The sequence below is a fragment of the Sodiomyces alcalophilus genome (genome assembly GCF_042370955.1).
Source record: "Sodiomyces alcalophilus JCM 7366 unplaced genomic scaffold ACRALscaffold_2, whole genome shotgun sequence".
In the NCBI taxonomy this organism is placed as follows: Eukaryota; Fungi; Ascomycota; class Sordariomycetes; order Glomerellales; family Plectosphaerellaceae; genus Sodiomyces; species Sodiomyces alcalophilus.
In genome coordinates this window covers 7692959-7765047 of record NW_027263533.1, presented here as the reverse complement: position 1 = coordinate 7765047, position 72089 = coordinate 7692959, and the positions used below count along the sequence as shown (strand labels likewise).

General features: G+C 39.3%; 2 protein-coding genes and 1 non-coding gene across 3 annotated transcripts; 2 read left to right on the top strand and 1 right to left on the bottom strand.

Annotated features, from left to right (window-relative positions):
• Nucleotides 1-18740: 18740 nt before the first annotated feature.
• On the bottom strand, nt 18741-18814 carry ACRALDRAFT_t85. The gene has a single exon. It is a non-coding gene; the product is annotated as a tRNA-OTHER (tRNA).
• Nucleotides 18815-19101: 287 nt separating this feature from the next.
• On the top strand, nt 19102-23477 carry ACRALDRAFT_1062253 (uncharacterized protein). Its single transcript, XM_071016565.1, has 6 exons — nt 19102-19247; nt 19351-19405; nt 19487-19525; nt 19586-22529; nt 22593-23270; nt 23322-23477. Exons 1-6 carry the CDS (start codon nt 19217-19219, stop codon nt 23337-23339), a joined length of 3765 nt encoding a protein of 1254 aa, XP_070878257.1. The 5' UTR covers nt 19102-19216; the 3' UTR covers nt 23340-23477.
• Nucleotides 23478-47036: 23559 nt separating this feature from the next.
• ACRALDRAFT_1048786 (uncharacterized protein) lies at nt 47037-49623 on the top strand. The gene is made up of 2 exons (XM_071015558.1): nt 47037-47145; nt 47236-49623. Exons 1-2 carry the CDS (start codon nt 47088-47090, stop codon nt 49530-49532), a joined length of 2355 nt encoding a protein of 784 aa, XP_070878256.1. The 5' UTR covers nt 47037-47087; the 3' UTR covers nt 49533-49623.
• The last annotated feature ends 22466 nt before the right edge of the window (nt 49624-72089 follow it).

The following is a 72089-nucleotide window of genomic DNA, read 5'->3' as shown; positions in this document are numbered from 1 at the left end:
CTCGCTAATCCTCTTAGTTACCTATACCCGAATATATCGCGGTGCTGGCTTTAAGCCTTACTAGAATCGGAGGTTCTTCGTGGATAGTCTAATAATATCGCCTACCCTATACTATTACGGCTAGGAACGCTTATTATAGTACCGAGCCTAGTGCTTTGTAATACGCGCCTAGTATTTATAGACCTTCCGCCGAACCTCCGCTAGTTTTTCGATATATTCCTAAACCCCCTATACCCGGGTATTATCCCTAGGTCGAATATACTCTACTATATATAGATAGTATCTATATAACGCTTTATATAGTAAGATACTAAGTAAGGGGTGCTTATTATTATTATAGGCGTACCCTGCTTCCAATAACTAAACAGGCCACTATATTATTATATTACCGGTAATTATTCGTAGGTATTTAATTAGGAACTAATATATTTATTCCGTCTAACTATCCGTCTAGGGGTAGTATATTGTAGATAGTCGCTAAGCGTTCGCCCGCTTATAGCAGAACTATATCTAAACTAGCTAGTAAAGAGCTTATCCCGGTCTATCGCTATATTCTCTAGGCTACCGAATCAGCACTTAATTTCCCTATATATTAGTGCCGCTAGCTAGGGTGCTATTAAGTCCTTCCTTATAGGAATAAACAGGACGTACTTTATATACCGGCTAATAACCACTAAAATACCGTCCTATATTTATCCGTCTGCCCCTTTTATAGGCGGTAGACCCGTTATAAAATCCATATTAATCTCTTAAAACGGATATATAGATAACGGCAGCGTTTATAGCTAACCGTACGGCTTATATCGTGGTACCTATACCCTTTAACACACCGAATATACGGCGATATAATTATAAATATCCGCCGCTAAGTCCACCTAGTAGAACTTGCTTAAAATCAGCTTAAGTGTCTTATTTGCTCCTATATACCTAGCTCTAGGGTTATTATAGTGCTATTATAGGACCTCCGACCTAAGGTAGCCTTATACAGGTAGTACTAACTATCCTTTAAATAGTAGCATATCCTTTGCTCTAAGAGAGTACCCCGCTCTCTTTCTGGTCCCTTAGCGGATATTTTTAATTAAGGAATATATAATACGGGTCAGTGGCTTATAGCCCTCTAACTAGATCTGCTAGTTCCTCGCTAATAGTACGCCGACCTGCTATTTTAATCTTAGCTAGCTCTTTAGCCATAGAATACAGGATATACTAATCCGGTATTATAATAACCCTAGCCTTATTAGCCTCGGTTATCGGCGATATCTTATCGGTAACCCTTTATTAGGTAGTCGCCCTATACCCCACGTCTTATATTCGGGAGCGGGTAATAGCAGCGATAATAACACGCCGGGTACTATTAATAAGACGCAGGGGTTATAGCCCTCTTCCGTCCTCGTCTCTTAAGCTAGGCGGAGCCCCCTCCTATGAAGTCTATACCCGCTTATATTTACTAGGCCTATATTCGGGTAGTATTACCCGAGCGGCTTAAACGTATATAATCCTCACCACGTTACGTATTAGGGTAAAGTGGATACTTATAATCCGTTAATAAACGCTTATTAGGAGGTCGCTAACCAGTTATAATCTTTACGATAAGGTAGGAAGTATATTATTATATAGCGTCTTATCCACTATATAATCCGGCTATCTTAATAGGCCGTTTACTAGGTTAGTCTTCCCCGGGCAGTATTAAACCTCGAAGTCGAATAATAATAATCGGTATACCCACCTAGTAAGCCTTCCGTAAAGGTCCTACGCAGGTATATTTAGTATACCCTTAAGCGCTTAATAATCTATTACCACTATAAACGCCTACCCCGTGCCTTTAAGGTAATAGCGCCAGCATTTAAGGCTCTCTACTATAGCTAGTAGTTCCTACTACCCTATACCCTATCGTTACTCTATTTCGGAAAGCTTCCGCGAGAAATAGGCGACCGGTCGCTATCCAGTCTTATACTTCTAACTCAGGAGCCCGGAAATAGCCTTATTTAAGGCGTCCATCTCGACCCTTTTATCCAGTACTAGGTTCTAGTACCGTAGAATAGTCGCTGATCCGAAGGCGACCTTTAGTAATTTAAATACCCGCTTAGCGCTATTTAGAAACTTAAAAAGTCCCTTCTTCTTACCCGTTTAACTGCCTTTTAATAGCATAGTTAATAGCGTTTTAACTATAAAGCATCCCTTAATAAACCTCCTATAGAACTTAGTAAAGGCGAGGAAAACTTAGATATCACGGAATAACTTAGGCGCCGGCTATTCGACGACTATACGCACACGCTCCGGATTTATCGCGATACCGTCACGGGTTACTATAAACCCTATAAAGTCTACTTAGTTATAATAAAACTCGTACTTTAATAGTTCAGCGTATAGGTAGGCCCTATATAGCCGATCAACAACTCTCTTTAGGTCCTTCGTGTACTATTCCTTTAATATAGAATATATAAGGATATTATTAAGGTAAGCGATATAAAATATATTTAATAACACGGTAAGCGCTTAGTAAATATATACCTAGAATATAGCCGGAGTATTTATGAGCCCGAATAGTATAACCGTATACTAGTAATAGCCGTATCGCGTTCTAAACGCCGTCTTCTAGTGGTCCTCTTTCTTAATCCGGATCCTATAATAGGTATCTTAGATATCCATCTTAGAAAAGTACTTTACGCCGGCGAGCCTATCTAATAGCTCGCCGACTAAGGGCAGGGGGTACCTATTCTTAATCGTTATAGCGTTTAACTCTTAATAATCGACGCAGAGCTATAGGCTACCGTCCTTCTTAGGCACGAATAGCACTAGTAAGCCTATAAGCCTCGTCGACTATTAGATACGACCGCTCGCTATCCCTTCGGTAATATACTTCTTAAGCTCCTTTAGCTAGGCTTAGTATAAAGGATATAACGGCCCGAATAGCGGTTCCTTCACGTCGTATAAATTAATCTTATATTCGGCGTCCTTTAATAAGGGCGGCTCCTTCGTGGCCTATTCCGAAAACACGTCCTAGTAATCGGCGATTTCCAGTAATAGCTTAACGACTAGTCCGTATATCATCTTATCGTTTATAAACGGAATAGATATATCCAGCGTCCCCGGTACGATAATAGAAGCGGTAGCGATATATATAATATATACCTCCGCCCGCTTCTCAATAACCTCGCGAGCCTAGAGCTTAGGGTCTATAATAAAGATCGGCTTATAAACGAATATTTAGCGAGCCGTATTAATTATAATACCTTCTTAACCTATACTATTCTTTAAGAGTAGTAACTATCCAGTACCCTTAGGTCGATCCGTATATACGAAGACGCTTTTTAATAGGCGTAGCCGCCCGTTTACGTTTAGTAGATAGAACGCTGGGCCGTATACTCCGCGAACCTTCGCCGGGCTACGATTAAAGCCTTCGATCTCTAGCGTCTCGACCTCTAGGAGCGGTTTTAATCCTAGGCATTTTACTAACAATAAATTATTAATATCTACCTACGCATAGGTATGTAAGTCCACGCTAAACTTAATCTCCTTTCTATAGCGGATCACGATTATTATTAACCTCGCTACCTTACCTACTACGATTACCGGCCGGTTATCCGATAGAGGTTCGGCCCCCTTATTACCTACGCCGACTTATTTCCCTATAAATAGAGTTCTTAGACCTAAATATTATTATCGAGGTTATTATATATAGCGTACACGTTACTAACACGGACATAAGCCTTCGCCGCCCCGTTATCGGTTATCTATCGTTCCTTATTACTATAATAGTTCTTAGAATAATAACACTTTTTACCGTAACTAGAGCACTCGCCTATAAAGGCACGCGTACTAGGCTGCGCTTATAAAGGCTTTAGACCTAAGCCCTTTCAACTTATTAAGGGCGCCATCTTTAAGTCTACCTTACCTGGTTTAGCGAACGTACGCTAACTAGTCACCGGAGTGCTTACCCGGCTTAAATAACTATCTAAACGCTAAAAGCTTAATAAAGTCCTTTTACGACCGGTATCCGATTACTCACTACTCGCCTTCTCGATAAGGCTTAGATCCTAGAATAGCTATACCTCTTAAGCCAGCGTCACGGCCTTATCTAATTTAGTTCTCCGCTCTTATATCTTATCCTTAATACGAAGAGGTAGCCGAATAAAATAATCATAGGCGCGCTCTTCGCTTCCGCTCGTCTCCTAGCCTAATACACTATACAGGTTATCCCACTATTTAAATAGTTTTATTAGCGTTATATCACCGGTTATTAATAGCTTATACAGTTGCTTATAATAATAGTACCGTTATATATCCCGAGATAGATACTCTCGCCGAATAAACGCTATAAAGTTATTCTAATACGGGTTAGCGATCTTCCTAGTATAATACCCCTAGGATATCTTAAAGGCATAGTCGAGCTTTATTAAAGCCTATTCGGTCTGCTATAGCACTAGGGTACCAGGTCTAAACTAATTCCTAGCCTTAATTACTACTAACTAATTATCGATTTTTATAACTATAAATAACTCTTTAAGCAGCTTATAATTATATACCGGCGATTTTTCGTAATTCCGCCGGGGCGCCGGTTATTCGGCGAGCTTCTTTATAATTACTTAATTAATCTCGCTTTATTACTAAAGATACTATAAAAACATCGTAATTAACGCCTTTTATATTAACGTTAAGAGGCCGGCGACGGATCGCCGATTAACCTATAAACCGCTATCTTTAGGACTAAGCGTAACCAGTATATCGGTTAACTCCTTATTTTTATCCGATAGTCCCTATTCGGCCACTACCGTTATTAGTTTTAGTATAGCGGGCGCCTACCTAGTGTCTCCTTTGCTAGCTCTCCCCGGGGGGACGGTCGTTCCTTAAATCCTTCTCGGTAGTATCTTTGGCCTAAGTACCTTAAAGGTATATAAGTTAAAGAATTATTATAAAAAGAAAGTCCATAGACTTTAGTTAAAGAAAGGATATTACAGAAAAGGCTTAATAGCTTAGTATCATAGAGTAATCGTAGTATATTCGTTAACTAAGCGCTGACTTTAGACTAAAACTTGAACTTAAGAAATTAAACTAATCCCTTAACGCACTTATAGAGATAGGTTCGGATCGGTAGTCTGTGCGCGGCCATTAGTCCGACTATATACCGATAGGTCTACGATTATCTCCTTACACCGGCCATTAGCGGTATCGCCTCTCCCTTCCCCTCCGCCTAGGAAGTGGCTAAGGCGGCTATCGCTATAATAACGAGTACTAATAAGCGCCCCGGTAATAATAAGGTATACGATAAGTCTCTATACCTAGTTCTAAGGGCCTTACTAATACTTTAATAGCCGGCCACGCCTAATAAGCGATAGCGCGGCCCTGCCTACCCTCTTAGTCGCCCCCGTAAGGCCTTTTATTATCCCTATACTAACCGTATTCCAGGTATTAAAATAAAATTTAATTAGATATACCATAACTAATCCGGGCCCGGCGCGGCTTATAATAATCCTAAATACTACGAATACACTATTATTAGTTCCTATACGTGCCGTTCTATAAGTTTTCTATGATTAATAGACTAAGTAGTTATAACTAGCCTTTTAGCTCTCCGACGCTACCGTCTACTTTATTAAGCCTTTAGCCGACACGGGTCGCGCTATACGCGATAACCCTAATAACAACGATATAAATATCATTTATATACTTTTATAAGTTACTACTAACTCTAGTCTAGCTCCACGAGGCCTATCAATTAGCTTATAGCGACTATTATGCTTCCCTATCCGAGATAGCCCCCGTCCCCGCCGCCACTAACTCCGCCCTCGCCTCTATTAACGATAATAAGGGTCTCCGCCGCGGTGTAACGGCCCTCCGCTATAAGGTTTACTTATAGGGCGTAGCGATAACGCGCCTCCTAAAGGGTATCCTCGCCGCTCTCTAGGGAGGTGGCGGTCCTGCTACTAGTAATACTAATAATAATAGCGAGGAGGGTCTAGGCGATAATATTACTAATTAAAGTCCTTTATAAAGGTATTATTTATCTCCTTAGAAACCGGTAAGGGGGCTGGTAATTCCCCCCCTTTAATTAACTTACGACTATAGGTCGTGCTCCCCTTATATTAGGGTCCCTTTATCTTCGCGTATTTCTTATAGTATAATCTTATGAAGGCCTGTTATTCTTATTAGCGGGGCCGTATTCTACTTTAAAAACGTTTAACGCCTTAATATCCTTCACGGCGTCTAATAGCTCCTAAGTAGGTTCTATATATCCCGCCTATCGTACTAGTATCTTATATTATACGCCGCGACCTCGCCGTTTATTCTATACGTATAAGATACGTTTTACCTCCTACTCTTTATTACTATAAAGTGCGTCGCTAATCGGTTCGGGCTAGGGGTCGGTTATAACTTACCCGGGAAGGGGGTCGCGGCTAGCTCGCTTTAGGATATTAATATAGACGCGGGGATATATACCTAAGGGTATATTTAGTTTAATAATATAAGGGTTAATTACTCTTATTACCCGGTACTTTTAGTATAGCTAGCTTAGCTTCTTTAAAGGCCTAGGTGTAGAGTAATTAGCTATGGATAGCCAGGTAAGGTGTTTTACTTTAAAGCGTTCCGCTAGGAGTCGCCGCTTATTCGCGGTTTCCTTATCTTATAATTACTTTAAGGCTATAATAACCTATATAAACTCTATAGCCCCTTATAGGCGACTTAGTAAATTATAGGCGGCGGCTTTTTTAGGGTATATAGGCGAAGGGTCGTGGACTTAGATAGGGTCGATATAAAACCCGTATTCCAGGAAGACAGGGCTTAGCTAGGTCGTTAAGCTTTTCCTGCTATTAAGCGATAACTACGCGGCGGGTAATAGGCAACCCTAGTTATCCTAGGAATAGTATACGAAGGTATAGGGGTAGGCCTGGATATCTTAGTTTAGTTTCTCGGGTTCTTTATCGGTTTAAGGGTAGTAAGCTATACTAAGTCGCTACTTAATACCTATAAGTTTATAAAAGTATCGCTAGAATCTTTTAGTCTAATTCGAGCCTTAGTTGTTAATAATTAAAAGGGGTATACTATAGAACCTAAAATAGTAGTTTAGAAAGCGTTCTATATAGGCTTTTACTTTGATCGTTTTTATCGCTTTTAACGTTACTAACTTTATAAGCCGGTCTGTGATTACCTATAAGAAGCGCCCCCTGCCTTTATTAGTAGGTAATAGGTCCTTTATAAAGTCTATCGCGAGGTGGCTATGAATTCGCTTTAGTATAGGCAGTGGCTTTAATAGTCCGCCCTTTATATTCCGCTATTAATTACTCCCGTTATACGGGTTCTAGTTACGGATAAACTTCGTTATATTATTATTTATACCCGGCTAGAAGGATTATCGGGCTATTATAGAGCTTATATTTTTTTTACCCGGGTAGCCACTAATAGTAGAGTCGTGCATCGCTTATACTAAGCGTCCTCTTAATAGCGAGTCTTCCTTAGAGCTCGGGACCTAAAGACGATCCTAGAAGTTATATAACCTTTAGGGTTAAGGGAGTATTCCGCGATCTATAGTTATAGTCTAAGGCACGGGTTAAAGCTATAAGCTTTTATAGTAATTACGGCGAGGATACTCTAATACAAAGGGTTAATCGCTATAGTCTTATCCTAAAGTCGCTAAAGATCTTTATTTACTTCGAATACACGCGTAACGGAAGTCCTCCGTATAGCCGGTTTGGGGACCGTTATAGGGATCGCGGTATTAGGTATTAGTTAAATCACTTATCCTTCTCCTTAATTATCTGAGTAATCCTTCGGGGCGTCCTATTCGTGGTGGGAGAGTATATCCGCCGCGAAGTTCTTAATACTTTGCCGGTACTCTAACACGAAGTTAAACTAAGCTAGTTTATTAGCTTAGCGGCTCTGCCTTTTAGTAAGGGACCGTTTAGTTATAAAGTATAGTGGGTAAGCAAAAGTGGCGATTAGAAATACCCCACCAACGCGTTACAGCGCGTTTTCCTCCTTTAACACCATGAACTCTTTAACTTCACAAATTCGTCAAAAATCAGAACATACCCCTAATTACGCCGCGCATTAAGCATTCGCCTCATAAACGGACCTTGGTTACCCACGCCTATTTTAGTGGGCTCAGTTAAAGGGAGGTAGGGATTAAATTCAATATATCTCTAGGGTCAGTTTCTAGCATCGCGCGCCGCTATGAATTATAAATATCAGCCCGATTAAAACCACGGTCTGGCTGGCCCCAGGCCCTTAATACGTACGAAAAAAGACGTATCCTACGTACTATCGGTATTAACCCTTTTATATCACCTACTAAATTAAAGATTAACCTAGGCCTTACTTGCTTATAACATACTATTATACGATACCTTCGTTCACAGGGCTTCTAGCACTCCCGCGCGCTACGCTGGCCGACCCTGACCCTAAGGCAGGCGCAAATACGTTTAGAGTGGTGCCTACACCACGCCTCTAAACTCCTAGACTAGTGGAAACGAGTTATCTTTTCGGATATAACCATAGTCGCGCGCGGAGAAGGATAGAGGCAGAAATAGAGGTTTTCTACCGTGCTATAAGTCAAACTTTATCGATATGTTATACCTTTACTAATAACTTTATAAGGAAAGCGACTTTAATATAATATTATCTAGCCTCGTAGTAAGCCTATACGCTATTTATGGATATTCTAGGCCGGTTTTTTATTATATAAACGCACCGAATTCATCGCCCTTCACGGCGACCCTGATACACCGCGCAGAAGCGTTACGGCAGCCGTTATTAAGCGTATGCTTAAAGAAGCGCTTCCTACGATATACGAACCGAGTAGTGTATTCGTTGAAGATAACGCTGCCGTATATCAGGCGCGCCTCGTTTAAAATTGGTTGCTGCCGTGAGGTCTAGATAATAAGGTTACTATCCTGGATTAGCCGCCGTATTCGCCTGATCTTAATCCTATCGAAAACTTATAGAAAATACTAAAAGAGAGGATCTATTTACGGAATCCTACCCTAGCAAAGATAGGCTCTACGATAACCTTATACGAATTACTCTGCCGGGCCGCGGAGGAGGTATAGAACGGTTTTAAAGAGGAGCTTCTATAGGCTCTAATTAAGTCGATGCCGTGAAGGGTTAAGGCTTATATCGCGGCTAGGGAGTGGTATATAAAGTATTAAAAAGATATAACTAGATATTCCTTTTATACGGTCACTCCCCGCTATAAATCTGATTTTTCCGAAATTCTAGAAGTAGTATTCGTAAAGTTACTTATATCCGTATTCGAAGGGTCAAAATAAGGTTCTCGTGATAATATTTGGATGTGGGTCGCCTAATCGCCACTTCTGCTTACTTAATGTACTTAAGCGCCTTATAGTCTGATAATATTATAAATTATTCGTAGCTAGTTAGTTCTGCCTTTTAGGTAAGTATATAGCTTATAATAGCTAATATCTCCTTATTATAAATAGGGTAGCTATACTCCGCCGGGGTAAGCTTATACGAGTAATATATAATAATATACTAATATCCTTATTCGTCTACCTAGGATAGCATAGCACCTAATACGTAACCCGAGTAGTTGGTCTCTAATATCGTCTTACGATTAGGTTTCTATAATTATAGAATGGGTTCTATCTAGAAAAGTCGTTTTGTTTTAGCTCCCTAAAGGCGGCGTCTTCTTCGGTTCCCTACCTAAAGAGCCGGTCCTTTTTAATTAATAGTAAGAGAGGGGCTATAATACCTATAAAGTCGTAGATAAATATCCAGTAATAGTTTATAAACCCTAAGAATCATTATACTCCTTTTATAAAGGTAGGCGCCTCCTAGTCGCGAATAGCCTTTAGCTTCTTAGGGTTATAAGACACTCCCTTATCCACTATAATAATAAACTCTAAATATTTTACTATGATTATACTAAACTCGTATTAAGCCGGGTCTAGGTTTAGGCCTGTATTTATAAGCTTATATAATACTAGTATAGAGGGGCAGACCCGTATTCCGGGTCAGGATATTAGATATTATATAACTACTTGGTCCTAGAGATCTGGTCTTGTATGCCGCTATTCTTCGGAATAGACCCACTATATCTAGCTACCTTTTTGTCCGATCTTTCATAATTGTTACCTATCACCCATCACAATCACAATTTGCATCATCCTTCCTTTTCCGGATATCCAGACGATCCAGCAGAGCCGACCGTAGGCCCGCCTGCCTATATAGCTATTTGGTCCCCTGATCGGACTACTGCCGACCCTTCTAGAGGCCCGGCGACCGTCTCCTCGGGACCCGTTTAGCTCTAGATATGGACCCGTGACGAGACTGACCCTCCCTTCGGCTAGCCTATTGGTTGGTTTTTGTTTTGGCCCTACGCGGAGCCGTTCTGTATAGTAGCGGCTTCGCCTTTCTTTACTAGCCGGACCTTCCCTTTATAGTCCTTATGAGATCTATTATAGTAAATTAGGACGTTATCGATATATATAGTAACAAAGTCGTTAAGGAACGCCTATAGCATTTAGTTAATATAGCGTTAGAAGGTAGCGGGTAGGCAGCTAAGTCCGAAGGGATATACTAGCCACTTAAAGAGACCGAAGCGTATCCTAAATGCTATTTTACTCTTATATCCGGAGCTATACAGATTGTATAAAAGGCAGCGACTATATTAAGCTTTATAAACTACTTAGCGCTAGCTAGGTTATATAGGGTCTTAGTGATTAGAGGGAGGGGGTAACAATCTCGCTAAGTAATCGCGTTTAAGGCTCTATAGTTATAATAAAAGCGTAACCCACCCCCTAGCTTCTTTACGAATAGGACCGGTATAGCCGCTACTAAGCTACTAGCTTATATAAATCCCTTATCTATTAGGTCGATAAGCGGTTTCCGGAGTATTAGTAACTCTTCCCTTAATATAACGTAAAGGGGCCTTTATAGCAGGGTCGGCTTAAGTCTATCAGGACCTCGCTTTAGAGTGATTTTATAGTTAACGCCTAGTCGGTAAGGGGTTAAGTCGTTAGCCTTATTAGGCGTAAAGAGGTCACTAAACTCTTATAGTATATTTATAGGGACATAGTCCTAAGGATCTACTAGTTCCCTTTTACGGAGGGTCTTATTAATATCCTGTATACTAACGGCCCGGATTAAGGTATTAAACTCGTCTCTTTCGTTTCCTTTTAACCCCTTTCTTATTTATTATATTATAGCCGTAAACACCGACCTTAAGACTAGCCTTACCTCGTAGATAGCTTATATATCGGCTAGTTCTTTTTCGCCTACTAATTATAGGTTAATATCGGCGACTCCGTGGTATAACCTATAATTCTTCGCGTACTACGTTATATCGTTATATTCTAGCCACGGCTTGCCTAGGATTATATTCTAATCTAGTCCTTCTACTATATAAGTAAAGACCTGTTATATATAGCCGCTAATCTTATGCTTAAACGCGGCGATCCCGGCGCCAATAGCCGGCGTATACGTATCCGAGAATCCTTTTAGTAGTCGTTTCTTTTTATCGACTAATAATAACTAAACTCTTTAGGTAAAGCATTTATTTATAGTAGCGTAGTAGTTATAACCCGTATCTATAAGAGTATATATATATCTTTTATTTACTTATGTTAATACTAGGGCTAAGTCGCTGCTAGCTAGGTGTTTAAACGCCTCTTACTTAACCCGTATCGATAAGAGTATAAATATATCTTTTATTTACTTATGTTAATACTAGGGTTAAGTCGCTGCTAGCTAGGTGTTTAAACGCCTCTTACTCCTACTATAAAGCGGCTATTAGCTTTAACGCCTATTTTCGTATTAGAGCTATTCTTTTTCCGACTCTTTATTATATAGGCTATCTAAGCTTATAGTGATATTACTATCCCCGGCCTAAACCTTCGCTACGCGGGCGCCCTTAGCCTTTAAGCTCTTATCCCGGGACTTATAATTTATACGGATATATCCCTTTTTCCTATACCCCTAGTACTCCCGGTTATTATAAGGTCGGTTTATAGTTATAGCGGGCTAGACCTAATTTATCCTCCTTATCGTAACGTCTTTATTAGCGTTGGTCTTTGAGTTTTAGGTTTAATTCGGTATATAAATATTCCGGCTAGTTAAACGTGGACCTTTTAGCTTCTAGGCGATACTCTAGACCTTAGTAACCTAGCTTAGATAGTTATAGGGTAACTTCGTGCTAACTAGGGCGCTACGTAGCTTCTGAGTTAGGGCTCCCTTAAGGAAAGTAATCTTCGCCGAGTCTACCTACTCGCTATTACCTGCTTATGCGATCTACTTATTAAGTCCGGTAGGAACTACACGAAGGTTTATTCCTCGCGCTATCTAAGAGAATATAGCGTAAAGGCAACGCGAGGCTATTCGTTCTAGTTCTTATATATACGGTCTAGGTAAGTAAGGAACGATTCTGGGTCGCGGGTACCTCCTAGCCCCTTAGCGGCGTGGAAGGCTAACACTACTCACTAAGTACTCCCTTTTAGGTATAAGTTAATATAGTACTATACTTCGGCTTAGTTATTAAATAAGTATTCGTTTAGCAGGAGCTTATTATATATCTACTTTAACCAGGTAGCGGACTCTATTCGCTTTCTACTAAACTTCGCGGGGTATTGTAAAGGCTTAGTATATAGCAGATATAGTTCCTAATATAGTTCCTAAAAGACTTTGATTTAAAGGGGAGTAGAGGTTACTAGGGTAGGAGGGCCTATTATTAACTATATAGGTGTATTTAAAGGGCCTCCCTCTAAAGGAGGCGCGAGGTTAGGAGGAGGTTATTATAGGGCCTAGGCGTTCGCGAGACTATTTATAAATCGGTAAAGAAGCTCTTATTATTAAGCTATTTATTCTTATAAGAGACCGAGTTTCGTATTCATAGCTTCGGTAATCCTTCTATTCGTTCACTTAGCTAGCTTAGTGGGGTTTATAGGACCGCCGCCGCTTAACGGCGCGTTCGTACCTAAGTCTATATTAATATGACATATAGGGTTCGCTGAATTCTAGCTATATAAGCAGCTAGTTATAGGTTAGTCGCACTAAGTAAGGCCGAGTAATTATATTAGCTAAAATTAAGGAACGGAAAGGAAAAGGTCTATAGAGAGGTGCAGGATTTACTAGGTTTATACGAATCCGCGGTAAGGGCAGCGCGAGGTCCGAGCGTCGGATCTACGTGCTAATTAGCGGTTCCGGCCTTATACCGGAAATTCACTTTCGAGGAGTTAACCTATGATAATATACTATGCCTATTCCTGGTTATTTAGACTAGTCCTTTCCCTTATTCTATTCTCCTTACGAGAGGGTATTAGTGGTATAATTATCGGCACCCTTATAGTATTCTAATATAAAGTTAAATTAGTCTAATTTACTAGCCTATCGGCTTTATATCTTATTAAGTATCTTCTTCGTTATAAAGTATTTTAGTGCCTTATAGTCGGATAGGATTATAAAGCGACTATACCTTAGGAGCTTAGCCTTTTAGTATATCATGTAACTTATAATCGCTAATATCTCCTTATCGTGAATAGGGTAGTTATACTCGGCTCCTAGAAGTCGTCGTGTATAGTAGGCGACTATATAATAACGTCCTTATTTATCTTCTTAAACTAAAGCGCCTCCTAATACCAATCCCGAGTAGTCGGTTTCTATAAAGGTCTTATTGCTTAAGATCTATTATCGTAAGATCGGTTCTTCCTGGAACTTCTTCTTAACTTCTTCGAAAGCCGCCTATTTATTAGGACCCTAGGAGAACGCTTAGTCTTTCTTTATTCGTTATATCAGCGCGGCTATACTATAGGCCAAGTTCTTTATGTATAGACGATAATAGTTTATAAAGCCTTAGGAGCTTCGGACTCTCTTTACTAAGGTCAGAGCTTCCTACTCTGGGATCGCTTTTAGCTTATTAGGGTTATACAAATCTCCTTAACCGGCGGTAACTATAAACCCTAAGTACTTTATATTCTTTATACCAAACTCGTACTTTACCGGGTTAAGCATTAATCCTACATCGCTTAGCGATTATAGTACTAGTTTAACCTTTTTCTTATAGTCGCGGAGGAATCTACTTAAGTAGATTAGGATATTATTAATATAAGAGGTAAAAAAATCGTTAAGATAGCGCTATAGCGTCTTATTAATATATATTTAAAAGGATATAGAGGCACTACTTAGTCTAAAGGGGTATACTAGCTATTTAGATAAGCCGAATCGGGTTCGGCATACTATCTTCGTTTTATAGCTAGCGGCTATTTGGATCTTATAAAAAGCAGCGACTATATTAAGTTTCGTAAACTACTTAGCTCGCTTTAGGTTTCGGAGTATCTCGGTCATTAGTAGAAGAGGGTAATAGTCCCTTTATATAATCGCGTTTAGGGCGCAGTAGTCGTAATAGAATCATAGCCTACCTTTTAGCTGTCTTATAAATAGAACTAGGGCTCCGGCGGCGGAGCTACTAGCTTATATAAACCCCTTATTAATTAGGTCGTTAAGGGTCTTCCGCAGGACTAATAGCTCGTCTTTAAATATATCATAAAGAGGGCCCTAGAGTAGTTCTGGCTCTTTACTATCGGGCCCTTATATAACGTTTACCTTATAGTTAACTCCGGGCTAATAAGGGGGAAGGCGGTTCGCTTATAAGTTAGAGAATAAATCGGGGAATTATGATAGGATCTTTTCTAGGACATACTTCCGAGGGTTAACTAGTTACTTACCCCGGAGGGCCTTATCGCTATCTTTAATACTAATTACGTAAAACGCGAGTTCCTTTTTTCCGAACCGTTACTTCCTTTATAACCAGCGTATAATACCGGTAAACACTAACGCGGTTATTACTTAAGCTCCACGAATTACTCCAATATTATCAGGCTCTTCTTCGCCCTAAATTCGGTCACTTATCCGGTCTACTTTATAATAGAGGCGACGCCTCTGTATATAGTAGGTAATATCGTTATATTCTATCTAGGGTTTCCTTAGGAATATATTATAATTTAATCCTAGTATTATATAGGTATATAGTTATTATATATATCCACGGATCTTAAGATCATATACAGCGATAGTAAAGCCTTTAGTAAGCCCTATAATATCAGGGAACCCCGAGATGGATCTTCTAGTCTTATCGACTAATAGGAGGCAGAGGTACTTTATAAGATATTCGTTTATAGCTATAAAATAGTTATATCTAGTATCTATATAAGCGGTAACTAACTTCTTACTTGACCGCGCTCGTATAAAAGCTGTATAACTATTACGCGACTAAGATATAAACTCTGTTTAATCCCTTTATTTCCTTATAATAGACTTTAGTGCCCGTTTTCGTACTAGAGCTATTCTTTTTCCGAGTCTGTATTATTATCTATGACTCTTATATTAGTTATTTTATTATCTAAGGTCGCCGAGACCTTAGTTACATGGTTTTCCTTTTAATCCTCGGCGTTCCTTTCTTTAACTAGCAATTTTCAGTAAGGTATCCCTTCTTTCTATACTTATAGCACTCTCTTATCTCTTGTCTCTTAGCCTATACTTAATCAACTCCTCCTATCTTTATATCACCGTCGTGGTCACGGGTATAGTTATTAGTATTATTATTATTATTACGGGGTGTTTAACTAAACCGTGACCTTATAGCGAGGGCTTTAAGTCTTTAACTAATACTCTATACCTTTATTACCTAAGCGTGGTAATTATTTAGTAGTTTCGCGGTAATACGTGCGGTACGGAAGCGACTACTAAGAGCTCCCTCTAAGAACGTGATCTTCGCTATATTATTCTATTAACCTCCGCCCATAATAGCTAGCTATTATTTAAAGACGGGCATAAAGCTTTTAAACGCTTAGTCTTCCCGCTATTGTAACGTTTATAGGGCGTTAGCCACGTAAGGTTATTCGTTAACGTCCTTATATATATAGTTAAAGTAATTAAGGAAGTCTTTAGGATTATATTAGCTATCGGTTCCGCCCGTGGCCTAAAAGGAGGCGATAATACGGCCGGGGGTCTTATCTAGGCATATATTAATAAAATACCATTTCTCGCAAGGGCTCTAGAAAAGCTGTTAGTCTAGTAGGAGCTTTTTATAAATCTCGGGTAACTAGCTCACGTACTCTGAGCGTTTACTGTTAAACTTCTATAGTAATAGGAGTGCCTTAGTTTATAGGTTCGAAGCGGGTATCGGGTCGGGTATAGGCGTCGGGCTAGGCGGGTAGAAGCCTTATATAGCTTTGTCCGATAAGCTGGCTAGGCGCGGCGTAGCTATGCGTTATTAGTTTTATATCGCTTATAGTAGTTAATTAATAGCGTTCTGTTATTCTTAGACCTAGGTAGTTAAGATTACGACCTAAGTCTATTAAGGGTTAATAATCTCTCTCTTCTACTCTATGGCCTTAGGCGACTCGCCCGCTAGACATGATAGAGCGCTAGGAAGTGGATCGAACTAGTAGTCTATCGTTATTAGCGTAGCGTATAGGTTTCGTTAAGCTTTAGATATATAAGCGGCTAGTTGTAAGTTGTTTATAAAGTATGGCCAAATAATAGAATTATCTAAAGCTAGGAAGAAAAGAAGGAAAAGGAGAAAACGCTATAGGCGCTTACGACCTAAGTATAATATCGCGGCGACCCACCAGGAACACGATATAATTAATCGGAAGATCCGGCGCTTTACCGGATTATCTCTACGGGGTTAACCCGTAACACTAAGTTAAAATAAACAGTATATAGCTATAGCTATATGCCTAGACATCTACTATATAACATGCTGAATTTATACCATAATACTATACGTATTATGCGTGTATATATACTTAGCTTATAATATATGTTACATAAATACACGAGGTATTAAAATTACTTATTTATTGATTTATTCTCTTACTCCGCTATCCTTTCACTACCCAGGTAGTCTAGAAGCCAGAAATCCTAACTATACGGTCCTTTTCTAATACCTATAGAGGGGAAAACCGTAGTACAAGACTTAGAGAACTAGTATAAGACTTAGATAAAAGCTCCTATACTCCCCTCTTTTAAGGGTTAATGCCTTATACGGCGGTATAGCGGCCCCTGTATTAACTTATCTACTAGTACGAACCTCGCGGCTTCTATACTATGAAGCCTATAACGTTGCCCGTAGCGGCTTTAAAGCGGATTACGTATTTTAATTAACAGCGCGTGTATAATTAGCCTTATGTTGTTTTTATACGCCCTGTATACTCGAGGGCTAGCCCCTATAGGCCTACTACCGGCTAGTATATACGCTTCCCAGGGTATAAAAGCTCGTAACCTTCTTCTACTCTCTTTATATAGCTATAGGTAGGGCTATTATAGGCTACGTGCCTTTATAAACGATTATATAATAGCGTACGATGCTGCCTTAGTATTATAGAAGTAACGCCGCGTATTTTACTTACAAGCTTAGGGATAGCGCGGTACCGTCTTCTCGTTTTTCCACGGTAAGGCGACTAACTCCCGTATAGCACCTATTATCGATTAGGGAAGCCGGGCGGAAGGTGGGTCTAACGGGCCCCCTGTTTAACCCTTATCTATATGCTAAGGCAGATAGGGGCCCCTAAGAAGAGGTTGTAAGTAGCGTAAAAAAGAAAAGGAGTTCCTTTTTGCGTGCGCCTCTAGCCGGATACGAACCGACCCAGTTACCTCGACTATATACCAGGTACACCACTACTATACTATAAAGGCATATTAAAAACGTAATATTTTTAGTTATTACTTAAGATAATAACGTGGCGTGATAATCGTCGTGTAAGCTACTAATATAACAGTCGCTACCTAATCTTTTAGTGTCTTTTACTAGCCCTAGATTTAAGAAGAAATCTTAGAAGTTGGTTCTTTATCTATAACTATATTAAGAAATATCTATATAAGCAGTAATCCTACGAATCTATGAATTTAATATCTTTTACTTAATTTTCCTCTTTTCCGCTAGAATAGCCTACTAATTATAGTCTAATTTATTAAAAATTACTATAAGTAGCTTAGCGTAAAAATAGCTTTAATAGGTTTTTATTTATTTATTTTATTTATTATCTCTTACTCCGCTATCCTTATCCTACCTTAAGTAGCTAGGAGTTAGAATTCTAACTATACGGTCCTTCTTAGATGCCTATAGGGGGGAAAACCGTAGTATAAGACTTAGGGAACTAGTATAAGACTTAGATAAAAACCCCTATACCCTCCTCCTCTAGGATTACTACCTTATACGGGTACCGCGGGGGCCCCGTTACTAACTTAATATATATACGAAGCTCGTGGCTTCTATTCTAGGAAGCCGGTGGTGTTTTGCCCGTAACGGCTTTAAAGCCGACTACGTGCTTAATTAACGGCGCGCGCGTGATTATCTTGGTTTTGGTTTATACGCTTTCTGTGTGCCCTAGGTCTAACCCTGCGGGCCTACTACGGGCGACTTATGTGTGCGCTTCCTAGGGTTTAAAGCTCCTAAGCTTCCCTGTTCTATAGTTATAGGTAGAGCTAACGCGGGCTATATGCCTACGCAGAACGCTTACGTAATAGCGTAAAAGGCTACCTCCGTATCGTGGAAGAGACGCCGCGTATTTTACTTACGCGCTTAGGGATAGCGCGGTACCGTCTTCTCGTTTTCTATGGTGGGGCGACTAACTCCCCCGTGGCACCTGTTATCGACTAGCGAAGCCGGGCGGAAGGTGGGTTTAATAGGCCCCCTATTTAACCCTTATTATACGTGCTAAGGCAGATAAGGGCCCCCTAGAATAGGATCCGAGTAGCGTAAAAAAGGAACGGGTTCCCTCCTTTACGTGCGCCTCTAGCCGGATTCGAACCGACCCGGTCCTCTAACCGTATACTAGGTATACTACCACTATACTATAAAGGCAGCTTTAATAGGTTATTAAGTAAATAAGACTCTTAATTATTATAAATAGTATATAATTTAAAAACACGTAATTAAGCGATCGACCTATTAATTTAATTAAGTCTATAGAAATCTCTGATCTGTATACCAAAATCCTGCCCTTGTTCCTGCGGCAGGCCCACTCCTATTTTCGGGTCCGGAACAACTAGTTCCGTGCTCGTTTCGGGCCAGTCTATGCAACATTCGTCGCGCCAAATTCCAATGTCCGACTTCTATTTCGGCGCTGTTTATTCTCGTCACGAACCTGACACGGCTGTCCGAACCTGTTTTTCATTACGAGTGGTTTTGGCGGTTCCCATGGCCAGATGGCCCCCTTGACCAGAACCATCAACACCTACAAAGACACATCCAGACATCGTCGCAATGGGCAAGCTTATCCGTCTAGAGCTCTTCAGTATGTGTGGATGTTGCCTGTGTTTCCCACGGCCGTAGCCCTTTCCCATGTAATTATTGGTCTTACTCGCGCACGTTCCCTGACCATAATACCCATGCTACAGACTTCAAATCCTATAAGGGCCACCACATGCTCCTGTTTGGAGACTCGTACTTTACGTTGGTTACCCGAAGCTTCGACTCCTACATCCGCGGCTTTGAGCCGACCCTTACTGATGAGGCTAACATATATTTCCTCAGCTCCGTTATTGGCCCTAATGGATCAGGCAAGTCCAACTCGTATGTTTAACTTCCTCCCAAACGTCAGAGGCGGCGTCCTGATCAATGACCTCGAAACAGCATGGACGCGATATCCTTTGTCCTTGGCATCAAGTCATCGCACCTGCGGTCAGCTCACCTGAAGGACCTTGTCTACCGTGGCCGTGTTCTCAAAACATCCAGGATCAATGACGACGGATCCGCAGAAGCCCCGAAAGTTGACTCTCAGCTGGGTGAACATGAATCTACCGCCGGAGCGTCATGGAATGATCCGAAAACCGCGTGGGTAATGGCTGTGTATGAGGATGACGCTGGCGACGAGCAAAGATGGAAACGCTCCATTACTAGCCAGGGATCCAGCGAATACCGCATCAATAACCGTGTTGTAACCGCCCAGCAATATAATGAGGCTTTAGAGGCGGAGAACATTCTGATCAAGGCCAGAAACTTTCTCGTATTTCAAGGCGACGTTGAAGCTATCGCTGCACAATCTCCTCAGGACCTGACCCGCTTGATTGAGCAGATCTCTGGGAGCTTGGAGTTCAAAGCGGAATACGAGAGGCTCCAAAGTGAAGCAGAGCAGGCCGCAGAAAATCAGAGCTTTCAGTTGCATCGACGGCGTGGTATAAATTCCGAAATCAAGCAATACCAGGAGCAGAAGAGAGAGGCGGAAAAATTCCAGCAAAAGACCGAGGAACGGAACCTGGCGATTGTGAACCATGCTCTTTGGAGGCTGTATCATCTCCAGAAGAGTATGGATGAGTCGACAGCGCAGATCCATGAACACGAGGCAAACCTTCAGGAGTTTCGGCGTAACATGGCCGTGTTTGAGAAGAGGCTGGAGACAGCGCGAGTGCAGCAATCAGGTGCAGCTAGGCATCTCGCCAACATTGACAAGGCCATGAAGGCCAAGGAGAGAAGCATCGAAGACATGGAGAACGACTTGATACCAATCAACGAGAAGGTGGAGCAGAGCACCCGCGACATCCACCATTTGCGCCAGCGCCTCGATGCTACGCGCAGGGAACGGGATGAGCAGGCCAAGGCCATAGACAGCGACTCCAAGAGGCTCAAGGCTGCTGAAAAAGCCCAGCAACTCAAGGAAAATGAGTACAATGAACGCATGCATCGACAAGGCGTGAAGCTCAGCGAGTCCGACCGGAAAGAATACACCATCCTCCGCAATCAGGTCCTCTCCATGACCTCAGGTAATCAAGCTAAGCTCGACAATCTTTTACGGCAGCTGAAAACGGATGAGGTCACTGTCAACAGTCTCAGGAGCAAGGTCGACACGATCGCCAATTGTCGAAACCAGTTGGCAGACGACTTGAACTCACTTTGCGCGCGCAAAGAGGCTGCTGTTGCGTTGGTGCAGAGCCTGTCACGAAACATAGACACTTCAAAGAAAGAAATTGGTCAGATTGTGTCCATACGTCAGCGAACACACAATAAGCGCATCGAGTTGGAAGAGAAGCTGGAAAATATTGCGAAACAATTGCGCGAAGCAGACGACGGCCGCCGCCAGAACGATCGAGAAACGATGATGAAGGAGATGGTCAGCAGTCTCAAACGAGTCTACCCTGGTGTCAAGGGCCGTGTGGGTGATCTCTGCAAACCCAAACAAAAGAAGTTTGATGAAGCTATCATTGTCGCCCTTGGTCGGGACTTCGAGTCTGTAATAGTCGATACTGAAAAGACGGGTCTAGAGTGTGTCCAGTACCTGAAGGATCAACGCTTCCCTCCAATGACGTTTATCCCTTTGGACAATATTAAGGTAAATGCGGTCAACACTGGCATCAAAGGCGTCTCAGGAGCCCGTCTCTCAATCGATACCCTCGACTTTGATCCATCATATGAGCGAGCGATGGCGTACGCATGTGGTAGCTCGGTAGTGTGCGATAGCCTTGACATCGCTAAGCAGATCTGCTACGACAAGAAGATCCAGGTCAAGGCCGTGACCCTCGAAGGTTTTGTCATACACAAGGCCGGATTGATGACGGGTGGAAGGGGCTCTGAGAACAAACGCGGCAAACGGCGTTTTGAGGATGACGATATTCAGGCGTTGAAAAAAGTTGCCCGCAAGTACAAGGATGAAATCGACAACCTACCCAAGCCCGACCGCCGCGCCGAGGAAACACTTCGCGTTAATCTCCAGGCACTGGAATCACAACTCGTGTCAGCCATGAGTGAACTGTCACATCTTGAAAAGAACATTAACAGCAGAAGGAAGGAGCGGGACAACGAAGAGGCACACCTGGCTGATTGGGCTCCTAAGTTAGCCGAGAAAAGAGAGGAGCTGCACATGACGCAAGAAGCCGTGCGGCAATTCCGAGTTGCAATTTTCGAGATTGAGGACAAAATCTTTGCTGGGTTCTGCAGGAGGCTCGGATTGGCAGACATTCGCTCGCACGAAGCTGAGCATAAGGGGTTACATCGTGAACTTGAAGAGGAACGCAAGGCATTTGAAGTCCAGAAAGAGCGCCTTAAAAGCACTCTGCGGTGGGCAGATTCTAGACACAGAGATCTCTGTGGCAGGGTGGCGACAATGGAGAAGAGATGCCAGCATCTTGAGCATGAATTGCAGCAATATCAACGAGCAAAGTCAGGCATGGACGACAAGTTAGGCCGGGCGTCAACCGAGCTCGATGTACTCCGAGAAGCTCTCGAAGACTCACGCGAACATCTGAGACAGGCAAATGACTCCGTTTCCGAGGCCCAGGCGGATGTCCAAGAAGGAAACAAGGGCATCGAGGCAAGGCAGAAGGAGACTTCCAGGCTGGAGGCAAAATTGCAGACAAACAGTGCCAGCAAGTTTGCCTTGCTCAGAAAATGCAAGTTGGAACAACTCCAGATTCCTCTATTGACTGGGTCACTAGACATGCTCCCAAACGAAGACAATCTTCTGCGTCATGACGCCGAGGCTATGAACCTTGACCAGGAATGCCATAGAGAGGAGATGGACGCGGCACGAGATGATTATGGGATTGTTATTGACTTCGACGGTGTTGGTGACGTATTGAAACAGGTAACTGCCCATGAAAAGGAAGTGCTATCGCTGAATTCGGACTGTTGCTGACGTAGAGGGTAGTCGGATGATGCCACTGTCGGGGAAGGCTTACAAAAGACCATCGCGGTCTTAACGACCGAACTCGAAAAGCTCAACCCCAACATGCGAGCGATGGAAAGGCTCGAGAGCGTTGAGCTACGATTGAAGAATACGGAGAAAGAGTTCGAGGACTCAAGAAAGGCACTGAGGGATGCCAGGGATCAGTTCAATCATGTCAAGACTCAGCGGTTTGACTTGTTCAGCAAGGCATTCGCCCATATCCAAGAACAGATCGCCCATGTCTACAAAGACCTTACTCGGTCGGAGGCCTACCCGCTAGGTGGTCAAGCTTACCTTGATATCGAGGAGGACACGGACACACCTTACCTATCAGGGATTAAGTATCATGCCATGCCACCTCTTAAACGCTTCAGAGATATGGAACATCTCTCTGGCGGGGAAAAGACGATGGCCGCATTGGCACTCCTTTTCGCCATTCACAGTTATCAGCCCAGCCCTTTCTTTGTGCTTGACGAGGTAGATGCTGCCTTGGATAATGCTAACGTTGATAAGATCAAGAAGTATATACGAGATCACGCAGGACCAGGCATGCAGTTTATTGTAATAAGCCTTAAGACCGGCTTATTTCAGGATAGCGAGAGCTTAGTTGGTGTTTACAGAGACCAGGAACTTAATAGCTCTAGAACGTTAACCGTCGATGTAAGTCATAAGCTATATACACTATAAGATTCTGGCTAATACTTTCTATAGCTTCGAAAGTATGTATAATATAAGATTAGTATTAAGTATTAGTCTTACCTAGTGATATAATATGCTATTATAGGGTAAACGTATTAATGTTACTATAATATAAATCTAATTTTACTAGTATATATAAATATTATCGTAATTTATTATTTATTATATAAGGTTTATACTTTAATATATAAAAATTATATTATAGGAAGCGTATACTAACTATAAGTATATATATATTTATAATAATATAAATATTATTTATATATCTATTAAAGGGTAATATATATATACTATAGACTTAGAGATATCTAATATAGTAATAGATATTTTATTAAGGGCTTAGCGAGAATCGCTAGTCCTATTATTCCGACTATTATTAGTAGGCCCCGGCGGGTATATAGTAATATATTATAATATATATATAGAGTTAGGTCGTTATATTATACTATATCTAAATACCTCCTGTCTATTAGCTATATACAGGTTGAATAAGCTATCTTTCGTATATTAGATCTAAAGGGCGGCTCGAGGCGGTAATAGGCGGCGGTTCTACTCCTTTAACTCTGCCTATATTAATAAGAGCTTAGACCTCTTTATAGGCGGCTAGTATTCACTGCGTTCTATAAGGCGACCGTATTATCTAGCACTACTTAGTCAGTTCTTTAAGTATCCGGGGTTTCAATATAAGAAGTAAAGAGACGTTATAAGATAATAAAGAATAAGATAAACTAACAGGTCGAATTAATAGTTAAATTATTCAATAAACCTTTGAGTTAGGAGCTTAGCTTTACCCAACCCTTTTTTTAGATAACCAGATTCTATCTCCTAACAACCCTAGAGAATCTTCCTAAAATCACCTCCGAAACCACGAACTATCCGCTAGTAGTCTTCCTACTATACTATACTAAGTTGGTCCGGATGGTACTAGTCCCCGCGGCGACTCGGCTATCTATTCCTAAATATACTAAACCTTATTAAATATTCTATATAACTACTAAGATTTTTTATTTCCTCCTATCCATGCTCTCTCTGGCTTGAAGAAATTATATCCGCGATATCACGCCCGCTCCTTTAGAGCTTATATCCTATAGGCGATATAATAGACTGGGTATCCTTATAAGGACTTTCCTGGCCTAACCCCCTATGCTCTAGACATGGCCTTCGAAAAGACTACTTAACCTAGAATAATATCCAGTCACGAATAGCTTAATTAGCTTATACTAGGCTTCTAGCTTATAAGATGCTATCCGCGTATAGATCATGCCGCTAAGAATCTTTTATAAATAACTTCTTAAAGCCAAAGCTAAATATAAATATAAAGATTAATCTCCTAAAGTCCTTATAATAAAGCGTAAATAAAGCTTTATAGGATCTTAAACACTTAATCTTTTATCTATTATTAAAGGAGTCGTGAATAACCGGTGAATAATTATACCGCCTAGCTATATATAAAGCCTGTAACTGTAAAGGAGTATATGCGGTGCGGTATTATGACTAAACTAACAAACTATAGGTATACTTTTAATATAGCAGGTCTACCTAGATTATATAGAAGGCAGGAGTAGCCCTATATGCTTTACCTAAGGTCCGGTAAATATTGTATAATATATTGTAGGTAGTAATACTAACGTTATTTTCCTTATCTTCCTTTTTCAACGATGTAAATACTTATTATAGCCTTATATATACCTTTATCTAGAAGTCATTCCCCTTTATTATCATATCATAGCGTATCTTATCTTAAACAGCTGGTATTAAGTTAAGCGTTCGTCTTAAGTCTTCCGTGGGTCTTCTCGTTATATCACGTGGGATCTTTAATAGTGTCTCAGTTCTAGTAATCTAATATCCAAAGTAGCTTATTATAATCGGTTATTATCCCATTAATAATAACTTATAATAATAGTATACTTGAGTTTTATATAGAATAGTAATGTAATTAACCGCGTATTATGTTACCTAGATCTACGCTAATTTCCGTATACTATAGTGTTGATATTATACTCATAATAAGTACTAATCATAATAATCATAAGTATAATATCTAAGCTAAAATAAACAGTATATGGTTATAGCTACATAACTAGACGTCTACTTCATAATCAGCTTAACCTATACTATAATACTATACGTATTATACGTGTATATATACTTAGCTTATAATATATATAATATAAATACACTAGGTATCGTATATACGATATCTTGGTTATTACTTAAACTAATAACATGGCGTGATAATCGTCGCGTAGGCTATTAACGTAATAATCGCCACCCAATCTTTCAGGGTCTTTTGCTAGCCCTGGATCTAGGAAGAAATCCCAGAACTTAGTTCTTTATATATAACTATATATAAGTGAAATAAGCAGTAATTCTACGGATTAACGAATTTAATAGCTTTTGCTTGATTTTCCTCTTTTCCCCGCGTATAGCCTACTACTCGTAGCCTAATCTATTATAAGGTTATAAGCCCGGGTTAGTAAAGAAGGAAATCTACTCTTGTCTACCCTTTTATTCTACTTAAAATACTAAAAAGACTCCCGCCTTTTTGGGCCACGCAAAAATACTAAAAAGACTCCTACCTGCCTTTTCAGGCTATTCCTTTATCCTCCCCCGGTCGTAGATCCTTATCTCCGACCGTATAAAATCCCTTTATCTCCCGAAGATAGCTAATCGGTTCGAACCGTTCGTTCCGATACCTCGGTTTATAGCTCTTTATTCTTCCTAATACGGTCGCTAAGAGTCGTGCTAAGAGGCTAGCTCTTTATTCCTATTTCGGAAGAACTATATAATGGGAATAAGACTCTTTGTTATAATCGGATATACTATTCCTTCATTTCACGAAGGGACCTTTTAGAAAAGAATAAAAAGGATAACGAATACATAGATTAAATACAAGTACTTGTATAACTGCTCCACGAATAATAACTATAATAATTAAGCCACGTAACCTACCGCGCTACCTATAATAACAGGATATCGTAACGTGGTATATAAGCTTTTAGTAAAAAGTCCGCCTGTGGAAATCCTATTATTCGCTTTATACGAGCATCGCTTTTCTTCGCGCCACGAAATCCATAAATAGCTTTACTATTTAGAGCCACTTTTAGACCCACTTTTTAAAGCTAGGCTAATTAGAATCAGACCTTTAGCTCGGTATTCTTTATTTTTATTCTTTATTGATTACGTAATAAAGAAAAAGCAATAAAGAAAAATAATAAAAATACATCGTTAAATAACTCAGTTAATTTTGACTTAAATAGATGATTGGAAATATCGTTCTGCTGCTTAGAAATGGCTTAATAAGAGGCTAGCAAAGAGGTCTCTGCCCGGAAGCCATAGGGTAGTTCTAGAATTAATAATAAATATAATAATAATAATACTAACCTTAATATTAATTAGTTAGTAGAAAAGATTTATAAAATATAAGTAGAAAGTAGTATTAAGCTTAATCTGAATTTCTGTGTTACTAACTGGGCCACGGCGTATATAATAACTAATAAAAGACTCTTTTTTACTTATAATATAAAAGAAAGAACCGTTTATTAGGGTTAGGTAAAAGAAATAAAGATATAAGATAAAGGAGACTACGTAATAGAATTCCGGGATACTAGAAAGCTTCTGCTTTTAAAAGAGTCTCTTTATATACCGGAAATAGGCACGAATATTATTAGTCTCTCTTATCTTAATAGTGAACCTCGCGGTCTTACTGGAAATAAGAAGCTTTTATTATTTAATAATAAAGAGCCCCTCTTTCTTTATATAACGGCTCTGCTTTATAACGGGCTATACTGGGCTATAGCACGGGCACTTTCTAACGGGGGGGCTAAGTCTCTAGAAATACATATAATAAATATAACGAAATAGCTATAAAAGGGTTCTATACCAAAGAAACAGCCAGGAGACTCAACTAGAATAAAGAGGTTTCAGAGGTTTAAAGAACAGCTTATAAAGAAACTAAATAAATAAAGAAAACGGTTAGTTAAACCTTAATTAAATAATAATATAATAAAGAAACCTTAACAAGAGCTTTATAAATAAAGAGACCATAATAACCGTCGAAGGACTACCTTTATAACTGAAAATATAACGCTGTGGTATAATAGAATGGGTTATATTAACCTTATTACCTCAAAAAGTCTTTATACTAATACTCTTTAAAAAGAATATAATATAACTAATAAAGAGTTAACTGAAATATAGAGCTATAATGCCTATAAGAAGAGTAAGTCTATTATACTTACGAATAAAGATTTAATTAATAAATATAAAGACTTTTTATATTTAGAAAAGGTTTATATGGATCTTTACGGACCGATCGAACCTCTTTCTTATAATAAAAAGCGTTGGATTTTGTTTATACTAGACCGTACTACCCGGTTCCCATGGGTAGAACTGCTCTTAGATAAGTCTAAAACGACGGTAGTTATAGCTATAAAGGAGTAGAAAGCTTAGGTGGAAAATAATAATAGTAATAATAAATATTATTTCTTTATTAAAGAAGTAGATACTAACGGTAGAAAAGAATTTAATAACGCCTCTTTTTAACGCCTCTTTACAGGTATAAAACATACTATAAAGCCACCGTACACTTATAAAGCTTAAGGCTCTGTTAAACGAGTTATAAGAACTATAATAGAAAAGGTTCGAGCTCTTCTTTTCCACTTAGGGCTGCGTTGATACCTTTAGGGTAAAGCTGTGCTTTTAGCTGTTTATATATATAACAGATCACCTAATTTAGCTCTTGAATATAAGAGTCCCTTTGAGCTTTTATAAGGTCAGAAACCTAATATTAATAATAGACGGGTTTAGGGTTCTATTGTTTATTATAAAAATAACGACCCAAATATAAAGAAACTAGATATAAAAGCACTTCGAGGTGCTTGAATAGGTTTTAATGACTATAACTATAAGGTTTATAACCTAGTAACTAGAAAGACTGGTTGGTTTCGAGACGTTTATGTCTTAGAGAATCAGTTTCTTTACTCTTCTTTAGATAAATATAATAATAACTATACGCCTAAAAACGAATATAATAATAACCTCCCTCCTTCTATTAATACTCAGGTATATAATCAGGTTTCTAACCGCGGGCCTTATTAACCCGTTGTGTATAATAAAGGAATCACTTTTAGTGAAAATACCGGTTAATTCTTATAAAATATTCCTTCGCGCGTTTCGAAACGTTCTGTTAAGTCTATTTAACCTGAAGAAGAGATTAATAATAATAATAGACGTAAGAGTCTTGGTCTACTGGCAGCGGGCTATAAGGTTCTAGCTATTAATAATAATAATAATAATAATATAAACTATAGCCCGGCTAATAATAATAGTAGCTAAAGTACCAGGCTAGAAGTCTAAATATCTTTAGAACTATTAAAACCAGACTATAAGGATTTAATATCCTATAATAATAATGCGTACTTACTATATTATATAAAAGATGTAAGAGTTTGGATAAAATCCATAAGCTTAACTGGAAGCCGTAGATTGAAGAAGGAGATAGTAAAAGGGGCTTGAGTAATAGAAGGCTGAGTGAATCGACTAGAGTAATATTCCATAGTACTAATAGTAGAATACAGTAATTAATACTAAGAAGAGTAAGAAAAGGAGTGAAAGAAGAAGGAGAGGAAGCTGATATATATAGAAAAACAGTATATAGAGAGACTAGTCTTAGAGCAATAATAAGCTTTGCTTATTATGCAACAGACTAGTTCCTTATTACGTAATAGACTCTTTATTATGTAATATATTACGAGTAGACTCTTTATTGTATAATATATTACGCAGTAGATTCTTTATTGCATAATATATTACGCAGTAGATTCTTTATTGCGTAATAGACTCTTGTCTCTGCTTATACCTTATATCTCTGTATTACTAACTACCTATATTAATAATCAGGTATTAAGATAGGTAAATTAGTATAAAGATATATATCTTTTTGCTCCTAATTCCACTGCCTATAACTATAAAGTAGTTATTAATAGCAGATATCAACACCCCCTCTTAAGCTAGACTATCTAGCTTAAATTAGCTTAATAGCTGCTATAGGAGGTATTAGAGTTATTTTCCTTTTTTCTTAATTTCTTCTGATTAGTTATAATAAGTCCTAAAGCAATTTATGCTTATTAAAGATGATATTTACTTAGGTAAAAACCCTGATGCTGGGGAGAAAAATGTCCTAAGTATATGTATAGTAGGAAAAACCTATATAGGCAAAAACCCACTGAGTTTATAGGAAAATTCCTCTTTTTAGGAATAAAAAACCTATAATTACTCTGATTTTATTAATCAATCAACTATTAATATATAATTCAGTTAATAAGGTAAAATCAGGTTTCTTATACTCTGTTAGAAGTTCTTCTATAGTGCCTAAATTTATATAGCCACTAAGAGTTTTATGCTTTAGAGCAGCTAAGCCCTTAGTTAATATATCGGCTATATTATAATCCGTATTAATATATACGGGTTTAATTTTCCCGTCTAAGTATAATTAACGGCAATAATAATATTGCCTATCGATATGTTTTACTCTTTCATAAAATTTGGGATTTTAGGTTATCTTCTTTGTTCCTTCGTTATTAAGTAAAACGGTAGGAGTTTGCAACGATATATCTAGCCCAAGACCTATAATAAGGTCTTAATCTAGGTTATAGATATATACGACTTCCTAACAGGATTAGGTTAAACCTATATATTCGGCTTCTATAGATAATAAGGCTATAGTTTTTTGTTTTTATGAATTCCAGCTTATAGGATTATTTAACCCTATACAGCAGGTATAAACGCCTATTAATGTTCTGTCTTCTGGTATATCAAACCAGCTTTAATCAGAGTAACCGAATATATTAAGGTCTTTATTATAGTCGTAAACAAGACTAATATCAGGATAGGTATTTAAATAAGCCCAGATCCTGTTTAAAGCCATAAACTGGTCTTTTAAAGAATTGCTTATATATCTTGCATACCTATTAACTATAAAAGCTAGATCGGGTCTAGTATACAGGGATAAGTATAGTAGTGCTCCTATTTCCTATTAATATTGATTTATATCGGCTCAACAGGCAGTTTCCTGGTTAGGAAACAAAGTTATTTTTATAATAGTAGGAGTATTAGCCGGTTTAAGGCTTTGCTTGTTATACCGCTATAATATTCTAGTAGTGTAGGCCGTTTAGCTTATATAAATTATATTTCTTTCGGAATTAATAGTAATTTAATGGCCTAAAAACTTACTTAAGGTTCTTAAATCTTTAAGAGATATATCCTTAGATAATTCCGTATAGAACCAATTTATAGTCTTTTTATTAGGGCTTATTATAATTATATTATTAACGTGATATAAAAATAAGCCTTTTTCGTTATCTTTATAATACGTAAAGATTCTAGTATCTAGAGGTGATACCTTTACTCCTAAATTATTTAGACTTTAGTAAGGCATTAATACTATAAACGAGGGCTTTATTGTAATCCATATAGTGCCTTATTAAGCCTGCACATTCGACTATTAGCCTTATTTTGGTTTTCAAAACTAATAGGCTATATAGTATAGATATTTTTAATATCTTTATTAGCGTGTACGAACGTATTTATAACATCTAGTTATTTAAATTTCTAACCGAGACGCACTCTAAGGATACGAGCTAACCTATAGCCTTCTGGTCTATAAGTAGTACTAAAGGTTTCGAGGTAATCTATACCGAGTACCTGATTAAAACCTTATATAACCTAACGGGCCCTATATTCTATAGGTTTTCCCGTATTATCGTATTTAACTTTATAGACCCACCGCTCCCCTAAGACGGATAGGTTGCGTTTTTCCTTTTCTGGAAGTGTATTAACGTTAATGATATTCCAGATGTTTCTTTTATTTAATTCTTAAATCTTAGCTTCCATAGCCGCTATCCAATATTCTTTTTCAGGGCTTTTTAAGGCTTATTTATATATAGCTGGTTTAAGTATAGTGTTTATAGTTAAGAGTATAGACTCTATAGTAAGCTGCTGAAAACTTCCTAGCAGGGTATCTTCTGATAGATATAGTAAGGCTTTACTTCTTTAATCTATAAATTAATCTAAGGACTTAGAGATAAAATCCTTATAGCTTCCCTTTTTGGTAAAAGGTGGAAGCACCACTTCTAGATTATTAAGAGGGTTTCTGGAATATTAAATAGCCTTATTATCACCTTTATAAGAGGTTAATGGTTCTATTTATAGTGGGTCTTTTTTGGATTTATGGTCCCGGTTAGAGCCCTATTGCTACTATAGGAGGTAGCCTGTAAACGTTTTCTTTTTGGATAGAGGCTTTTTCCATAGGATCGCTTTAAGGGGAAGTTTTAGTCTGATCTGTTAGTATAACTAAATCAGACTCCTCGCGCTGTGTTAAAGATTTTAAAAACTGATTTTTAATAATATATATATCTCGAACCCAGATTATTCTTTTTAAATCTGGATTATATATTTTATAGTTATAATCAATAAAGCCTATTAAGGGACCACGTAGATTTCGTAGGCCTAATCTTTTAAGGTTAGAGTCCGTATTTCGATAATACATTATAGACCCCTATACCTTAATATTTAAAATACTTGGCTTTTTATTATTCTTTACCTTATACGGCGTTTTAAAGCCTATAGCTAAATTAGGGGTTCGGTTATATATATAACCTGTAGTTATTACTGCTTCTCCCTAAAGATAAAAAGATAGCTCTGAATAATATAATAGAGTCCTAATTTTGATAATTATAATCCCTATTACTTTTTTAATAGAGCCTGAAGGTTCGTGTGTATAAGGAGGTTTAATATAATGTATAGCGCCTATAAAAAGACGTTTAAACGAATCATTAACGAATTCGCTTCCCCTATCGGTATCCACTTCTTTAATAGTGGTTTTAGATATATTTTCAACTTATGACTTCTATTTGGTAACGGCCTTAGCAATAAGTTCCTTAGATTTATTAGATAGTAAAATAACCCAAATATATCTAGTTAATCGGTCTTGAACTAACAGGATTCAGCGTTTTCGGTTACAGGTTACACGTATAATAGGGCCATATAGGTCTATATAGACACGCTCTAAATAGGTATATACCCTATTTTTATTAACCGAATACCTATTAGCTAAAGCAATATGTTTTGCGCTTCTATAAGCATAGCAGCTATTAATCTTTTATTGCTCTTCTTCTGATATAGATATATCTTTTAGAAGTAAGGCATTTTATAATAAACTGCTTAAGGCCTTAGGATTTATATAGCCTAGTCGGTTATACTATAAACATAAAGTATCTTTTAAATAAATGGATCTTCTTTCTAGATTCCTTTTTCTTTGTTTTTAAAGCTTATTATTAGATATAAATAGCTTGGATTTTTTAAGGCGTATAGCCCGTATAGTGGTCCAGTAAACACCTTTATATAATAAAGCAGCAGTATATTTTAATAAGGACTTATTATTAAAAATTACTAGTCTTTTACTACCTATAAAACCTCGAATATTTTCGGTATCTCAAACAGGAAGACTACTAATATTAGTACCTAGTTTAGGAATATATAAACAATCTTTTAAAAGAAGCTGTTTATTAGTATCCTTAAATTTAACGAGGGCATCTCTAATTTAAGTAATTGAAATACTGTTTACTTGTCCCTATTTGGCTATTTTGGACGTGGATTTAACAGAAATAAATAATCCCTTATTAGATATAACGCGAGACGTAGCTCCACTATCGATATTAAAGTTCTGTTCGAGATCTAAAGGGCACGAAGATAACTAAACTTCGTGAACTTTTTCTACTATTCGATCTATATTTAAATCAATAAATTATGGTTAATATAAAGAAGATTAATAGTTTAATACCTCTTTTTTATCTTTTATTATATTTATTTTTTCCGTATAGATAGGTAGAGGATATATATCCTTATGAATAATATTATTATTAATACTAGGTTCTTTAGTATTAATAGTAGGGCTTTATTAACGTTATTATATAATATTAACGACTTTAGAGTTATTTAAATCATTTTCTTTATCTGGGTTTTAAGATATAGGGTTTATAACCTTTTACTCTTTTTTAGATAACTAGTCTCCCTTAGATAGAAGATTTAAAATCTGCTGATCTCTTTTAGATAAATTAACGGATTTAGATCCGGTATTTTTATCCTTTTATTCTTTAGAGATTTTTGAGTATTTACCCGCCCTAGAGTTAAACCAACTAGGTTTTTTCTTATAGTGTAATTTAAAGTAATCGGTGGTATTATAACTAGCTTTGTTATAGTAGTCATAGTGTTTTCCCTTAGTCTTTTTCCAAGGTTTCGAGCACTTTTTACATCCCTTATTTAAGAGCAAAGTAGTATCAGAGCGTTCCACTTTACGGGAGGCGTTGATTAACTCGCCTTTAAGTCTATTAAAAGAATATTCTTAAATATTATAACGTAAGACTTAAGTTATTTAGCTAGTTATAGAATTATATCTATTATTAAAGCTATTTAAGATCCAGGTAAAAGTAACCTTGTCTAATAGTTCTATATTACGGGTCTATAGTTCTACTATCTTTTCTTATACCTTATACAGAAAGTTTTCCAACTTAGAGAAGTTAGGTACTGTAAGGTTAAATAGTGAACGTAAGACCTCGTAATCAGCCTAGAAGCCTTTAGCTTTATATAATTCTTTAAGCCTTTTCTATATTTCGTATAGGGAATCAAGGTTATAAATATAGGTTAAAGGTCTAGCTAATAAGGTAGATAGAATATCTCCTATAGCTTTTAAGGACTCTTCTTTTTATTTATTCGAAGGGTTAGCCGGAAGTAGGGCTATAACCTCTTCTAAAAGCTTTCCTTGTCGAAAAAAGTAAGCTTTAATATTAAATGTCCATGTTTGATATCCTTCTTGACCTCGAAGTTTAAAGGTAGAATTCTCTTTAATATCTTCGTTATTTCCTATTTTTAAATAACTAAAGATAGAGAATAAGGTCGGGTTTTTATAACACGAATAATAAAGGAATTAGAAACTGAAAGCGGTATTTAAAACGGTTGATTTTTATAGATAATATCTAATATATAGAATTTCTACTTAACTAAGTATATATAATAGTTAATTATAAGTCACTATATACCTAACGGAATAGTAATATAATAGTAAAGATATAGCTATTTAATACGTTTAATTCCCGCTCTTATTAATACTTGATTTTATATTTTTATGTTTTTTCTGATTTTTTCCTTATAATAAGTAATTGGATCGATTCGTGGATTAATAATTTTAATAGCCTTTATTAGTCGAAAGAGGTAATTAAACCGATAAAACGAATTATAGAACCGGTAGAATGGATCGTGGAACCAATAAAGCGGATCGTGGAACTAATAGAACAGACCCGTATAACCTCTATGTAACGAGATGATCGCAGACCCATCGGCATGCAGTCGGACCGATGGCCGCGCACGGACCACCGATCCGAACCTATCTCTGTACGCGCGTCGAGGGATTAGTTTAATCCCTTAAGTTAAAGTCTTAGTTTAAAGTCAGCGCTTAATTAACGAATATACTACGATTACTCTACGATACTAAGCTATTAAGCCTTTTCTATAATATCTTTTCCTTAACTAAAGTCTACGGACTCTCCTTTCGTTACACTCTATTAGTCGAAAAAGGTAATAAAACCAAAGGAACGGATCGTGGAACCGATAAAACAGACCTATATAACCTCTATTAGTCGGAAGAGGTAATATAACCGATGAAAAAGAGCCGTGGATTAATCAATTAGAAACGCGACTAATAGAAAAGAGCCGTGGATTAATAAATTAGAAACGCGGCCGATAGAAAAGAGCCGTGGATTAATAAATTAGAAACGCAACTGATAGAAAAGAGCCGTATAAGAGTAATTTATAAAGGGATAGTCCAGGAGAGTAAATACCCGGACCTAAGTTGCTGTAAGATAAAGGTTAATCCCGATTATTATCGGTAAGATCGATACTATCTTTAGACTTATTAATTAGGCTATTTCTTAGCCGTGGTAATTAATAAGTGGGTGGTATGGAAGAATAGCGAAGTTATTAATTCCTTTAATTTTATTTAATATTTTCCTTAATTTCTATTACTTTAAGGTATAGTTCTTAGTAGTCGATAAAAGATCGAAGATTTTCGTTTAGGATATAATAAGGAGTTAAGAAACAGGTCTCCTTTTTATAGATAAACTCTCATTACCTCTTTTCGAGATAGAAAGCTAAATAATCGTCGTAAGGGAGAAAGGAGAGGCTATTCTTATAAAGAAAAGGAGGGGAGTCTAAGACTATTAGTCGAAGGAGTCCGTTTTAATTCAGAAAATACTGAATACTCCTAAGAAGCTCGATTAGCGAAGCTCTTATATTAAGAGCGTAACGTTGAAGAATTAGTAGGAAGGAAACCTCTTCTTCGTTGCTTTCAAGATGGATTTCGAGCTCTAAATAGTGGATAAAGGGGTTTATAAAGCCTAGCGCCCACGTGTATGTAAGCTTACCGGGCGTATAACCTATAAGAGTTTAGATAGAATCTATAAGCTTAACTAGAAGCCGTAGATTAAAGAAGGAGATAGTAAAAGGGGCTTAAGTAATAGAAGGCTAAGTGAATTAAATAGAGTAATATTCCATAGTACTAATAGTAGAATATAGTAATTAATACTAAGAAGAGTAAGATAAGGAGTGAAAGAAGAAGGAGAGGAAGCCGATATATATAGATAAACAGTATATAGAGAGACTAGTCTTAGAGCAATAATAAGCTTTCCTTATTATATAATAGACTAGTTCCTTATTACGTAATAGACTTTTTATTATATAAGATATTACGTATTAGATTCTTTATTACGTAATATATTACGCAGTAGATTCCTTATTACGTAATAGACTCTTATCTCTGCTTATATTTTATATCTCTATATTACTAACTACCTATATTAATAATCAGGTATTGAGATAGGTAAGTTAGTATACAGATATATATATTCTTGCTCCTGATTCCACTGCCTATAACTATATAACTATAAAGTAGTTATTAATAGCAGATATTAATAAAAGATACTATACTTAGAAACCCATAGGTTTAAGAAAGTTGTCTATTTCTTCTAACTATAAATTCCATTAATAAACCAGCTACCTATAAACAGGCTATAAACTGCCCAGATAAAGATAAATAGATAGACGCGATGGTAGCAGAAATATCAGAACTCGAAAAGAGAAAGACCTGGGAGTTAATGAGTATAGGAAATACGCCTAATAATTAAACAAAATAAAAGAAGACTACCACGTACTAGGAGGTGATTAGGCCTTCAGAATCAAATATAATAGCTCTGGCGAAGGTATTTACTATAAGGCTCGGTGGGTTATTCAGGGGTTTAATCAGGTTTTAGGTCTTGATTATCTAGAAGCCCTTTTAACTACTTGCCGGCCAGAAAGCTATAAACTAGCTTTAATACTGCGCGTATTACACGGCTAGAAATTCAGGCAGTTCGACCTTAAAAACGCGTTCGTTTATGCCGATATAGATACCCTGATATACGCTATATAACCTATAGGCTTCGAGAAAGAAGATAGCCTAGAAAACAATAATAATATAATACTCTATAAGCTTGATAAAGCCTTATACGGGTTGAAATAAAGTCCTAGACTCTGGTATAATTACCTGGTTAAGATATTCTCTAAGCTAGGTTACCGGGTCTCTGAATATAATACTAGACTTTTTACCTTTTATAACTATAATAAAATTAAAAGAATAGAAGAACGAGCTATTCTTTTATGCCACGTTAACGATATAGTGGCTCTAAGCCCTTCTGAGGATACTTTAGACTATTTCTTTAAGGACATATCTAAAGATATTACACTTAAAGACTTAGGTGAAATAAATACCTTTCTAGGTTATATAATAAATATAAATAAAGATAATAAGTCTCTTTCTATAAGTTAGTTGCCTTATACTAATAAGATACTTAAAAGGTATAATAAACGAAGTCTGAAAAGGGTTAACACCCCTTGTATACACAAGAAGGTCCTAGTACCAAATCCTGAATAAGCGTTAACTAATAATATAAATAAATACTAACAGGAAATCGGGGCTTTATTATATCTAGCCTTATCTTTAAGACCAGATATAATATACGCAGTTAATTAGTGTTCTTGCTATATATATAATCCCTTATAAGACCACTTTACTGTGTTAAATCGAATATGGGCTTATATAAATATATATCCTAATATCGGTCTTTTATATAACCATACTAAAGAAGACCTTAGTATGTACGGTTATTCTGATACCAGCCTTTTAGATATAATCGAGAATATAACCTCGACTTTAGGATATATTTACTGCGTGGGAGTAAATAACGCCGTTAGTTAGACCTTAACTAAATAAAAAGTCGTTGCTTTATTAATAACAGAGGCCGAATATATAGCTCTTATAGAAGCTTCTAAAGAAGGAATCTATCTTTATAATCTATATAAAGATATACTATAGAATCTGGGTCTAGATTCTAATATAAAAGGCAATAATAATCATAATAATAATCATAATAATAATCATAATAATAATAATAATCATAATAATAATAATCATACTAATAATAATAATAATAATAATAATAGTAATAATAATAATATTAATAATAATAATAATAATAATAATAATAATAATAATAATAATAATAATAATAATAATAATAATAATAATAATAATAATAATAATAATAATAATAATAATAATAATAATAATAATAATAATAATAATAATAATAATAATAATAAATCTCTCGATATTTCTACTACCTTAATAGATAGTGAGAGTGTAAAGAAGCTCGCCAAAAACGCTGAATTCCATAAAACGGGTAAAACATATCGACAGGCAGTATCATTACTACAGGCAACAGCTACACAATAATAATATAGAGATTGTATATATTAATGCGTATTTTAATATAGCTAGTATAGTAACTAAAGGTTTAGCAGAAGAGCCTCATAATACTCTTTGCGGTTATATAAACCTAGGTCATAAAGACGATACGGTGCCTGAGTATAATTTGCCGCCTTATAATAATACCAAAGAATTAAAATACTAGGTTTTAATACTTAGTCTTTTGATTCTTAACATGGGCGTATAACTAGGTTATTTACCTTGGGGCTTTCCTAGCTATCAAAGGTTTTTTTCTGAACTTTTCTTTCAATAACTATATACTACATACTATAAAAGTAACAAAGGTTTTTGAAATGTTCCCTTTAATTAAAAAGAAGAGGTATTTTTTCTAATTGTTCCTGTATGTATTCTAGTCTTAGATACACTAGGATTACTATGCTATAACATAACTATAACCTGACTAAGCTCTACTTATTATATAACAGTCAGCTTACGGGTGGGTATTGATATTATATATATAATAAGTAATACTTATAATAATAATAGGTATAATATCTAAGTCAAAATAAACAGTATATAGTTATAGCTATATAACTAGACGTCTACTTTATAACTACCCTACTCTATACTATGATACTATAAATATTATACGTATATATATACTTAGCTTACGATATATATTATATAAGTATACTAGGTATTATAAATATAATATCTTAGTTCTTACTTAAGCTAATAATATGGCGTAATAACCGTCGCGTGGGCTGTTGACATAATAGCCGCGACCTAATCTTATAGCTTAGGGATAGGCAGGCTAAGAGGATTATAGCTAGGATCTAGTATAGGACCGGGCTATAAGCCTTTAGGAGGCCTACTAAAAAGCCGTCTAGGCCGGGAGCGGCCTATACTTAGTTCGGCGGACGCGGCCTTAGATATCCGTTACGGTAATACTCCAGTCTATATCCTATCTAGAGGGCTACTCTCGCCCTAGGGGTCTAGGATCTAAATCTCCGGGGGGGGGGGGGGGGGATTTAGCGTATAGGATATCTACTTTCTTATTATAAAAGGTTACTAGGTCGCCTTAGTCACGGCGCAGCGGTGGTATAGTAGGGGGCCTGAGTAGTTAGAATGCCTTACTTTAGGCCTATTTTTAGAGCCTTTAAGGAAGCTTATCGTTTACTTAGGTAGAGTAAAGAAGGTAGCGTTAATACTGCCTTTTCGCTACCGCTATAGCTTTATCGCGACGGAGCTCGGCTTACCTATACTCTTCCTATTTATTCCGTAATTTCCTCACTATATATAGCCTATATAGTCTGCCCGCTTCTTAGGTTAGAGATATTAGCTTATTAGTCTACTACGGGTAGGGTAGGCGGCTAGGGGGGCTGGTTTAACATCGCGGGGCCGTTTAGTCGGTAATAGTGGTAAGGTCCTGGGTTAGCTAGTCGAGGGCCTTATCGATATCGTAGGGCGTTATTAAGGGGCCTAGTTATATAAGGATCCCGGGGGCTACCTAGTAGGCGAGGGAGGGTACGAATTCCTTTTAGATATAGCGTGGGCGGTTAAGAGGCTATAATAGGGCCGTGTTAGCGGGGCGGTCTATATTAAGGTAAATAGTCGCGATTAAAGAGAGGTGGTCTAATCCGATAAGTTTAATATCTATGCCGTTATAGTCGTAGCGGAGCCCCTACGATGCCTAGATAAGGTCGATAGTGCTTAACTGCCGGCCTGGCCTATACTAGGTGGTTATTCCGGGAGGGGTGATAAGGTCGAGGTTTTAGCAAGTGGTTAGCTCTAGGAGGGTACTGGACCTGGGATAGAATCTAAGGTAGCTAGCCTAGAGGGTATAGTGGAGGTTAAAGTCTCCGAGGAGGATATAGCGGCCCCGGGGGGGTCCCTATAAGGTTTATAGTTAGAGGGGTATGCCACGGGGTAGAGGCGGATTAGTAATTCTCGGAGTAGATTAACTAGATCGTGAGATAGATAAAGTAATACTTATTAATAATTAATAGTTCTATTTGCTATTAATTATTAAACTCTAGCCGGAATAAACGAATAGCCAAGTCGGAATAACCTTACCCTAGATTAATTTAATTGCCGGACTTAATTAGTATATAGGTTATTTATTCGAGCGAAGCGAATAGTAGTAGTAGCAGTAACTCCTTTCTTCTTCGTCTTTATTATCGTTATCGTTATAGTCCTGATTGAATCTATAATTAGAATAAATAACTAAATAGTATAGTCGAAATACCGTATCTCTTAATTATTATATAAAGAGCGAGCTTTAGGTCGTGTAACACTGCACGGGCTCGTATATCTATTCTACTTAGGTTAGTGACGCTTGTAAATAGTATAGAGGCTGCTTATGAATAGTAGTACTTATATATATAATAAGGCAGGATATTCCGACTATACTATTTATATACTCCAACTATAGTTCTAATATAGACCCACTTTCTGCCTATTTTATAATAATGAATACAGCTATGGTTATACACCACTCTAACGCCTTTTAAGGCCTTTTAATACTTTAAATTAATTTTTATTATTATTATTATTATTCTCTTACTCCGCTATCCTAGCTAACTAATCTAGGAGCCCGGCTTAGGCTATGCGGTCCTTCTTAGTTGGTTATAGGGGGGAAAAACCCGTTCAGGTAGAAAAACCTCTATACTCTCCTTATTAGGATCGGTGCCGCGTCGGGGCCTTAACGGTCCCGGTGGTAACTTAATACGTATCTGGATTATACCTTTAGTCTAGTAGCTAACAGGAAGGTAGCAGGCTAGGGGATTCGGGTTAGCCTAGGATACGGTATACTATATAGGGGGCTAAAAAAGGTCCGCGGCGGTCCCGCGCTCTGGGAATCCTCCCTGTATCGGGGTAGCCGGTTTATTTACGCCTTCCTTTTAGGCGGGGTTTTAGTAGGGGCTCCTGCCTTTATTATTATATATACCTACCGAATTTAGCAGTCACCTATAGTTATAGCTAGGTTAATAGAAAATCGTAAAGGCCTCCGCCCTTCTTCTTATTTTTCCCTCTTTTAACCCTTTATCGTGATATTATAGGTTTCCCTTTAAGCCGCCCGCCCCCCTACTCCCACCTCTATTCCCGGCTCTATGCCGTAGGTACTAACGAAGCGTCGGATGGTTTATGGATAGACCGGGTCTCTTATTTTACTATTATCTTATAGTATCGTTAATTTATAAGTAGTAGCGCGGTAACGCGGGCGGGAAGTCGGCGGTTTTAGGCGGGCTAATAGGATAGGCTATAATTAATTAAAAATAACTATTAAATAATTAATAACCCGGAGTTATTAATATAAGTTTAATAGGGTGCCGCGGGGGGGCGTGTTAGTTTTAAGCTTAGTATTAATAGCCTCCTAGATACCGCCTAAGAAGAAATAGCCTAAGAAAAAAGGTAACTCCCGCTATTATAAGGCTAAAGCGACGCGAGTACTGCTATGGGTTTTCCTGGAGGTGCCTTTAGGGTGCTAGAGTGATATCGCTAGGAGGCCGTCTCTGACTTTAAGTAGATATCTTAGATATACTAAGCGCCTCGGGGGCGATAAGCCCGAGGATATAGAAGTATATACTAATACTACCAGGAAGGGCGCGGTATACTATTAGTATACTAATAGTCATCGGACTTATAAGGATATAAGTCGGTCTTATAGTGGTGTCTTAATAGCGCTAGTACGGTAATAGCGGGAGTCTAATAATCGGTGCAGGTTCCGGCTATAGCCCTAAAGCATTAATAGCGTGTCCTTAAACGCTATTAGGAACTTATAACTGCTATCGCCGGAGGTAAAGACAAAGCTATTATAAGTTATATCCTTAGGGGTGCCGTAACTATACCGCGCTAACTTTATATAGGCTCGGGGTCGGCTTATAGCGGCGGTAGTATCCTTTAAGCGCGCCGCTAGGCGTGCTTACCCCGCCGGCCGCCGCTATAATAGTAACGCTATACTAGCTAGCCTAGAGCGCTAATTAAATCGGCTAAAGGGAATAATCGCTATTCTATTAAAGGTAGCCGTATATATTTTTATAGTCCTTTTATAGTAGAGTAAAGCTAATATTATAGGATAGGGTCGTAAGTATAATACTAATAGTAATAATACTACTAATAGTAAGGATAAAGAGGGAGGCGCTAAGACTAAGGCTAAGTAAAAGACAGGTACCGTTATAGTATAACCCTTTAATACTACCAGGGGGGTCCTGGCTTATAAAACCCCTAAAATAAATACGAATATCTGGATTAGGTACTATCTCTATTCTATATAGTCTATACCGGAGCGGTCCCGCTACGGGGTCTCTACTACGTAATTCCTTATAATTTCTAGGGTAAGGCGGAAGTCGCTTAGGCGACTAAGACGTAGGAATTATTTCGCGATTATCCTTGCTTTTTTAGGGTGGTTTAGGGCGTCGAAAAGGTCTCCCCTAATTAAGATCGGTCTCCTTATAGCGCTATAAAGGTCTCTTCGTGACTCCGGAGTAGTATTCTAATACTAAAGGATAATATATTCGGCTATTTCCGCCCCTCCGTTACCGTAGGGGCACCGGGCGGTGGTAAAGCCGGGAACCCTCGCTTTAAAAAAGAAGGCCCTAAGACCTAGCTTCTCGGAGCGGATCTGGGTAAGGACGGAGCTTTACGGCTTTAGGAGGCCTTTATATCTTTAGAGGTCTCTCCTTTAGGGGTTCCGGTTCGGTACCGCTACGGTATAGCTCGGGTTCCGAGTAGACCCTAAGTCCCTTTATCTCTCCTTTTATTCTTTTTTAAGGGCGGTATCCGGGTTACTATTATTTAGCTATTATTAGGTAGTAAAGGATTAAACGGGCTAGGCGAGTGCTTACTAGGCGATATAGCGGCGCCTTAGTGCCGCTAGTGCCCTCGCGGCGGCCTGGGTGCTGGCTAAGATAAGTCCCTCGGCTCCGGTATTTTAGTGATCAAGAGCTCTTTTAGCTACGAGACGGGTAAGGTATAGGTTAAGGGGGGGGATATACGTCTCTTTTTCTAGAATCTTTAAATTAATTTAATTACTTAGATTAATTAAAGGTAAGTAACTAAAATGATTTTAACTGCTCGATTAAGAATAGTAATTCTATTTTATATCTATTTACCACTAATTAGAGACTCTTTATAGAATCCAGTTCCCCGTTACTTATCTATATATTTGTATATCCGGCCTAGTCCTACTATAACCCTATTATTATTATTATTATTATTGTTATTATTGTTATTATTGTTATTATTGTTATTATTGTTATTATTGTTATTATTGTTATTATTGTTATTATTGTTATTATTGTTATTATTGTTATTATTGTTATTATTGTTATTATTGTTATTATTGTTATTGTTGCTGTTGGTATTATTCTAAGGCAAGGAAAATCGGTAGTAGAAGCGTAATCGTGTTATTAATTAGAGCATATTAAGGTTACGCGTAATAATAGCGTAATAGGGCCCCGTTCGACAAACCCGCTAACTTAGCGGAATTCCGCCAACATAGCGGAAAAATGCATAAAAATAACCCACCGATGGCATAAGCACCCCTTTTATATAATATTTTTAATATAACTGTATTTTTTATGCATAGCTCTCCTATACCCCTATTATAGAAGTACCACGCTAGCAGGGGGGGTCGAAATAGGTATCTTTAGCGGAATTCCGCTAATTAGGCGGCTTTTTATATATAAAAGCTTAGTAGCACCTAAAAGGTGCCGCCTAGTTAGCGGTTTTTCCGCTAAAGATAGGGTCTATAGTCAGCCTCGTAGTCGGCGACGAGGCTAAAGATAAAGCTATTCGTAACCACGATAATACTACTATTACTATTCGTAGCCACGACGACGATACTATCTCGGATATCGATATATTCTTATTAGATATACTCCTAGAATCGATCGCGTATAAGATTCGAGATATATAGCACCACTAGGAGGGCGAAAATACCTATCGTTAATATCACGGTAATTATCCTATTATCGTAACCAGGATAATAGTTAACCTGCTAGTCGGATCAGGGACGGTATTTCAGGATCTATTTAGAATTAGTTAGCACGAATTTTATTACTTAATAGCCTGAATCGTAACGAACGGTATCATTAAGGAGACTCGATACTATATAACTTAGTAGAAGGTTATATTCTTTCTGTATATTATTAGCCACGGCGTATCCCTTCGCAATATATACCACCGGTTTAAGATTTCCTTAAATACAGGATCGCGTATTTTTAACGAGGTCCTACTAGCAATATATTAGCTTCACGTTAAATACGTTAAGAGTCCTCTTATAGGATACGTATCCCGATATATTAAGCTATCGTAGCGTAACGCCTAGTTTAACGGCTATATCGGAGTAATCGACGGCACGTATATCACGGCGTGGATTCCACTAAGAGAGTAGCGCCGGTTCTATAATCGAAAGGGTTAGCTAACTTAAAATATCCTCGAGGTAGTTAATTTTAACCTCTTATTCACGTATATTCTAGCCGGCGCCGAGGGCAGTATAAACGACTCTTTGTTGCTTTAAGAGGCTCTTACTAGAGGTACCTTTTATATTCCGGATAGGCGATTCTACCTCGTAGATAGTGGGTTTAGTAGCGATATTCGAGGTATCGTTACTCCTTTTAACGGTAAAAGGTACCACCTATAAGATTTCTCTAAAATAAAGTAGAGATAGCTATTATTAAAGGAGCGGTTTAATCGAATCCACGTAAGGCACCGTAGCGCTATTAAACGTGTTTTTAGGGCACTAAAAAGGTTATTCCGTATTATCGATAAGAAGGTACTTAAATACGACTTTAATAAGCAGGTTAATATCGTATACGTAGTAACTAGGATCTGGAACTTTATTAGAGCCCTGCGTGATAGCTCTAGAATAACTGCCGTTATAGATAGACTTACTAAGGAATAAGAAGATAGGCTATTATAGCTAGCCGCTAGGCGAGCCGATTAGACTATCGGGAAAAAGGGTGGATTATAGATATAATACTAGATATCTAAGATAATAGAGCAGGACTAATAGTTATTATAGAATAGAAAAGAGATTACTGCTATTAAAGGAAAAAAAGATCGATATACTAACTTATAACCGATTACTATATATATAGAAAGAGGGGAGATAAGATAAAGCTTTACCCCGCACTAATCCCTTTTTAGTAGGCGGTAGCTATTTCTAACTAATCAGAATACAGGAAATATAACTTAATCAGAATCCAGGTCCATATAGTCACGCCTACCCTGCCCGCCTACTTTAGAATTATTACTACCTCTATTAATAATCTCTTCCTTTAACAAACTAAGCTACTTTAATGACTTAATCTTTTTAGGCCTACCTAGCGTATTAAATATGTTCGCTATTCTAGGGTCTTCGGTAAAGAATCGACTTACTTTAATAATACTAATAACGCCGCCTAATTTATCGCGAAGGTCGTTTATATAGGCAGTAACAGCCTTAGCTATAAAGCTAGAGTTCTAACGCACCGCTAGCGTAACTATCCCGGACCTTATAGAGGTAAGAGGTAAGTTAGCCGCCGCCGTGGTTACTACCGTTATTACCGTTAATTCCTCCTTTCTATAGTGCCGCCGTAGAGGCGTAACGTTATTTAGCAGATTATTATAAGCCACGGGGAAACCATCGCCGGCACTACTACTATTAGGATCCTATTATTAACTAGGCCAAAGGCGTTATCTTTTAACTAGCGGCGTTAGCGTTAATATCTGCTAACGTTTACGTTATTCTAGCTTATAAACGTCCGCGATATACTAGCCTATTCCGATAGTATCGGGCTATATCTGCTTTAAAAGACTCTCGACCTAATATAGCCCGCCGCGCTTCTAAATACGTTTACCGATATCACCGAACTTATCTTTAAAGACGTCCTACTATTCTTTATCTATATCGATTATACCGCTTTTATTATCGTAGTTATTAACGCCACTCTTATTAATAAGCGTAAGCGCCGCCCGCAGCTCTCTTTTAGTGCGTTCGAGCTTCGTCGCTATCGCCTTAACTATCAGGTTAGCCCTAGGAAATACCTCCTGTATATATAGTAAGATACCTCCTGTATATATAGTAAGATATCCACTAAGGCAGCCTGCTTCGCTGACTTCTTATTACTAGTTACGAAGAGGGCATTATCACGATAAGCCGTAACCAACTACGTATACAGTTTATACTCGATTTTATCCCTCCACCTTACGCGCAAGGACTATTTAGATAAGGAAGTATTGGCCTGACTCCCGGATAGGCCCTGGAAGGTGGTATTTTAACTATTTATATCGTCTTCGGATATATCGTTATCGGAGAAAATATTATCTTCGAAGTCCTGCGTCTATTACGTCTCCTGCTACGTAGGCGGCGGCACGGACTACGCGGTGATATTCGTAGGATCCGGTATATTATCGAGTAACCCTGCTATAATCTCTTTTATACTAATATAACCTATTCCAGATATATTAATATAGGCGATAGTCGTTACGATGCTCTATAACAGTAAAAACAGTATGTTTTATAGCTTTATAATATCCACGAGACTATACCCCGTATTATACGGAACCGGTTCTATATTCCACCGAGTAAAAATTCGTTCGTTATATAAATAGGTATATCGAGAGGAAGAGACGGCGCCGTTTTAGCGTCTTGGCTATAGATGTATCTTGCGCAAAAGTTAGGCGGAAATCCCGCCAACTAGGCGGGTTTGTCGAACGGGGCCTAGGTGGAATTAGCGATCGTATCTTTGTGTGTGTGTGTGTGTGTGTGTATAGTCTAGGACGTAAAAGTTGATTAGTCGAAAAAGTGGACCCACCGGAACTACAGTCGGAATATCCAAGTGGTATAGTCGGAATATCCTGCCTCTATATAATTAGCCATTGGACTTATCGAGGCTGACAGGTTGTCTAAGATCGCTATTCCGCAAGAGAAACCACCCATGGATACCAGGAAGTCCATATCGCCGTTGGCGATGGATATAGTCTCCGAGCAAACAGGTAAGTTTGTGTCACATGTTGAATATCCGCGTGAAGCACGCGTCCTTTGCGTCTTTCGTCATTCACCCCCTTGCTAAGGAAGGTCTACAGTCTCATATCTTGCGGAAGTTCACGACTGTTGCTTCTCTCACCCCAGTGCCGCCAGACAATTGCCCACCCCAGCCCCCTGCCCATCACTGGTTACTGGGTCGACCAGGCGACATTCTCTGGGTACTAGTCATTCGACATCACTTCCGTCTATGGAGCTAACCAAAACACAACCCCGTCTGAGGCTGGACAACAATAATACGACAAACTCCTGCGCTACTCCAGCCACTCCTGAGCGAACACTCGGCCCACATTGTCAGCGCTCGATTAAGCAGATTCCATCTAGATCCTCGGTCGATTACCCTATTGACACCCATAGAAGACACAGGTTGATGGACAAAAACGGAGCCCAATGTCTTGGACCGGACGCTGAGGATAAGCACCCCAAAGAAACCAACTACAACGCAACCCACCGGAATGAAGAGGAACTCATGTATAAAGCGGCGTTAGACGAAGCTACTGTGCTGGTCTGGCAACACCGCGGTGGGCGTACGCCCCAGCCCGGCGATCGTTATCGTTACGAGTCTCCGTTGCAGGAAAGCAGTGATCGGGGAGAACGGACTACAAATGTCGAAAAGGCGTCTCGGGATCGTAGCAGTCTATCGACACGCAGTGCCGTTACTGCGCTCCGAACACCCTCGAAAGACAGCACATGGTCCCACGACAATCAAACTTCACGGTATTGCCTGACGAGTGAGGATGCACAGGCCAATGGCACACAGAAATTTATGAACAAAGAGAATGGTTTGCCGCTGCCTCCTAGTTGGCTGTCCCGTCTTTCACCTGTTGTCAGCGGCTCTGGAATATACCAGAAGAATAATCAAGAAAATCGTGAACCGAAAGAACGCGCTGATTCGACCTGGCAAGAGCCACATACCGCGTCTACCAAGCCACAGAACGCAAGTTCCATTTCCAAGAATGGCCGCGAGTCTTTCGCCGACAAAGTCCCTAATCCTCGTATTTGGAATTACTCCACCGGAGGCGAGTTGAGATGTTCTGGGTATCAGGAGCTATCCGGACGACCTGTTGCTCAATTACATGATCCACATTACATCGTTAATGCGCCTGGTCTACGTTCCCCTACCTATGGCTCGACTATAAATGATGGACTCGAAATTCGGAGCCAGGATTTACGAGATGCAACTAGTATGAGACTAAAGGATCGAAGTTCGAAGTTACCCATCCCTTCAGCCGTCAGTGCGCATCCAGGTCGGCCGATTGTGAGCTTCGACGCCTGTTGGAAGGCACCGCATGAGATGACTAATCACTATCCAGTATCGATGATGAGAAAGGAACTACGCTGGACGACTAAAGGAAGAAGACATGAGAGGCCTTCTCCTACCACTTTCCCGGCTGCTGTTGTAGCCGCGGAGGTCGGCGCTGCATCTGGTCCAGAGGATCCTCCAGCTATTGTCTTGCAAGACAACCGAGGCCAAACCCAGCTTACCTCAAACATTTCTCTCATTGTGTCTCCTGTCGACAATGCCGAATGGAACTCTCCATTGTCACAGCCACTTTCCACGGCAGTGCCATCCCCAGTCGACAAGAGGAATGCCGGTAGGTCTCACAGGCATTGGTCACCTACATTAACGAATACAAATGGATTAAATACCACATGTCACCAATGTGGTCTTGACATCGAGGGCCGCTTTGTGTCAGTTGCTGGTATCGCTGAACGGTTCCATCCCCATTGTTTTGTCTGCTTTGTTTGCGGGACCAGCTTAGAAGCACTGGAAGCCAGCCCAGAGCCCGAGTTTAATCGCGCACAACGATTTGGCAGAATCCGGCGCCGGGCGCAGGGAGAGTACCTGAAAGAAGTGCCTGGACAAACCATGAAAGACGATGGGGACGAGCGTCTTCGATTCTATTGCCATCTAGATTGGCACGAGCTTTTTGCACCGAGGTGCAAGCACTGCAAAACTCCCATCTTGGGCGAGCACATTATTGCACTGGGTGAACATTGGCACTATGGGCACTTTTTTTGCGCAGAATGTGGCGATCCATTCAACCAGGGAATGGCCCACGTTGAGAAGGACGGGCATGCTTGGTGTATCAATTGCCAAACGAAGCGAACACAAAGACAAGCGTCCAAGTGCAAGAAGTGCGGACTCGCCGTGATGGGACCGTATATCAGAGCACTAGGGGCTGAGTGGCATGAGGGTTGCCTCCGGTGTGCTATTTGTAATGGTGGATTCAACGGTCGGGGCATGTTCCCACGGGAGGAGCAAGGTTCCATGATAATGCTCTGCATTGAATGTCGAACAAGAGAGCTTAAGGCATTCTGTAGCTTCCGTAAGTAAAGCTGTATCAGGACGGTATAGTCAAGACAGAGCGGAGTACCACTATTTGCAAGCGTCCTAAACCCAATCAGGATAGTTACACGAGCCCGTGTTGTAAACAGCGTATAACTCAATTTCGTAAAATAAGCGATCGATCTGTTGATTTAATTTTACTCTGTGGAAATCTCTGATCGTAGTGCTAAATTCCTGCCCTTATTCCTGCGGCAGATCTAATCCCACTTTCGGGCCCGGAATAACCCGTTCCGGACCTACTTTAGGCCAGCCTATACGACACACCCCCCTAACTAAATAACTATATAACAGTTACTTAGTTAAAGTTATTTATAGGCTTCTTTTATCGGTATATCCCCTTTTATAACGTCCACGTAGCTTCTATTAAACTTCTCTTCTAGCTCTTCTAAGTGCTCCGGTAGGATCTCCTTTAGCTTATTTATATAGAGACGTCCCTGTATATCTATCACTCCTACCTATTCCCCAAAGCTTATAAGCCTTTCCCTAGACAGGGCCTTTATTAATCTATTAGTGATTGTATCGGCGCTTATAACGTAGCTAACTTTAATCCTTCTATACTACTACGCCTATTATAGCTAATAGTTATATATATCCACGTGCTGTAATTATATATTTAATTAAGCGATCTCCGCCGTTAGTAGGCGTATTATTTAGCTATTATCGTATTATATCTTTAATCGTGGATTATCGAATATCACGCCTATCGCCTCTAATAGTCTCTTCGTGAATATCCCTTCCTTTATACCCTATACCAGGGAGAGCAGCTCCGCCTCTATTATTAACGTTATAACTGTTACTTATTTATTAGCTCGCTAGGCTACTATACCTCTAAATAGGCGTATCACGAATACCTGGCTGCTTTTTCTATTAATTAAATTATCCGTAAAGGACGCGTTAGTAAACACCTTAATAGATTCGCTGCCACCTTATTCTAAGGCGTAGGTTTACGTGGCTAGCAGATATCGGATTAGATAGTCGGCTACGTTATAATACTAACGGCTCGGATTATATTAAATCCATAGAGTCGAGATACTATAAAAGCGATATCGGGTTGTGTAATTACTACGGCGTATAGAATAGATCCTATCTTACGTTAATAGCTTTTAATAGTAGTGGACTTCCTAGCGTATAGTAGCAGTTCTGCCGGTTTATAGGGCTCGTGGGTTTATAGTTAGATACCGTTAATAACAGATATCCTACCTTCACGATATAATCGCGTTATAATAGCTATATTCTCCTTAAGGGACGGTCCCGAATAACCTTAATCCTAAGGAACCACTATAATGGCTACCCGCCTTATAGGGCGTAGTGCTCTCGTAGGCTCACGACGGCCTATTCTATCTCTTCCTTAAAGTCTTCCTTAAAGTTAATCACGGTATCGTCCATATAGAAGAATAGGATTAGCCCACGGCGTATAAAGCAACAGGGCTCTTACGGCACTATCTTAAACCCGTCTCTTTTTAACCCTTCTATAATATGTTTTTACTATGATAATAGAGGCTCCCGTAGCCCGTATAATGCCTTCTTTAGCAGTAATAATTAACCCGGCACCGCGGTCCCGGGCGGGAACTGTATATATATATATATCGTGGGGCAGAGGGGCGTGTATAAACGCGTTAATAACGTTATACTATATTAAAGATAGGTCGAAGTGGGCGGCGATCGCTACTAATAATCTAAAGGAGCGACCGGCGAGGGTGGCTATATATATATATCTTCTAATAAGTTCTAATACTATTAATCTCCGCGGACTACTAATCTAGCCTTATACTTCTATAAAAAGCCGTGCTTATTAAACTTACAGGTTATTACCTATATATAGCTAAGCACCTAGTAACCCTTCGCCCTGTCCTTCGGCACCGTGATCTATAAGCCTATCTCTTTATAACTCTTTAGGTAATCCCTTTAGGCTTATCGGAATAGGAATTCGTATAGGTGGTTTTTAAGGTCTCGTTGATTTTTCGGAGGGGCCGGCAGTTACTTATGGTGTATCTTACGGGGTCTCTTAAGTGCCTTTTTAATTTTTAACTTTATTAGCGGCTTACTATTCAAATTACGGACTAATAGGGTATGTCTTCCTGCGTTAAAGGCGGAGATCCAGACTCGGTTACTGCTATAGCTTCGAAATTTAGGTCCCCCCTACTCTATAGGCATATAGCCCGTAAAAGCAGCCGCCGCAAGCCCCGTCTAAGGAGGGGTTTCTAATAGTATTAGGAGGTGACTATCTAGGCGTTAGTAATTAATCGCGGCTATAAAGGAGTCTTTTTCTAGCTTAGGCCTTATAGGCTCTATAAGCTCCTTATACTATTCCGGCCTCTTGGGCGCTATAAACGGTTTATCTACCCCCCGACCCTCGAGGCCGGTAGGCGTAACCCTTAGGAGAGGTTCGTTAACCTCGCTACCCGACTAGAGAATAGGCTCGAAGTATACTATTATAAACGTATCGGCTACTTTATCTTACGGCTCGCCTTATTTAATTACGTGTATATCTAGTAGGCGGATCTAATTAATAATATCCGCTAGCTATTCTTCCGTTAATTAACGTAAATCGTCCTTTAGGGCTTCGAGACTGTCATTAAAAAACTCTTTTTTATTAAAGATAACGTTACGTGTACGAATAGTCCCGTTCCTTCTAAGGCCAGGAACCTAGATATAGTAAATACAAAGTAAATCATATCCTATAAGGTAGCCGATATAGGCCCGTGGCGCTAGTCGGTTTTAAAGCCTTCTAGACCTCGTTAGAGCTGCTCTTGTTATAAAAAAAGCTTTATAACTAAAAGCCCGAAGGTAGCCTAGCTACGGCTTATGTTAATAAAGGACCTCGAACAGGGTCTTCTAGCTAAGCCGTTATTTAGGCGTTCTGTTTTGTACGTAAGCGGCAGTAAAAACGACTCTAACCTATAGGAAATCGGGTAATCAGGAATGTATTCGTATAGCTCGTGCCTTCTATACTATAATAGCCCTAGATCTTTTAGCACGCACCACTATTCTATACAGGGGTCTCTGCTAAAAAGGACTCTAATTAGATACCAAAACCCTTAGCTAAGCCCTGTATTTTAAGTGATTATATTAGTTCGTTATTATACTTCAAGACCCGTACCTGCCGGTTAAATTAACTCTAAACCTATCGGATATATTAGTTTAGGACTACGTAGATATTGGAGGCCCTCTTTACCGTTATAACGTAGCAGGCCATGAATCCGCTATATCGATCCGTGAGGAATATAATCCGTATATAGCCCTTGGCGGTTAGTAAGAACTCCGTGAAATTAATCGCCTACCTCTTGCCGGCGTAGCTTAGAGCTATACGGGCCCGCCGGCTGATCTAACGACTTATGTTCGATTAAGCGTAGGCGTTACACTTCACCGTTCCTAGCCCCTTTAGTTTAACGCTCTGTAAATGCTCTTCTGGTTATTTTATTATATCAGTGCCAGCGTGTCCTAAATAGGGATGCTATATGTTGCCGTTAGCTTAGCTAGCTGCCTTCTCGATCGGTTTTCGGATTAGTAGATTCGGGGCCAGAAAAGCAGCTAGGGTGTTAGTGACTAGAAAGAGCTCTATAACGGTTTAATTATAGTGGACACTTAGCTTATAAAGACTTAATCGATCACGGCAGCGTATATAATCGTTTAGTGACTCCTGATCCTACTAATAACCGTTCTAACGCATCTTCTTATTAGAGACTAGGTTATAGATAAAATCTTCGTAGTAGGCTATATCTTTTAACCGGAACTTTGTCGGGCCGGCCATTCGTTTTATTATAATAATAACGTCTTTATATCATTAAATCGGCACCGTTATAGTGCCGGCGATTATAACATTACTAGGGCGGGCCGGTCTATAATTCGTACATCTGCTTCTATTATAGAAAACGTGGGATATAGCACCTAAGTCTAGTTTAGCGGACTAATATAAAGGATATACGGCGGCTAAGAGGGCGGCCGCCGGGGCGTCTAGCCGGCGAAGCTCTGTTCCGTTATTAGCGCCGCTATAGACGTTATTCAGCGCCTTACCTTACCCTTTATAGGATATATTTATAAGCTTTTCTAGCTTCGTGGTCTTCTTAATTTTAAAGAAGACTTCGTTATTATTGCGGGCGGCTCTTATAGCCGTACGTAGTCACGCCTCCTTAAAGACTTCGTTATTATTATCGGTTACTTTATAGTTAGTAACGGCGGTCCTCTTCTTTTTATTTCGGGACCTAATCTTCTCCACGGCGTCTTATAGGTCCCGGTCTGTCCTAAGAGACTTCTTTATAAGCCTCCTAACCGAGTCGTTAGCTTAGATGCCCTCTAGCGCTAACTCTAGGAATAGTATCTAGTAACCCTATAGATCGTAGCCGCGGCGGAAGCACGCGGGGCACTCGTCCTTATAAAAGAGGGATTATCAGCGCTTAGAGCTTATACGGTTAGCTAACTTACCTTTAGGGTAGATACTACGGCCCCGCTAGGCTCCGGTCCGGTTAGCCCTCTCTGCCCGTTATACCCCGTTATTATCGTTACCTTTACCTAGGTTTAGGGCCGGGAAGGCTATAGTTCTATGGCTTCGGGTAGGCAGAACGTTAAGTTATTCCGCCGCCTTCTTTCCCTCCGCGATAAGGGTTATCGCCGACATTATTTTAACAACAATAACGACGATATCGACGATATCGACGATAGTATTATTAACTATAAAGGGGATATAACTATATCGGGTAGCGCTGATAGTATCCTCCTTATTAGTAGCGACGAGAGCGAGGATAATAACTTTATCCTTAGTAGAGGTAAGAGCTCCCTGGGTAATAATATCTTCGGTAACGATAACGTTACCGATAAAGGTCAGGGGGCTAACGGGGGCGATAGCGATACTACGCTTTCTAATAACGGTATTCCCTTAGGCCTTTACCCGGTTTAGGAGGTGGTTATAGGGGGCGACCTCCGTAACCCTCTTTATTAATAGTATTACTCGGGTTTCCTTAATATTATCCTAGATAGCTAAGGCCCTATTATCTTCCGTTTGTATCGTAACTCGGGCCGATAGTTATTTAAATGCTACTACTATTAGGAGGACCAGAATAGTAAGAAATATAAAGAGGTATAGTTATACTCCCTGTCCGATATAGACCGCCCCGGTATGCTAACTTATTCATAGATAAACCTCTATGCCACCCGTTCCGCCGTCGCTATATAGGAGGCGCTTGTGGATACTATAGAATACGGTGGATTTACCGATAAGAAGCTTATAAGTTATCCCTCCCCTGTTTCGTCTATCTACTCGTATTAATTCCTTTCCGCTAGCGTGCCTCCTATAAGCTCTAAGGAGAGCTACGCAGTGTATATACTAGTAACCAGCACTATAACTACAAAGACTTTAATACGGCTCGGTATAAGCATTATTAGGTTAATATAGTAACGGAAGCCTAGATCGCCTAGTATAATATCCAGGCACCAGAGGCTCGTAAAGAGACGAAAGCCCTTTATTAAATCCGGGACCTGCTAAAGGTCGGTGATAGTATAATGGGTAAGGACGATAATAGCGACGACGAGGAATATTTTGCTAGTCTATAGGTATATAGAAAGAAGTGGATCTAATAATCTATCCTGGAGTGGCACTATATATATAGTGTGACTATTACTATTTTTATGTTTAGCGTTTAGGATATAATATAATAAATTAATAAAGGCAACGACGAGACCCTCCGGGGTTATAATAAGATAAATTGATAATGCTAACGAAGGACCCTATAGGGTTATAATAGTTTCTGCACTTTTCGAGCCCTCTCCTAATCGTGATATTCTTAAAGAAGTCCCTCTAGGATAGAACGCCTTAGTTCCTAGGTGTTATCCTTATACCTATAATTCGCCCACTTAACTAAACACCACCGTCTTTTCCTATTAAACCGGTAAGCTAAAATCTCCTTTACCTTATCTTCCTATAACTCCTACGGCTCTATATCCACCTCTATAGGCTCGGGAGCCTGACTATTACGAGACCGCCAGGGCTCTAATAAAGAGATCGGGAAAATATTATAAATCTTTATCGGCTATAGAAGGTCTAGCTTATAGGCGAGACTATAATAACTAATAACTAAGGTGATACAGTACGGCCCGAGGTACTTATCTAAGAGTTTCTTACTAGGCCGTTTTTACTTAATGTTTTTTAAGGAGACTAAGACGTAGTCCCTTACCTTAAACCGCTATTAGGTCTGCCCGGTATTATAGAACCTCTTATAAGACTCTTAAGCCTTCCGAATCAAAGTTTCTATTACTTAACGATTAGCGATTAGGTGCTTTACCCGTTATTTAGCGGATACCGCCTTAATATCTAATAGCTTAGGTAACCGGATATTATTAGGGCCACGAGGGTTATAGCCTATTAACACCACTAAGGGCGTTTATTTAATTACTAAGTGCTACGCGGTATTATAAGTAAACTATATAAGGGATAGCTTATCCACCTAGTCGGTCTGCTCCTATAAGTAATAACTATAAAGGTCGTTCTTGATACTCTAATTCTAACGCTTAGTTTATCCGTTAGTCTAAGGATAGAATATAGTGCATATCCTACGGTAAACGCCTAAGAGACTATATATAGTCCTTTAAAACTTACTTATAAATAAAGAACCCTAATCCAAAATAATACTATCCGGTAACTTATAAATGCTAAAGACTCTTAATTATAGGATATCGGCTAAACCGCTAGCGGTCAGTATACTATTATAAGGGATATAAAGGGAATACTTTATATAATAGTAAACCACTATAAGGGTCGTATCCTTTTTCTTTCCGCCCTAATTAATAGGAGGGAGACCTATAATAAAGTCGATTAAGATCTCTTAGAATAAACGAGACGGAACTAAAAGACTAGCTAATAGCCTTTAAGGCTTATACTATCTCGCCTTAGTCCTTTAATAAAGGGCTTGTCTGGAACGACCGTAAGTCCTACTACCGCGACCGTAACTAGTGGGCCAATAACGTGACGTCCGATCTCCCTAAGTATCACACCTAATTTGTATGTAGAAGTTGAGTAGGTACGTACAATCACTATAGGTATATAGGTACCGCCTATCGTGTCACTTCCCTTATGTTATCAACCATCACAATTTTCCTAGGTACATAGGTATATAGGTACATAGGGACATAGGTACCTAGGAACCAGGCATATAGGCAGATGAATTCCTTGCTATATTAGCTGAGTTTAGGGGCGAAATGGATATGTTAATAGGTAGGGAGGTGAAGTGGAAGATACGAGTTGAATAGACGTTATACCTAGGTACCTAGGTAGGTATATGTTATAGTAGAGGTACGAAGTAGTTATACGAAGTAGTGGTACGAAGTAGTGGTACGAAGTATATACGGTACTTTGCGTTATTACGTAGACCCACTAAGACCCACTAATTACGGTCGGAATAGTAGGACTTACGGTCGTTCCAGATAAGCCCTTAATAAACTCTATATTTAGGCACGAACTTTATACTCCTAATAGAATACGAAATTCTCTGAATCATTCTATTAGAACCATAATATCTAGCGGTGGGTTTATCGTGGAAGGCCTATAGGGTCCTGTTCCCTAACCTCTATATATCCAGGATAACAAGGCGACGTCTAAAAAGGATTAGGCCCTTCTTATCCCTTAACCACGGGTAAGATAACCGGTCCTTCTTAGATAAAGAAACTTAAAAGGGATTATCCCTCTAGGTAACGGCTACCTTTTCCTTTAAACTTAGTAATAAGTCCTCGGAAACCCTAGGTACTCCGCCCGCTTTCTTTATAACCCTTAAGACGAACTTACGGGTAAACCTCTTAATAGGCTTTTAACGCTCCGCGTCTAGGTCCGACTAACTAGAAGTATATTATGGCTTCCGCGATAGACTATTAGCTGGATTCTAAGCTCCTAGCCGGTGCTTAATCTCGAAGTTAAACACCGATAGCTCCTTTAGCTATCGCGTATACTATAGCTTAACATTCGGCTTATCTATTAGGTACCGATAATTAAGGTGGTCCGTTAGAACTTCTATTAGGGTCTGGTTATAGGCTAGGTAATACCTTTAATACCGAAACGCGTTAATAATAGCTATTAACTTCGTGTCTAGAGTTAAGTAGTTTAACTCCGTACCCCTAAGCTTCCTCGAAAAGAATATAATAAGGTACTATACACGATCTACATATTAACTAATAACCGCCCCTAAGGTAAACCCCGATACGTCCAGCTCTAGTCTAATAGGTAACTTAAGATTAAAATACCGTAGAACCGGAGCCTCTTAAAACCTTTAGCGTAAGTTATTAAAAGCCTCCTTCTCCCTTATAAATAATATAAACACTCCCTTTACTCTACTCTTCTTCGTGAAGTCTATAAGCGGCGCTATAATCTTTAAATAGTTCTTAATAAAACGCCTATAAAACCTATTAAACCCTAGGAAGATTTGGATAGTCTTTACCGAGTTTAGCTTCTATTAATCGCGGATAGCCTTAACCCTAGACTAATCTATACGAACCCTATCTACTCTAATAATAAACTCTAGGAACTCTACCTTTTAAGTCTTAAATACATATTTCTTAGGATTCGTATATCATAACCACTCCCTTAACCTCTCTAAAGCCTCCTTAACGTATACTAGATAAACCTTAAGGTCCTTACTATAAATTAAGATATCGCCTAGGTAAACTATATAAATCGTATCGACTAACTTATTTAAGGCCTGGTTAATATACCGTTAAAAACTAGCTAGGGTATTATAAGCCTAAAAGGTATAACTAAGTACTTAACATAACTATAACGAGTCCTAAAAGCTATCCTCTACTTATCGCCGGGTTATATATAACGTCGATAATAGGCGTCCTTATAGTCTAGCTTAGTAAAGATCTTTAATAATAAAAGCCGGTCTATAATCTTATATATTAATAAGAGCGGTATACGGTCTTTATAAGTAACCTTATTTAACCCCTAATAGTTAATATATAGTCTTAACTTCCTATCCTTTTATAGTATAAAAAGGATAGGAGCACCCGTAGGGCTAATAGAATAACGAATCTAACCTTTAGCGAGGGCGCCTTAAAGGTACTCCCGTAACGCCGTTAACTCCTCCTCCGTTAATAGATAAAATAGCCTAAACAGGAGCGTCTTCCCTTCCTTTAACTTAATCCCGTGGTCCTATTAATAATAACTAGGTAGCTTACTAGCCTCCTCTATATTAAATATATCTAAGGGCTTATAATACTACTCCGGTATAGCTACTAATAACTCTTCTTAACCCGCGGGTAAAGGGTCCTCCGGGGGTTCCGGTAGTGGTTTAGGTCGGCGAGTAGGCGTGGTCGTATCCTCCGAGATATAAGCTTAAACACGGCTAACCCGCGTTACCTAGGTCCTAATAAGCCTAACGGTCACTTTCGCCCTATTTATAGCCCTTTTTAACTCTTTCCGTGAACCTATAAACTTTAACTCCTCCTACTAACCTCGGAACGTCTAACTTTCCTCTGCCTAGTTAACTATTAGGTTATACTTAGTTAACTAGGGGATCCCGAGGATAACCTCTAACCTATCTTTACCTAAATCTATAATATATAACTCTATATACTCTATCCGTATACGATTCTAACTATCTATAATCCGAAATATTAATAAGATTAATCCGAGCGTCTAGGTTATATATTTCTTATTTAACCACATATCTTCTTTAGGAGGTCTGGTAATTAGTTTACCGGGGGGCATTACGCGTTTATCGATAATATTAAAGTTAGTAGCGCTATCTAGAATTATAACTTAACGGTTCTATCTACCGTTTAGTTATATATTAAGCTTTACCCTTATTAGACTAGGGGGAGGGGACGACTCTAGTAGCGCGTTATCCTAGGCCTAACCCTATAGGGCTTAGGGTAGGGCCTATACCTAACCTAAAGTGGGTCGACTAAGGGCTATAGCCTTCTAATTAGGGTTAGTAGCCGAGGTAGAACTTTAGCCGGCCCGCCTATTCCGTAGATAAGGGTAAAAAGGTCGAATATAGCCCTCCTCTCCGTATTCGTGATATTTCTAAGGGCCCGAGAATTCCGGGGTTCTACTAGGGTTATCCCGCTATTAGGCAGGGGTAGTAGCAGTAATAGCCGCGGTTATAATAGTAGGGGACGTAGGCGAGTCTTCGTAAGAACTACTAGCTTAGGATAATAAGGGTTTACTACTAGTTCCACGCTTCCTCTTATATCCCTAATCACGGGGTATATAATAGCGGTGGTCCTAATTAGGCAGTTTACCCTTACGTGATAATATAATCTTAGCCTAGTAAGCCGTAACACTTAGCTCCTAGAAGGTCTTAGGTAAACTTCTAGTAATAATTTAATCGCGTAAAGGTCTATTTAATTTAGATATAATAAACTATATACGCTACTTATCGGGAAGGCAGATAGATACTTTATTAAATAAGTAATCTAACTTATTAAGAAATTAATTATAGGTCTAACCGGGTTACTAAGAGGTCCGTTCCGAGAAGATCTATTCCGTAACTAATAACTCGGGGGTCTTGCTATTAACTAATTAGTCGGTTAAGAAGGCCTTTAGCTTAGCCTATATCGCTTCTATTAAAGAATTATAGGTCCTTTTTTAGTAAGCTCGCTAATAGGATTTCGTGTTTCTCTTAAGGTAGCTAGCAGTAAGGTAGACCTTCTTCGCCTCCGTTATAAAGCTAGCTAGATTAAGGTAAAAGCGTTCCTTAATCCTTTTTATAAAGATTCTAAACTAGTCGTACGACTTACCGTCCTATTTTAGGGTAGGAAGATTTACCTTAAATAAATCGCCGCGACCACCTCCGGGATAATAGTGGTTCGCCGAGTAAGGGGATAGGGTAGCGTCCGGGTCTTTACTATAACGAATAGCTTCTAGGCGCTTTAACTTACGCTCTCACTCCCTGCGTTCCTTATAGTAGCTTAGAAGGAAGTCCAGCTGCTCAGGAAGGAGTTAATCTATAGGGTGATTCTTTAGTTCCTTAATATTATAATATATACTTAGCTAAAAATGAGGTTATAGCTTTATAGTGTTAGATAAGGGAGCCGTGGGTATCTTACGCTAAGTGACTATAGGAGGCTTACGCTAGGGTGCTAGAGACGGTTCTAGCTACGGCTCTAGAGGGCCTTATAGGATAATAGACTTCTATTCCTTAGGCGGAGGCGCGGTGGTATGGTTTCCGGGGCTAGGAGATAACGTGTCTTTATAAACCGATTCGTGATCTTTATCCTTAGGGGGAGTAGTACTAAAGCGTATATAAAGAGGTATAGTTATTTATTACCTAACTAGTAAAGGTGAATTATACTTATTACTCTTAATAGTCGTTATACCCGTTAGAACGGTTAAGCTAATAATATATTAGGGGTTTTCCGTATAAAGAGTAAAAAAACATCATAAGATAATTAAAAAGGGTAGTATATACTAATACATCGAATTAAGAGTTAAATTATTCGCTAAACCTTTAAGTTAGGAGTTTAGCTTTATACACCCCTTTTATAGATAACTAGAGCCTTTTCCCCGGGAACCTTAGAGAATCTCCTCGAAACTATCCCTAGGACCACGCCCTATCTGTCGGTGGTCCTCCTTATTATACTATACTCGACCGGTCCGGATAATACGAGTCCCGGAGCGGACTTAACCGCCTATCTCCGAACACTATACCCTATCTAATCCCCTTCGTGAGTATCAGAATATATTACTTCCTCCTATTCAGGCTATCCCTGGCTTCGATGAATTATGCCCGTGACACTAGAGCTAGATAATAAAAGCCGTGGAGAGATTAAGTTAGCGGCCTGCCGCGATAGCGTTACGGCGTCGTTTACATAGCAACGATACTAAATACGCAAATCGAAGCATTGCCAAGTGTTGATATTATACTCATAATAAGTAATAATCATAATAATACTAAGTATAATATCTTAGTCAAAATAAACAGTATATAGTTAGAGCTATATAACTAGACGTCTACTTTATAACCAGCTTGACCTATACCATAATACTATACGTATTATACGTGTATATATACTTAGCTTATGATATATGTTATATAAATATACTAGGTATCGTAAACACGATATCTTGGTTATTACTTAAGCTAATAACGTGGCGTGATAACCGTCGCGTAGGCTGTTGACGTAACAGTCGCCACCCAATCTTTCAGGGTCTTTTACCAGCCCCGGATCCAGGAAGAAATCCTAGAAATCAGTTCTTTACACACATAGTATCAATAACTAGGCGTTTGCGTAAGAAGCAGTAATCCTACGGATCTACGAATTCAACAGCTATTTGCTTGATTTTCCTCTCTTCCGCGCGTACAGCCTACTACTCGTAGCCCAATCTATCAAAACTAAGTTATAAGTCTGCTATTCTAATAGACCACTAGGTGGGTGCTAATAAGACAGGGACTAGCTTTCGGTTTCCGCCGCTTAAACAGCCTCCGGGCTATAGAAGATCCTGCTAAAGGCCGTCGTAGATAGCGGTTTAACTAACCGGGAACGGGTATATCGGATTTAGAACGTGATGCCCTACTACTACTAACTATATAACAGGTTAAAGCTCTAACTAATTAAACGAAACTACGTAACGCATTATCTAAGTTTAAGGAAGAGACTAGAGACGGGGCTAAGGATAGGGCTAATAAAAGCCGCCGGGCGGAATAAAACGCCGCTAAAAAGGCGGAAAAGCGGGCTTAAGCTAAGTAACAATGGCATAAGAAGATAGCGGATTACGCCTAATGCATGCTTATAGTATTAAGTACCTGGCGTAACGTGCTGAGCGTAAAGACGAGTAGTAGGAGTAAGACACGGGATATTAGGGGGTATTAGGCACTATAAGTGCTATACTATAAACGATAAAAGGATCTTTTTTTTTGTTTTTAGAGTATAAAGATACTAATAATTAATGGTGTTACTACTAAGTGGTAACCCTATGCTAATAACGACTAACTGATTTAACGCGGCATCTAACTATAGTACTATTCTAAGAGGGAGTCCGGTAAGTGGTTTTTAGGCTCCTAAGTATAATCTTCGAATCCATAATCCACCTATTTAATAAAATACTCGCCCCTTTAGCGCACTAGTAGTGCCCTGGTATATAACCACGAGGCAGTTAGGTCGGTTCGAATCTATCCAGGGGCACGCGCAAAAAGCTTTTCTTTTTATATTACCCGGCCCTATTCGCGGGTAGCTATTATCTGCCTTAGCATGCACGATAAGGGTTAAATAGGGGGGGCCCGATAGCCCTACTCCGCCCAGCTCATAGCTAGTCGATAACAGGCGCCGGTAGCTCCGCTGCTAAGGCCGACACGCCCTATATCGCTACACTAGGGCAGGTAAGCCCTACCGTTAATAGGGCCATAACGGATTAGTCGCCTATTACTTATATAGAGACGGTACTATGCTCCGGAGCGCGTAAGGTATCCCGGTAGGACCTATACGAAATATAGGAGCTATAAACCATACGTTATACTACGTATAAGGCCGTTTATAGATAACGTAAAAACCTTAAACGTGGGTCTAGGATACATTAAATCCTAAAGATAGAGTTACTGCCTTAGGATAGGATTAAATTAATTACTAAAGGGTCTGTCTTAGTAAGTAATGAATAAGAGGATAACGGGGATTATAACGAAGGAGTATAGAACTTGTGTATCAGTGGCTTCGTAATACCAATAGTGTTAAATACAGCTGCCGCATAGTGTCTTCGCGGCGGCCGCACACATAGAACGAATTCATTACTATAAGAAGGAAGGGGTTTTTGTCCGAAGAGGTTTTCCCCCCTTCTAAATCTAAGAGGGACTATTGCCTAGGAAGGCTAGCCTAGTATTAGCTAAGCGATAACAGAGTAAGAAAAAATAAATAAAAATAAAAAATAATAACACAATACTCGCGGCGTTTTCTATTATAATAGTAACTAAATTTTTTTCGACTTTATACTTATCTAACCGTTAAGGCTTAGCGTTAACTTCTATAGGGACAGGTAGAGGCTAACTATCGCGAGAGACCTAAGGTTCTAAAAGCGAAATAGGGAAAACGTTATAAATCTTTATAGACTAAGGGAATTCCAACTAGTAGGCTAACCCATGGTTACCCACTATACTAATAACTTTAAAGGGACTAAGGTACTTATCAGAGATTCTATGACTTAGCCGCCCTTACTTAATATTCTTTGAAGAAAGTAACACGTAGTCACCTACTTAGAAGTGCTAATATATACGACCCGTATTATAGTAACTTTTATAGGCCCTTTACCCCCGCTAGATAAGGACTTACATAGCTTAACGGTTTTATACTGGGTAACTAGCACGCTATTCGGCTTATATAGCGCGGACTTCTCTAGACTTATATAGTTTGATTTTATTAGGACCTTAAGGGTTAAATCCTATCAAGGCGAAGGCAGGGGACTAGCGAATAGCGGAATACTAGGCTATATTATACGTAAACTAAGCGAGGGATACCTTTTCTACCTAGTTATCCTACTAAAGGTAATAGTAGGATCGAAGGTAGTGCTTTAAGTTCTGATTCTAACTTTCTATCTAACTATTGGTCTAGGGATAGAACGCGGTGGATAACCGGCGGCTAATCCTAAGACGATAATAAAGGGTGGTCTAAAACTTACTAGTAAAAAGGGAGCCCTAATTAGGGATAATCCTATTAAGGAGACCGAAGAGACTAAAGATATATAATTATAGGAGGTCGGGGAGGCCGTCTACTAATAATCCACTACTATAAGGGATATACAGGGCGTACTTAGTTAGGTAATAAATAATAACTAATACTATATCTCTTTTTTTACCCTAGTAGGTGACTAGGGGGAGGCTAGTAATAAAATTAATCGATATCTCTTAAAAGGGATAGCTAGGAATAGGTAAACTAGTAAGACGGCTATAGGGCTTATAGTGCCTAGGCTTAGTGCGCTAATAAATATAATAACTCGGGATAAACTTCTTAATATCTTTAGATATAAACTCCTAAAAGAAGGTATCGGAAATACGCTTATTGGTTCTGCCGGTGCTATAATAGCTAGCCGTAGGGGCGTCGTGAAGAGCCTATATAACTGTTTCTCGAAGACCGGACTTATCGAGGATAAAAAGTCTATCACGAAAATAGACTATACTATTAGCGTCTTAAGTCTACCAGGTGGGCAGTTTAGTATCGGCGGAATAAAAGGGGTCGTCTTTCTAGGCTTTAATAACTTCCTCCCTTAGACTTAGCAGAGTAGGCTTCTCCTTATTAATAACCTTTAGGAGGCTAATAATAAACTTTTTCGTAAAATCTTCGACTAAATAGTGACTTTCTCAATCAATTTCGGCGGGGTTAGCGGCGTGCTAGGGTTTACGGGATAGTTTATTAGCAGGGTTCTAGATACCCGGCTAGTAGCGAATTTCTAAATTATAAACGGCTAACTCCTTTAACTAGCGGGCATACTATACCTTAATACAAGGCTTATTTCAGAGGTAGCGATACTTTAAATTATTAGTAAGGACTTTAACCATGGTTTAGGTATAGGCTATTATAACGAAAGGGAAGTCCGTAGACTTTAGTTAAGGAAAAGATATTATAGAAAAGGCTCGATAGCTTAGTATCGCAGAGTAATCGCAGTATATTCGTTAACTAAGCGCTGACTTTAAAACTAAGACTTTAACTTAAGGGATTAAACTGATCCCTTAACGTACGCACAGAGATAGGTTCGGATCGGTGGTCCGTGCGCGGCCATCGGTCCGACTATATGCCGATGGGTCTGCGATTATCTTATTACACTGCCCCCCCCCTGATAAGTCTGGTCCCGTAGACTTATATTATCGTGATACCTTTAATTACGCGTTTATCGCGATTAATTATATCCATCTAGTTCTATACGAGCCCTTATTAAAAACCCGTAGGAAAAAAGAGTGGCCGCTCCTTTATTTACCTGCTCGTCGGCGTTCTATCGCCGACTATATGCCTCGTGATTTATCCGAATATTGCTATAGAAACTCCGCGATGCTTATTACTGCCTATGGTTATCTGACCTTCCACGGATACTATACCTAGCCTTAGGTAACTATTCGGCGACGAGTATATAGTTCCTCGCGTGATTTTCCTTATAGCTCCCACTTTTTCTTCCTATAACCATCTTCTATTATTATAATCGCCGATTATACGGCGATCCCTTTACTATCTTTTCTATTAATTATCTTCGTTATTATTACTAACTTAACGCCGACTGTTCGCTATTATATCGTCGGTTAACTTATAAGTTATGATCGCTTTTTGTAAGCTATAGCATGATCCTGACGAAGGTTAGGAATCCGTTATTAGGGACGAAGCGCCCTACTTATTTTATATCTCCTGACTAGATTTATATATTAGTATTAATTGCCTTGATAAAGCCGGCGACGGCACGGGAGCTAGTCGTTACGTTGCCTATGCCCGGGGTTATTAGTAATGCGTCGCGGTAGGTCCGCCGATTCTTTAGTGTTTTTCTATGCTAATTAGTCGTTAGATCCCCGATTTCTTACTAGGTGCCGCTTAGTTACTATAGAATAGCAGTAAGCGTATTTATATAATAGATAATAATTTAACGCCGATAGCCCGGCGTCGCTCCTATAAGCGTATCTTTAAGGCCTATAAATAGTTCCGCGTGGTTATAGACTATAGTAAAAAGAAGCTTACCGCTAAGGATATAAGTCTAATCGCCGACCGCTTAGCTACCTATTCCTAATAATTAGTAGTCTTAAATGCTGGTTCTAGACGAAATTTCGTCCTTACGCTCTATAATAACGGTTAACTTTATACACTGTCTTAGTCGTATTAATAACGCCGAAGCGTCGGCGTTATTAGACTAAACCCGCCCGCCTTATAAGGGTAACCTCCACGATATTAAGTCGCTTATTTCTTTTATTAAGGACTTAGCGATAAACGGTTACCGCCTATTTAATCATGAGGATCGCCTCCGGGGTCTTAAGGCGTTTCTTTCTTTAGACGGACTCGCCGACCTCTTAGTGGCCGTTAATAATCCTCGGCGCCCTGCCTTAGCTTATCATTTCGCCGGTCGCTTAGCGGCTACTCGTTATAGTTATACCTCCGTCGATAATAATAATAACCCTTTTAGCGATAGCTTTAACGAGGCTATTAAACCCGTTCCTTACCCCGTTATTACTCGCCCCCGCCGCCCTGCTCGCTATTAAGCTTCCGCCGCCTTATCGGCTACTAACGCTCCGGCTCTTACTAGCGATACCGCGTATACGCCGCTAGCGTTTGCCTTATCGGATAAGGACGATATTCTTTATCGGCGTATTTATACGCCTCCCTGTTATACCCCCGCCGCCTAGCCGGCCCCCGTTAATAACGACGATATCGTAGCTACCGCTATTAGTAATAAGACCGACTTCCACGGTTTTAGTAACTAATTCTTTTTTTATTCGCCGAGTAATTACTAGTAATAATCGCCTAAAATAGCGTTAAACTTTATTCTAATAGTTTAGGATTTTGTTTTAGGCCTGGTCGGGGTTTAACCCTATCTATTTAGTTACTATAAGGAAAAGGTTATTATAACCTATAATTAAGTTCTTATTTTATATCCGATAACCCTTCGGCGCCTTATACTATCTTATAGTTATCCTACTTTTTATATATATATTTTTTATGCTTTTAGTACCTCTTCCGGATCCCTAGAGCGTTTTCTAGGTGGTCCTCTGGTTGCTAGGTATTATACTCTACCGGCTAGCCTGCCTACTTTATAAGATAGAACGTTTTCCCTTATTTTTCTTTATAGCTAACGATATCTTTTACCTCCTATTTATCTTACTCCTCCTTTAGAAGCGGGAGATCTTTCGCCGATAGCTCTACGACTACTCGGTCTTTCTATGGTTCTAATAAGGATACTAGGAATATATCGTGTATCCTTATACACTATATAAGAAGGCGAACCCTATACGCCTACTCGCCGATCCTCTTAGTTACCTATACCCGAATATATCGCGGTGCTAGTTTTAACCCTTACCGGAATCGGAAGTTCTTCGTGAATAGTCTAATAACGTCGCTTACCTTATACTACTACGGTTAGTAGCGCTTATTATAATGCCAAGCCTAGTGCTCCGTGGTACGCGCCTAGTATTCACGGACCTTCCACCGAACCTCTATTAGTTTCTTAATACGTTCTTAAACGCCCTATACCCGGGTATTATCCCTAGGTCGAATATATTCTATTATATATAGATAGTACCCGTATAACGCTTTATATAGCGAGATACTAAGCGAGGAGTGCTCGCTATTATTATAGGCGAACCCTGTTTTTAATAACTAAATAGGCCACTATATCGTCGTGTTACCGGTAATTATTTATAGGTACTTAATTAGGAACTAATACGTTTATTTTATCTAACTATCCGTTTACGGATAGTAAGCGGTGGATAATCGCTAAGCGTTCGCCCGCTTATAGCAGAACTTTATCTAAAACTAACTAGTAAATAGCTTATCCCGGTCTATTACTATACCCTCTAGGTTACCGAATCGGCACTTAATTTCCCTGTATAGTAGCGCCGCTAGCTAGGGTACTATCAGGTCCTTCCGTATAGGGATAAATAGAGCGTATTTTATATACCGGTTAACGATTACTAGGATAGCGTTATATATTTACCTATCGGCCCCTTTTATAGGCGGTAGACCCGTAATAAAATCCATACTAATCTCTTAGAATGGATACGTGGGTAACGGTAGCGTTTATAACTAACCGTACGGCTTATATTATAGCACCTATACCCCTTAACACGCCGAATATACGGCGATATAATCGCGAACGTCCGCCGCTAAGTCCACCTAGTAGAACTTTCTTAAAATTAGCTTAAGCGTTTTATTCGCTCCTACGTGCCCGGCTCTAGGGTTATCGTGGTGCTATTATAGGACCTCCGCCTTTAGGGCGCCCTATATAGGTAGTACTAACTATCCCTTAAATAATAGCACGTCCTTATCTCTAAGAGACTACCCCGCTTTTTTTCCGGTCCCTTAGCGAATATTCTTAATTAAGGATATATAATCTGGGTTAGTGGTCTATAGCCCTCTAACTAGATCTTCTAGTTCCTTACTAATAATACGCCGACCTGCCGTTTTATTCCTGGCTAGCTCTCTGGCTATAGAACGTGGGATATACTAATCCAGTATTATAATAACCCTAGCCTTAGCCTCGGGCGTCGGCGATATCTTATCGGCGACTCTTCGCTAGGTAGTTACCCTATAACCCATATCTTATATTCGGGAGCGGGTAATAGTAGCGACGATAACACGCCGGGTGCCGTTAGTAGGACGAAGGGGTTATAGCCCTTTTCCGTCCTTATCTCTTAAGCTAGGTAGGGCCCCGTCCTATAGAGTCTATGCCCGCTTACGCTTACTAGGCCTATATTCGGGTAGCGTTACCCGAGCGGCTTAAACGTATACGATCTTTACTATATTATTTATTAGGGTAAGACGGATACTTACGATCTATTAGCGAATACTTATTAGGAGGTCGCTAACTAGTCGTAATCTTTATAATAAGGTAGGAAGCACATTATTATATAGCGTTTTATCCACTATATAATCCGGCTATCTTAATAGGCCGTTTACTAGGTTCGTCTTACCCGGGCGGTATTAAACCTCGAAGTCGAATAACGATAATCGGTATACCTATTTAGCGAGCCTTCCGTGAAGGTCCCGCGCCGGCGTGTTTAGTATACCCTTAAGCGCCTAATAGTCCGTTAGTACTATAAACGCCTATCCCGTGCCTTTAAGATAATAGCGTTAATACTCGAGGCTCTTTATTATAACTAATAGCTCCTGCTATCCTATACCTTATTGTTACTCTATTTCGGAAAGCTTCCGCGAGAAATAAGTAACCGGTCGCTATCTAGTCTTATACTTCTAACTTAGGATCCCGGAAATAGCCTTATTCGAGGCGTTTATCTTGACTCTTATATTTAGTACTAGATTCTAGTGCCGTAGAATAGTCGCCGACCCGAAGGCGACCTTTAGTAGTTTAAACGCCCGCTTAGTGTTATCCGGGAACTTAAAAGGTCCCTTCCTTTTACCCGTTTAACTACCCTTTAATAGCGTAGTTAATAGTATCGTAACCCGGGAGTACCCCTTAATAAACCTTTTATAGAAGTTAGTAAAACCGAGGAAGACTTAGATATCCTGGAATAACTTAGGCGCTAGCTACTCGGCGACCGTATATATATATTCCGGATTTATCGCGATGCCTTCGCGGGTTATTATAAACCCTAAGAAGTCTACTCGGTTATAGTAGAATTCGTACTTTAATAGCTTCGCGTATAGCTAGGCCCTATAAAGCCGATCCAGGACCTTTTTTAGGTCCTTTATATACTATTCCTTTAACGTGGAATATATAAGGATATTATCTAGGTAAGCGATATAATATATATCCAGTAAACCGGTAAATGCTTAGTAAATATACGCCTAGAAAGTAGCCGGAGTATTTATTAGCCCGAATAGTATAACCGTATACTCGTAGTGGCTATATCGCGTTCTAAACGCCGTCTTTTAGCGGTCCTCCTTCTTAATCCGGATCCTATAATAGGTATCTTGGATATCCACCTTAGAAAAGTACTTTGCCCCGGTAAGCCTGTCTAATAGCTCGCCGACTAGGGGTAGAGGGTACCTGTTCTTAATCGTTATAGCGTTTAACCCTTAATAATCGACGTAGAGTCGTAAGCTGCCGTCCTTCTTAGGTATAAATAGTATTAGTAAGCCTATAGGGCTTATTAACTATTAGATACGACCGCTTACTATCCCTTCGGCGATATACTTTTTTAGCTCCTTTAGCTAGGCTCGAGATAAAGGATATAACGGCCCGAATAGCGGTTCCTTCCTATTTTATAAGTTAATCGTGTATTCGGTGTCTTTTAGTAAGGGTGGCTCCTTTGTAGCCTGCTCCGAAAACATATCCTAATAGTTAGCGATTTCCGGCGGTAGTTTAATAACTAGTCCGTATATTACCTTATCGTTATCCATAGACGGAATAGTTATATCCGGCGTCCCTGGTACGATAATAGTAACGGTGGCGATATATATAATATACGCCTTTACTCGCTTTTTAATAATCTCGCGAGCCTATAGCTCGGGGTCTATAATTAAGATCGGCCCGTAAACGAATATTCGGCGAGCCGTATTAATTATAATACCTTCCTAACCTATACTATTATTCGAGAATAGTAATTATCCGGTACCCTTAGGTCGATCCGTATATAGGAAGACCCTTTTTAATAGGCGTGGCCGCCCCTCTGCGTCTAGTGGGTGGAAAGCTAAGCCGTACGCTCCGCGAACCCTCGCCGGGCTACTATCGAAACCTTTAATCTCCGGAGTCTTAACCTCTAAGAGCGGTTTTAACCCTAGGCGTTCTACTAACGCTAGGCTAATAATATCTACCTGCGTATAGGTATCTAAATCCATCCTAAACTCGATCTCCTTCCTATAACGGATTATTATCGCTATAGATCTCGCTACCTCGCTAACTATAATCGCTGGCTGGTTATTAGGCATAGGTTCGGCCTCCTTATCTACGCCGACTCGTTTCCTAATAAATAGAGTTCCTTAACCCGAATATCGTTATCGAGGTTATTATATATAGCGTGTATATTACTAATATAGGCGCGACTCTTCGCCGCTCCGTTATTAGCCGTTATCCGCTGTTCCTTATTACTATAATAGTCCTTAGAATGGTAACCCTTTTTATCGTAGTTATAGCACTTACCCGTAAAGGCACGCGTACTAGGCTGCGCTTATAGAGGCTTTAGGCCCGATGCCTTTTAACCCGTTAGGGGCGCCCCCTTCGAGTCCGTCTTGCTTAGCTCGGCGGGCGTACGCCGACTAGTCGCCGGGGTGCTTACCCGACTTAAGTACCTATCCGAACGCTAGAAGTTTAATAGGGTCCTCTTATAACCGGTATCCGGTCGCTTACTACTCGCCTTCTTAATAAGGCTTATATCCTAGAATAGCTACGCCTCTTAAGCTAGCGTCACGGCCTTATCTAGTTTAGTTCTCCGCTCTTATATCTTATCCTTAATATATAGGGGTAGCCGGCTAAAGTAGTCGTAGGTATATTCCTTATTTCCGCTTATCTCCTAGCCTAGCAGCCTATATAGGTTATCCTACTATTCGAATAGCTTTATCGGCGTTATATCGCCGGTTATTCGTAGCTTACGAAGTTCCTTATAGTAGTAGTACCGTTATATATCCCGGGATAGGTGCTCTCGCCGAATAAACGCCGTAAAGTCGTTCTAATTCGGGTTAGCGATCTTCCTGGTATAGTGCCTCTAGGACGTCTAGAAGGTATATTCGAGCTTCGTTAAAGCCTATTCGATCTGCTATAGTATTAGGGCACTAGGTCTAAACTGGTTCCTAGCTTTAATCGCTGCTAACTAATCGTCGATTTCTATAACCGTGGATAACTCTTTTATTAGCTTATAATTATATATTAGCGGTTTTTCGTAATCGCGCCGGGGCGCCGGTTATTCCGCGAGCTTCTTTATAATTACTCGATTAATCTCGCTCTGTTACTAGAGATACTACGAAAATATCGTAATTAACGCCTTTTACGTTAAC

What these genes read in the sequence shown, in the direction of transcription:
- ACRALDRAFT_1062253 (XM_071016565.1), top strand. Translation starts at nt 19,217, where the DNA reads ATGGGCAAGCTTATCCGTCTAGAGCTCTTCA. An exon ending in TTTGGAGACTCGTACTTTAC is followed by an intron (nt 19,406 to 19,486) that starts GTTGGTTACCCG and finishes ATATTTCCTCAG; the next exon opens with CTCCGTTATTGGCCCTAATG. An exon ending in TTGGTGACGTATTGAAACAG is followed by an intron (nt 22,530 to 22,592) that starts GTAACTGCCCAT and finishes CGTAGAGGGTAG; the next exon opens with TCGGATGATGCCACTGTCGG.
- ACRALDRAFT_1048786 (XM_071015558.1), top strand. Translation starts at nt 47,088, where the DNA reads ATGGATACCAGGAAGTCCATATCGCCGTTGGCGATGGATATAGTCTCC. An exon ending in TATAGTCTCCGAGCAAACAG is followed by an intron (nt 47,146 to 47,235) that starts GTAAGTTTGTGT and finishes GAAGGTCTACAG; the next exon opens with TCTCATATCTTGCGGAAGTT.